Raw genomic sequence first — 72089 nt, forward strand, 5'->3', positions numbered from 1 at the left:
AGAAGAAAATGAGACACTTTTTCTTGAGCATCTGTGGGTCAAACTTATCCCAGTTTTTCAGTATGCAGGCTAGTGGTGAACCTGGCATAACTTTTAGGACCAAAGCTCCCCTCTGAGTAAGAAAAAAGACAGGCACCCATGCCAGAGAAAACTGTCCAGTTCAATAGGGATCTCTCCCCATGAGCTGATAGGCCAGCACATCCATCTCTCACCATGTGGCTCTGCCAATTCTATTACTGTCTTAATTAACAGAATGCTAGGAACTTTGTTCACCCCATGCCAAAGACCCAGGAGAAATCATACCTAGAGGCATCACTGATCATCTCCTGCTACTATGAACTTCCAAATGTGATGATCCACAAGGGGGGAAAAAGCCAATGATGGGGTACATTTCTCTGCTTTGTGGGCTAAAGGAATCTCCAGAGGGTAAGGGAGACATCTAGTGGTCATTAGATGCTTAACGCCCTTTTCCTGGAGGAGTTTATGGAAGGGGTGAATTGCAAGTGCCTCTCTTGTGCATCCAAGGAAATTTGTGGAGCAGATTGGAGCACAGAAGCAACAATGGGAATAATCCCTGCAACAACAATGGAAATATTCTTTATGGGTTTATAAAGGTTTACTATGCAAACAAAGATAACCCAGGCATTTCTTTATGAACCACTCCATGTAAAATGTCCCTCTTTCCATGGCTAGCATTCAATCAATGAGGGGAGTGGGTTGCTTGGAAGGAGTGAGCATGGGAGAGTGCAGTATGGCTCATCCAGAGGAATATGTTATTGGGGCTTTTACCAGTGCAACTTAATTGTCCAGTTGCCACAAGATACCCCATAGGGGCAGTAAGGATGGGAGTCAGGAGAAGGAACCTTTGAGGTTCACTGGAAGTGGCCCCAGGCAGAACCTTGCAGTTGTTCCAACCCTTTTTCCATCTTCACACACCCAAAGACAGACTGGGATTAGAGATATTGTGTATTCATGTGGGAAGTACTTCAAGACTGGACAGGATAGTGAGAAATGGCTTTGGCAGAACCCAAAATGCCTGACCTGCAAGAGAACCATCTAGGCTATGAATCCTGTCATCTGAGTCTTGTACAATGGCAGCTTGCATTAATTGCATTTAATTAGCTAAGGGTGCCCATAGAAAGGCACACCTCAAAATATGTTGGGTGCATGTGAAGGAGCTTACCTTGGTGACGGTCTCAGTGGGACCTCCAGAGATGATACCAGTGATAAGAATCAGGGCCAAGTCCCATTCCCCCGGTGTTGAGGTGTTGAAGATTGAACACCCCAGAAATGCCAAGGCAGTCATACAAAGCAAGTTTTATTTAAAGGATAGAACAGAGATAGACTTCTCCAAAAAGAAGGGGCCCCAGAGCTGGATGTCCAAGGAAGTGGGGATGTTCTGCCCCTTTTATACATTTTAGATTTCCTTTGTTCTTATGTTCTCTCCTCCCATCCTGCCTACATGACCCAAAAGGTAGAGTGATTCAAGGGTGGGAACAAAGCCACCCAAGGGTAGGGGTAGAAAGAGAGCCACACCGGGGCTACTCATTAACTGCTTCTAGGGAGAAATAATTCCCTGGAGGCAGGTAATCTTGGCAACAGGTGGAGGAAGGGAAGGTATTCACATCCCTTTGAATCAACTTCCATCTTCCCAACCCAACCCAATTATTCATTACCTAGCTGACTGTCCTTTTGTACCCTGGCCTCATAATGGTGGTAGCTTCAATCACCAGAGATGCCTCCACTGCATAAGCACTATCACTGTAAATATTTACAGATTCTGATGAAAATAGTTGCAGGGCTATTACTCAGCCTTCAAAAAAATAATAAAATTATGGCGTTTGCCGGTAAATGGATGGAACTGGATAATATCATGCTAAGTGAAATAAGCCAGTCCCCAGAAAACCAAAGGCCAAATGTTTTCTCTGATATGAGAATACTAATTCACAATGGGGGCAAGGACCTAGGGAAGAATAGTGGTACTCTGGATTAGACAGAGGCAGGTGAAGGCAAGAGAATGGGTATGGTGGTAGGAATGATAGTAGCATGAATCAGACATTATTACCCTATGTGCATATACGATTGCACAACTGGTGTAACTCTACATAATATACAATCAGAAGAAAGAGAAGTTATACTACATATATGTATGATGTATCAAAATGCATTCTACTGTCATGTATAACTACTTAGAACAAATTTTAAAAAATTTTTTAAATTGATGCTGGGCAAAAATTATGTCTGCATGCTGTGTAGAGGAAAGGTTTGTCTGAAAAACCTTAGACTCTTTTTGTTATAAACTCTAGCCTTACCTGAGCAGGGAAATTGGTTTAGTGGAAACAATTTTAGGGAAAACAAAACTGGTCATAGGAGCAAACTATAAAATTTTATTAACAGGGTAGTGACTATCTATTTGGCCAGAAAAATTAGCAAGTATAATCTGCCAACTTGTGAAGTACTGCCAAAGCAAATCTTGTTGCACAGTAGTAAAAGGTACTATAATAAAAGAAGGTTCTAGCTCTAAGAGCTGCTGCATGCAATATGGAGCTTTTGCAATGAAATGGTATTAAAGATTTAGAAGGAGAATGTGGCAGGTGAAGACATTCTATAATTCCTGTTTTTTGCCAAAGGATTCCCATAGGACTATGAGTAGTAGGAAAAATTAGTACTTGAATAGATTATTTAGGCCAACCCTTATAAGTTGAGCCAGTTGAAAAACAGACTCTACCCAAGTCAGCACAGCTTTAGGTTCTGGAGTACGTTGCTGAGGGAAAGACAGAGAGGGATCTCCTTTGAGGATATTGAACAAAGGTCCCAAGTCTTACGTAGTTCATTTTAAAGAAGGACATAACCAATTAATGTAACCCAGGAGTTTTGGGAAGTCATTGAGAGTACATAAAGTGTCTCTCCTAATTTGGAATTGCTGGGGATGAACTGTGTGACCTTCACACAGACATTGAAAGGGAGAAAACTTTTGAAAGTTGGCATAAAGTAGGGCTGTCAGCCATACCGTATGGCAACACTTTCCAGCAATATCATTTAACTATCTCTTTAAAATTTTCCACAGGGACATCAAAAGCAAAAGCAAAGCATTTATGATCCTTGGGGTGCAAATAAGTAATAGGATAAAGGAATAGCAGTAGGTGATTGTAGTCCAGGCTGTAGAGGGCCCATCACCTCCACAGTTTTGTTGACTGCCCTAAGGTCCTGCAGTAGTCTCCGTCTTCCAGATATTTTCTGAATCACAAAAATAGGAGTATTCCAAGAACTAAAAGTAAATTTAGTATGGTCAGCCTGAAGCTGTTATTGTACTAATAACTGAGCTGCTTGAAGCTTCTCTCCTGTTAAGGGCCATTGATCAACTCAAACAGGTTCATCAGAAAGCCAGATGATTTGGGCTACTGTTTTCTGGGTTGGAGAGTTGAGGAAGGCCCCTAATTAAAAGATGAGGAAACATTATAGCCTAGCTCTTTTGGCCCTTGTTGGTGAGAGGCAGGAATTGGAAGTGGTCTACCTTGTTGCATTTTACCTAATCCTTTAATAGGGTTAAAACCTGGATTTAACACTTGAGAGGTAACCACTGAGTTGGAACTGAATAATAGGACACCCTTGTCAGCTAATATATCTCTTCCCCAGAGATTAAAAGGAAGATTATCAAGGACATAAGGTTTAACTAATCCGGTATTACCTTCAGGATCCTCCCATCTAAGTTGTTGAACACTTTGTTGGGGCAGGGAAACCTGACCAATACCTTGTAAGTCTGCAGAGGTCATATTTAGAGACCAAGACTTTGGCCAGTTCTTCAGGGCAATGACAGAGACATCAGCCCCAGTCTCTATCACACCTTGAAAAGATTTTCCATTTAATTTTAATTCAAGTTCTGGATGTCCCTGTTTAATCAATGGTGACCAGTATACCCTATCAGAGGAACCAAAACCTCTTTCTTTTCTAGGTTCCAGAGAAAGAATTTTACCAGTCAGCCTATAAGGCAAAAGAACAATTTGTGCTATTCTAGTCTCAGGAAGAATTTGAACAGTAGTATTAATTGCTTGTGTCAAGACCTTAATTTCTCCTTCATAGTCAGGATCTATGACTCCTGGTAACACTTGAACACCTTTCATTATTAGACTATTTCTTCCCAAAATAAGGCCCATAACACCCTGTGGCAGGGGACCATAAATTCCTGTAGGAATAGCCTGTGGGCCCATCTCTGGAATCAATACAAACATGGAGGTAGGACAGAGATCCAATCCTGTGCTTCTAGGAGTTGGCATGGTAGAGGTCCCTGACTGAGGGTTTGCAGGTTTCCCCAGCCTAGGTAGGGTAAGTGACAGACCCCCCACTGTTTGTCGGGGTCGGGGTTGGGGTTGGCCCAGTGGGCAGCTTCCCTGCTGAGGGACTAAAGGATGTCCATGTATGTCTGTGTGTGATTTACATTCCTTTGCCCAGTGATTACCCAGCTGGCATCGAAGGCTTATCTCTGGTTGCCTTGGGGAACCCTGATTCCCACTAACCTTTACAGGATTAGAGCACTGTTTGTAATTTTTGGCATAATGCCCAGACTCACCACCACTGAAACAAAGTCCCTTGAGCTTATCTTTTTGCTTGTTTGGATGAAAAACTTCTTTTAATGCAGTGGCAAAAGCCACCCCTTGAATATAAGATGGCCCAATATCTGCACATATATGAATAAAGTCACTCACAGTACCCTTCTTTCGATAAGGGCGTAATGCATCTTGGCAAATCTTAGTTGCATTTTCAAATGCCAGTTGTTTTACCAGAATATTTCCAGCATCAGGATCTGCAATAATTCTATGTGTAGCCTGATACAAGCGAGCCACAAAATCAGCATAAAGCTCATCTGGTCCTTGTCTAATTTTACTGATATCTGTTGTTTTTTCTCCTTTTGTTGGCAAACTCCTCCATGCTTTTGTTGCACATATATTTATTTGCTGATAAGCTTGTAGTGTATAATTTAGCTGATTTTGTAAACCCTGAAAGGCTCCAGTCCCTGTTAACATCTCTGTAGTAATATTTACACCATGTGTCTGATTTCTAACTGCTTGTTCACCACTGGCTTCCACCCAGTCTGACTTCCACATTAGGTAATCTCCAGGACTCAAGCATGCCTTAGCCAGAACCTGCCAATCATTTGGAGTCAGGGCATCATTGGAGATGGTATCAAGCAAGCTAATAACAAATGGGGAAGTTGGCCCATATGCCCTAGAAGCTGTTTTTAGATCTTTTAAGGTCTTAAAAGGAATAGGCTCACACATCTGTAACATTTGTCCAGAGTTATTTGGATCAGCCCTTTCAATTACAGGAAAAATTCGAAAGCCTGAAATATCTTCCCCAGCCTGTCTAGCCTCTAGTAAGCTCAGTTGGAATGGGGACAAAGCCAGCGGCCAGGAAACAGTTGATTTTCTTGATTTAGCACCTAAGGTAGAGGGCACTGGAGGTACAGTTAAAGTCAAAGCAGCAAACTTTTTAGTTATGTCCTTGTTATTATCAGAAACATCTCTCTTTGCCCGCTGATGCTTATCTTGATTCACCTCAAATTTTAATTCTTGTTCATATTGCAAGGGCAATGATTTACCACCTGTAGCTGAGTTTGCCGCCATAACCAGTGGAGGGGGAGGTGATGCAGAGGGCAGACAAGACTTTAGAGTCTGACACCCACCCAAAGTTTGTCTTAGATCTGTTGCCAGGGTAGAAGAGGGTAATCTTAATTCCTCTTGAGTAGGAGTTAAACAGTCCCTAATTAATGACCATAAGGTAAAAGTTTGTATGGGAATTTTATCTGGACCCTCACTAGTATAGCGAGTTCGCAGCTGCTTTCCTACCTTCTCCCAGGTATCTAAATTTAAAATGCCTTCCTCTGGGAACCAGGGACAAGTTTCACTGACAAAATTTAAAAATTCAGCAAGCTGATGACTTTTAATGGGACACCCTTGAGCTTTAAGCATTATTCTAAGCACTTGCACATAAAAGGTCCTCTCTTGAGAACCTGAATTTCCCATGGTTTACAACCAGCCACTGATAGATATCCCACTACTGATAAGCACTCCTTACCTGAAATCTCTTCTTTTGTTGCCTCAAAGTTTTGCTATTCTTCACAGTGACCTCTTCTTTTGTCAGGATCTCAAAATATGCACGTCTCCCAGAAGAATCTCCTCATTTGATTCTTCTTTTTAAAGTTCCCCTGTTCCAAGGATCTCCAGTGGGGTCCTGGAGAAGAACACAGAGACCTTAAAAATCTCAGGCCAAGTGGAACATTGCCCTCTGGATGGAGAAACAGTAACCCAGAACTAGCTCCACAAGTATATTTTATAGGATCTCATAATCAGAAAATTTAACTATAGGGGCATTGTAAATTGTTCAAGGCTTGAGAGTTTTCAAGAGCCTTCTTTGTGCACTAAAAAGTTACAGAGCTAGAAACATTTCTGTAACTATCCTGCTGTTACAGTGTCAGGAACATTCTGCAACTACCCTGCTGTACCCAGAAAACCCACTGGACTGGAACATCTGGTAACTATTAGCAGCAGAGCCAAGTATCAAGGCTATTCACTTCCTCACCTTTTGACAAGGAATGTTTCCCAGGCTTGGCTTTTGTCTACACTGCAGGACCAGCCAAAAACTAAGTCTCTGCATACAGCATGAATTATTCTCTCCTGTATGCATCTATTCTAAGTTTATCAATAGAAAATTTAAATTTTATGTACACTTTTATGTATTTATTTTTACATTTATTGTCCACCAGAGTATCTATAACTTTAAAAATAAGACCCACACAAGTGTTTCTATTTTAATATGACATAAGCACTCTTGAATACTTTAAGTTTTGCAAATCTTTACACTAAAAATATTAGGAGGAAATAGAGTAACTATTAGGGTCAGACTCAAAATATATGCATCTTTGAAACCAAAGTATTACCAGAAACAACAGTTGGTACCTAGGAGACAACAGAGACCATCCAGGCAGATAGCTCAGTGAGGCTAAAGGTTGCCACAGTGAATATTTAACATGCATAATAATAGAATAATAAAAATGCCAGCAGTGCTTTAGTTAGAATAACAGTGTTTGGTACAAAGATGATGCAGATGAATGTGACAGTCTTGAACCTAAGAGGCAGCCCATAGATTGTCATGGGAGTCAGTACCACTTTTCAAGAGCCATAAGCTGCACAAAGCAAATGACACCCCTTTCCAAGACTCCATCCTCAGATTTTTCTCTGAATCCTTTCATGAGTAAGTTGAACCAAACACAAATATTCAAACTCTCCCTCAAGGATGTGAATTAATCATCAGAAACAATACAGTCTAACATATATTGAATACATCATTTTCAAGGCATCTTTCTTTTTCCCAACAGACTAAAAAATGGCACATCATAATATAGGGCAGCAATAGTTCTTATCTCTCATTTAAATAGTACCCCTCTTTGAGATTGCTAGGACTCAGAAAGTAACCTCATAATTATTGATTTATCTCTTAAGCCTTCTATCTTGGCCATCCAAACACATGTCTGAACCTTTGAGGTTGCTATTCATAATAACATCATTATCTAAGTCCCTCATGTCCCAATATATGTCCTGGGTAAAGGAACATAGTGCTGATATTTTTGCAGCTATACGCTTTTCTTCAAGTTACATGTTCATTGCAGTTGTAATTTGAATATGATGTAATTTTAATATGATGCTTTGATGTTTGTTTTTATTTTTAAACTTTATATCCATTAGGCAAGGGGCATTTACTACTAAATCCTTAGTGCCTGGTACATGTTAGACACCCAATGAAATTTTTTTGTTTTAATAAAGGAAAAACATTCAAAGTGGCTCTTGCTTCTTTTTTTTTTTTTTTTTTTTTTGCCATTGGAACCCATGTTAAAATTGCTTCTCTTGCAAATTCTAGAGTGAGACTGAGGGAGAAGAAAAGGATGCGAGGAAGAATGATAGGGAGAGATAAGAGAGCTGTTGAAGTTAGATGCAATCTCAACTAAGCATGGGATCTAACAAGGATTTGGAGTATATACTAGACAAAGAAAAGAACTACCAGAGGAAACAATAAATAGCTATTCTTTTTCACCCATGGAGCCACCTCTATTATTGCTTGTGTTGAGAATGTGGAGTATCCTATAGAACAAGGCATAGTTTGAAATTGCCATCTTAATCAAAACAAAATATCTCAAACTTTTTAGATGGGAGTGAGACAAAAATTATGTTGAATGTGACTTGTGGACATTTTAAAGCACATATATTTAGGCAACGTGCTCTATAACAATCAAGTAAAAATGAACAAGTCAAATGTTGGTTACTGCTTTCAGTAAGCAACATACAATCAAACAACTACTTCAAAAGCATTGTGAGAAATGTTCAGATATCCACTTGAGGCTATGAATGAACCCCTTATCTTCTGGAGGAAATTGTGTCCCAAACACTGACCACACCTTACTCTCTTGGCTTCAATTCCTATTCCAGGAGGGTTGGGATTACAATAAGACTTTCTTCCCGGGCTGGGGATGTGGCTCAAGCGGTAGCGTGCTCGTCTGGCATACGTGCGGCCTGGGTTCGATCCTCAGCACCACATACCAACAAAGATGTTGTGTCTGCCAAGAACTAAAAAAATAAATAAATATTAAAAATTCTCTCTCCCTCTCTCTCCTCTCTCACTCTCTCTTTAAAAAAAAAAAAAAAAAAAAAAAAAGACTTTCTTCCCTCATCTTAACCTAGAGTTAATAACCTCCCCACCTGATTATTGTCTTTGTTAATATTTTCACTTGGTTTAAACAATGATTAATTGTCTTTCTTATGCCTGAAAACATCTCCTCCAGCATTAAGGTCAGAAACATTCCTTAGAACCAGCCAATGAGGATCAAAAAGTAAGGGAGATATTTGCTATCAACATACCTTATATATAATAAGAGATGTGATAAATTATTATATAATGGTGTATTAAGAATTGTAATGCAAAATAAATAAATAAATAATTTTTTTAAAAAAGTAAGGGAGATATATAAAAAGAATACTGGCAGGCTCTTTTATTCTCTCTGGAGTCCACACCCTGGAGGGTAAAAAGACCACTGAGTTTTGTCCCTTTGCTTTCAGTAAACAACATACAATCAAACAACTACTACTACCGGGAAAGTTGGAACTGAAATAAAGACCTCCTTCCAATTATAGGAATGCAGAATCTTCATGAATTTTGGCACTCCTGGGAATTCTCCAAAACTCACACTGTCAGAAATTAAATCCATGATTCCACCTGAGGAAGAAGAAATATTGGGGGAATCACTTCCCTATAGTAAACAGCAGGGAATGAAATAGTCCTGAGACCCAGGCTGGAATCCTCTAGAGTAGTTGACGCAGGCCTAACTCAGATCATCTCTGGAGTGATGAATGCTGCACAGCTCAGAGCTTCTTTATAGAGACTAGACCAGCAACAGCCCAGGATTTACTTGGGGTGACTGGCATAGCCCTGGGACAAAGCTTTTTGGAGAATGTGACAAAGGCACAACTCAGAATTCACCAGCAATGTGGACTGAGATGAGCAGAACCCAGAGGGTCTCTGGAATGACTAACAAACACAGAATCAAGGACTTCTCTGGAATGCCTTGCTTGTACAGAAAAGCCATAATTTAGGACTCCCCTGGAGTCACTCATTCAGAAATTTTCCAAGGCTGCTTTAGAGTGACTGACACAGACCAGGGCTTCTCTGGAATTTACATAGACGTCACTTGCAGGAGGTGAGTAAAGGGGTATAGACTTCAAATTTCTTGTAAAGAGAATGGCTCACCACCAAAAATATATTCTCTCTGACACATTTCTGAGAGACATGGAATGGCATGAGAGCTTTCATGCAAAGGATATGGAGTTTTACAGGATTTAACAAATCAGGGAAGCTGGGGAAGGATAGAACCAATGATTATATATTTATGCTATGCTTTGGAAAGCTCAAAGTGTTGCACTCTCATAAATCACCCTGTCAGTTAGGGAGGGTTTTTATTATAACTAACAATTTACAATTGAGGAAAACCATAACTCAGAAAAGTAAAGTGTCTCGCAGCTTAAAAAACTAACATTCAGAACTTGAGCTCTGAACTCATGATACCAGAGTCCTTGCCATTATAGCTATGTGGTCTCAAATGATTGTTTATGCAGTAGTTTCAAAGAGTTCTCTTAAATAGGTTATCTAGTTCTTCTTTATTGGAACAAAACACAGAATCCCCAGATATTATGCCTAGAAGGGGACACTCTGGACAGAGATGCAGCTGACTGGACAACCTCAACTTTTTCCCAATAATCTTCCCTTTCCCTAGCATTCCCTCTCCCTCTCTGATGGCTACAGTCACAATCACAATTATCAAAAGCTCTATGCTGCGCCAGAACTAAGAACAGTACCTGAATTGTGCTGCACTGAGAACGTTCAATGAAAAGGAGACAAATGCAAAGCCTTGAATCAGGTTTCACATTATGTTTCTTACAGTTGATAGGCCTTCATAAGATACAGGAGGGGCTATTTCATGGCAAAGGAGAAAAGCAAAGGCCAGGCAAGTGGATTTCTGAGACCTGGCCTCTTCCTTAAGTTCAAATCCTCGCTGAGTTTAAGAATTAACATTCCCTGTAAAATATCACACCCCTGCTTGGAAAATCAGAAAACTTTTATTAGTCATATGAAAGTTCCCTCAGCTTTATTAGCTGATTGTACAATGGCAGTGATACTCTGATACTTTCTGGATTTTCGATCTGCTTTTTGTCTTCCAAGCCTTTTGTAATATGTTGGCCAATGTCTAACTAGATTCATTTTGTTGCCTATCCTTAAAATATTCTTAAATTCTGTTGTGCTTGCAGTTTTTTTCACTTTCAACTGTCATAGGTCTATGCTATACTTTTATTACTTTGTTTTATATTTATCCAATACCACTTTATCAGAAGGTTTGATTTAGAATCTTTATGAAGTATAGAAACATCAAAATAATAATTATGACAATAATAATTTAAGTTCACATAATGTACAATTCTACATTTCCGTCTTTTTTTAATATTTATTTTTTAGTTCTCAGCGGACACAACATCGTTGTTGGTATGTGGTGCTGAGGATTGAACCCGGGCACGCATGCCAGGCGAGCGCGCTACAGCTTGAGCCACATCCCCAGCCCCTATTTCCGTCTTTCTTGTCAGACAATAATTTAAAACATTGTTTAAAGGGTTGTTTTTAATAAACATTTAAAAAATAGTGATCACTTTAGCCCATCATGAATTCACTAAGAAATTTCATGACAAAGAACCTTAACATTTTAAAACATTTTAATGTGGCAACAACAATCTCATGAAAAAAATTCACCAAATGCCTTAGTGAAATACAGATAAACCATATCAACACTGAGATCTAATGTCAGTTTCCTTCAAGGGTCTTTTTGGTCATCCCCATCCCTCACATGGGTATAATTAACTACTGTGTCCTTATGTTCGTCATACCATTTTAAAATACCTTTATAACAATATTTATATCATAATTATTTTTACAAATAGCAAAAATAGATAGACCAAGTAAATAATATCATTAAAATAAAAGTTAAGCTGGGTGTAGTGGCACAGGTTTATAATCCCAGCAATTTAGGAGGCTGAGATCAGAGGATAGCAAATCCTAGGCAGCTCCAACAACTTAGCAAGGCCCCAAGCAACTTAGTGAGACCCTATCTCAAAATGAAAAAATAAAAAGAATTAGAATGTTTCTCAGTGGTTAAGTACCCCTTGGTTCAATACCCAGTACCAAAAAATTTAAAAAGTTAATTGTAATCCTACAAGAATTTGTTATTAGTTATCAGGTTCTAGGCAATGTAACATGGATGCCATAATGATTTGTGTTTCCAAGGAGTGTTGTAAGACACATTCGTAAATATAATTATGATGCTAAACCATTGTGATAAAGGTGTTTTAAAATGCTACAAAGAACAGAGTACAGAGTGATTAATTATAGCCATGTGGGAGAAGGGGATGACCAAAAGGCCTCTGGAGGAAACTGATATTAGATCTCAGTGCTTATGGTTTATCTGCATTTCAGTCACTTGGTGAACTTTTTCATGAGATTGTCATTGTACATTATAGAGGTATGTTTCAGGTGTTAGAACATCTAATTGTATTTTTTTATGCCCAACCTGTGTCTAAAATGATTTAAGTTTGCTGGTATAAAAAGGTAGATGGGGGCTGGGGACGTGGCTCAAGCAGTAACACGCTTGCATGGCATGCGCGGAGCGCTGGGTTCGATCCTCAGCACCACATACAAATAAAATAAAGATGTTGTGTCCACTGAAAACTGAAAAAAAATATTAAAAAACTCTCTCTCTCTCTCTCTCACTCTCTCCTCTCTCTCTTTAAAAAAATAAAAAGGTAGATGGTTTTGCCCAAGAGGTAAAAATTGGTGTGAACTCATTTTGGAATATGACTTAGCTGATAGGTCTCAAGATCTTGACTCTGTCCTGTGAAATATTTTGATTCAATATTTGAGGGAAGTGGACATCCATGGCATGCTAAGTGATGCCAAGATGTTATAATAAAGTTCTTAAAATATTTTTTCAGAACATAACAAATATTTTAAACAAAATTAATTTACTTTGGAAGACAAAACCTAAAATAGCACCTATAAAAACAAACAAACAAAAAAACACTGCAATCTGACCTGAGTGGCTCAACTAAAGAAACAACAGTGGCTTCAAACTACTTTTAAAATAATTGAATCTTAGTCTATATTAAATATTGAGCAGTTGGAGTTAAGTCCTCTGCTAGATGCAAAAGATACCAGTGAATTCATTTGTCCTCATGGTGTTGACAATTAAGAAAACATAAATAGATATACACATACATAATTATAAAAGTTCTCTAATTGAGATTTTCACAAAATATTGAGAAAGTAAAAGAAATAATTCCTTGATTCTTCCAGGAGTGGAGGTGGGGGGTGGGGGTGAGCAGGGAAACCTCACAGAGGAAGTGATGAGATTCATGAGGTGAGCAGAAAATTATGTGTACTTATGAAGAAGATTCTAAGACAGCCATGTGCACAAATGCAAAAATGGGGTAAAAATTTCTTTTTGTGTGTGTGCAGGAAACAAAAAGTATTCTGGTGTGACATCAGCTTTGTAGGGGACTGGAAGCTGGGAAAAGAGAATGAATAGGATTTGTCTCTCTTATCATTCTTTTTATCTTTGCTAATTTTATAATACTATATAATATTCTTTTGTGTTTATGTATAAATTCCTTAGAATGTATGTACTGTACTTACCTTATATCTACGTAGATGTTTCCCTGATTATTTCCCATATTTTCTTCATTTTCCATTAATTCATTCAGTAACAATACACTGAGCATCGGCCTTTCTGGGCACTGGGGTAAAAATGTGAATTACACAATTTCTATTCCCAAGAAACATACTATCTAGAGTATAAAATAGTCATAAAGTAATGATTATTCTAAAATAAGGGCAATGGAAATGGTATTCCACTTCTCCGGTGTTTCTTCTATATTGGAGTTCTCCCCCATCTTTCGAATTGGTCTTCCTTTGCTCTTATACTGCCACCCTATGCCAAATGCTCTAGTTTGACCTCGGCAATGGACTCAGACTTATTGCTATTCTGAAAAAATGAGTGAAAGTGTCAACTGATGATTAAATTCATGACATGGAGTCAGACCATCTGGGATACCTTCCTAATGCCCTCACTTCCTGGCTGCCTACCCTTAGAAATTTATTACTCTATTTTTCTGTGCTTCAGATTGCTTTATTGTAAAGTTTGCCTAATAAATAGTATCAGCATTTTAAGATGTCATGAAAATTAAATAATACCTTCAAAATGCTTAGAATAGAATGTGATATTTATTTTCATTGTCACAGATGTTCATTCTTACTATGAAAATAGATGAAGCATCAAAGAAGTTTTTATAAAAGAAGTAATAACATGGTTAAGCTTTTACAAGTAAAAAGGAATCAGCAAAATATTTTTAAAACAATTTTCTCTTTTTTTTCTCTTTCCCTCCCTCCTTTATGCTTTATCCATACTCCATTTCTTGCTTCTGCTCAGGACTTTACACAATATTATTCACTCAGTGAAACCTTCCCTGACGCTTTCCACATCCCAAATGCCCATATTCTCTACTTTTTTCTTCTCTGCTGCTCTGAATACCATCTAACATACTTTATGTTCTCCTAAAATCATTTGTTTATAACCTATCTTTCCTATGAGAAAGTGAGTTCTGTGGAGCAGAGATTTTTGTTTATTATCATCTTCAGTATCTAGAGCAGGACCTGGCTTACAGAAGATAATATTTATTATTATTAGTAGTAGTAGCAGTAGTAGTAGTAGTATTAAGGGTTGAACTCAGGGGTCCTCAACCACTGAGCCACATCCCAAGCCCTATTTTGTATTTTATTTAGAAACAGGGTTTCACTGAATTGCTAGGAGTCTTCCCATTGCTGAGGCTGGCTTTGAATTTGCAATCCTTCTGCCTTAGTCTCCTGAGCCTCTGGGATTACAGGCATGTGCCACCGCACCAAGCTAATCAATATTTATTAAGTAATTAATATCTCATCTTAAGGATTGAATAGCAGGGCTTTCAGGCTGTTTGAGCTATTGTTTGGAAAAGAAGTAAGTTTTAGAAAGTAGATTCAGCTGGGCATGGAGGTGTATGCCTATGATCCCAGCAATTTAGCTAAGCCCTAAGCAAATTAGTGAGATGCTGTCTTAAAAATAACAAAAGGCTAGGGACATATCTCAATGATAAAGTGCTTCTGGGTTCAATCCCCTAGTACCAAAAAAGAAGCAGAAGAAAGAAAGGAGAGTCAGCCTTATCATCATCATGATAGTAACAATAATAATGGTTAGCATTTATTGAACATTTTTAATGCATCTTATAACATGCTAAATGCTTTTAGATTTATTCCCCCATTCAAGTTTTCAGGATCCCAATTTTGAAACTTAGTTATTAATACAATAACAAAATCTTCCATTTCTTTTTCATAGGATTTTATCTTATTAGTCACATTAGCATATTTGAGTTGGACTTTACTTATATATAAAATATGAACCTCAGATTTTCTTGAGAATCAAGACACGAATTAACCAAGAGTAGTAGATGAAAAGCTTCATACTCAACACATCTAGGTTCTGTCCATGGTTCTGGCACTGTCTCCTGTCTGTGTTCCCTTGGACCACATACAGCCACATGGAGAGCATTAAGCCCAGAGATAAATATAAACCCATTTCTATGTCTTTCTGTTTAGACTAAAATTTTCTGAGCTTAATAATGGAAGTTCCTACAACATAGTGAAGTATTCCCAAGTATGGGCCTCCTCAGATGGACCTATTCAGCTCTCCTCTTTAGATATCATTTGATAATATCTATTCATATTTATTGATTTTCTCCTTCCCACCCTTTTGCTTTGCAGAAAAGATGTCCTGACTGATCTCACCACCTTTCATTATGCATCAAGTCTCCTTTCTCCAGAAACACTTATCTGAGCTTTTTAACACCGCTGTCAAATAGAGATAGAAATAGGAACATAGCGTGAAGTTGGGACTTTGGACATTCTCCATTTGAAAAAAAAAAAAAAAAGTCATGTGTAGCTATGCATAGTGCATCTCGTTAAGTTTGGAAAAAAATGAAATTCTACCAAAAATGTGTAATTCCAATGATCAAATTTTCTTTTTTACATATTGGAGAGAACAGATATTTGATCTCCAACAACTATAACATGAAATGCAGAGAATGAGGACACAGGAGCTTCACTTTTTTATAGTATACCAGGGTAAAAATAACATGGAAAATTCTTCCTCTCTAGAATTTAAATGCCCAGTGAAATCTTGGGCAGGAGAATGATGTGGGGAAATTGGACAACGGTCAGTGAGTTTGTTCTTGTGAGCTTCTCAACCCTTTCCTCTGAGCTACAGGCTCTACTGTTTCTCCTGTTTTTGGCCATTTACTTGATTACTCTAATGGGCAATGTCCTCATAATCCTGGTCACTACAGCTGACTCTGCCCTGCAAAGTCCTATGTACTTCTTCCTCAGAAACTTATCCTTCCTGGAGATAGGTTTCAACTTGGTCATTGTGCCCAAGATGCTGGGAACCCTGATCATCCAAGACACAACCATCTCCTTCCTTGGCTGTGCTACTCAGATGTATTTCTTCTTCTTCTTTGGGGCTGCTGAGTGCTGTCTCCTGGCCACAATGGCATATGACCGTTATGTGGCCATCTGTGACCCCTTGCGCTACCCAGTCATCATGAGCCGTAGGTCCTGTGCCCAGTTGGCAGCTGCCTCTTGGTTCTCAGGGTTTCCGGTGGCCACTGTCCAAACCACATGGATTTTCAGTTTCCCCTTTTGTGGTCCCAACAGAGTCAACCACTTCTTCTGTGACAGCCCTCCTGTCATTGCCCTGGTCTGTGCTGATACCTCTCTGTTTGAACTGGAGGCCCTGACAGCCACTGTCCTGTTCATCCTCTTCCCTTTCTTGCTGATCCTGGGGTCCTATGTTCGCATCCTCTCCACCATCTTTAGGATGCCCTCAGCTGAGGGAAAACGCAAGGCCTTCTCCACCTGCTCCTCCCACCTGCTGGTTGTCTCCCTCTTCTACAGCACTGCAATCCTCACGTACTTCCGACCCCGATCTAACACCTCTCCTGAGAACAAGAAGCTGCTGTCACTTTCCTACACAGTGGTGACTCCCATGCTGAACCCCATCATCTACAGCTTAAGGAATAACGAAGTGAAGTCTGCACTGAGGCGGGTTGTCCGCAGGACCCTGGGCCCTCAGAAACTGTGACTGACAGATGGAAACTGTGACTGACAGATGGAAACTGAAGGGGTAGCATGTAGAGACAAAGGAAAGAGAATTGAATTCCTCAAGTGGGAATTCCTCTTCCCAGGAGACACAGTGTGTGTGCCCACTGGGATTTGGGACTTTTGACCAGGATCCTCTTTTGAAAGGAAGGACATGAGCAATAAAACCAGTACAGCAGGCTCAGTATGCTGTGAGACTCTTCATAAATGAGGATCCTCTAAAGGCTGAATTTCTATTACAATACACCATTTTTTAATATTTTATCCATTTCATTTTATGATCTTGTACTTGACTTTTCTTCTATTTGCCCAAAAACCCTACCTGCATATTTCCAGGGAATTTTTATTTACAAAGTAATAAAAGTAGTTATACTAATGATAATAAATAACTGAATTTTTCATTCTTTCACTCATTTTTTTTCCGACAGATTTTAAGTTTGCACCCAAAAATCCCCCCAAAAATGTTATTCAGCATTTTTCACATCAGGTCCTGTGTTGGCCCTGAAGACATGTTAGTGCGTAAAACAGATAAATTTCTTGCCTCATGGGAATTTATATTCTAGTGAAAATGAGAGACAATGAAAGGATGGTTAGAAGCCCCAGGGGTTTAGAATGTACACGTTTATGTGGCTAGCACCTGAGGAGTTCTGCCTCTGCTACAGTGGCCTACTCTTATATGGTAAAAGACTCCGCACTGACAACAGCCTAAATCTCACATTAGCAACATGGGATATGAAAGCTGCTTGACATAAAGGGTAAAGAACTCCCCAGTCAAAGATAAGTAGAGAGAGATTGTGGGAACAGGCTGTAAGGAACTGAAATGATTCTTTGTGTACTCAACTTTTTTTCTGTAATCTTAATGTGATTGAATGAAATCAATTGTCCTTTTCAAGCTGGCTTCTTATTTGGTCCAAGTAGTTTTTCCTAGTGAAGTAATATGACTCTGGACTCTCAGCAAACAGCAGCCTTGGGGTCCAGGCAATCTATCTGTGTGCAAACATATTCCTAATATTTCACTGATAATCATAAAGCTAAATAGTATTTGCCACACAAGCCTATCCCCCCACCGACTCTATAAATAACCCTACCTTTGTGTGCCATAAAGGACAAGGTGTCCTTTAGCTTTCTTGCAGCAAGGGCTCCCAAATGACAAACTTAACAGCAGGATAATAAATCATTTATTATAGCATATAAGGTGTTATATTAAATTTATACAACAATACATATATAAACACATATACTATTTATGTTACATAGTAATTTAATGACAAGAATGTCAAAAAATATTACTGATTGGTTCAGTGGTCTGGTTCAGGCCAATGTTTAGGGAACAAGGTTCTCAGTGAGCAACTCTTGACTTGGAGTCATGCCCAAAAGTTATTTTATTACATGTAAAATTCTCAGTACAAGAGGGTCAAAATTTTATCACAAAGGTAAATCTTCCAAAGGACAAATGGTTGGACTGATGACAAATTAGGGATCAAAGGCAATCAAAGTGCTTAATATATGGCTAAAGAAGGGGTTACTATAACCAGGTCTAGGCACCAGGTATGGCAAATGTTTTTGTAAATCCCTTTAAGGTAATACCAGACTTCCTATCCAGGTTGCCTTCTCTGGATTTAGGGTCTGATTTACAAGTTCTCCCAGTCAAGTAAACAAAAGAATTCTGAGAAGAAAATAAGGTAGGGAGACATCTGAAAAATATAGTCTATAATTTAAAAAATTATAGAGAACAATGATGACTGCCTCTCATACCTACTTCATACAACTGTATGTAATACTTCCCAATAGGAAAGTCCTTATAGAGACACTGCCCTGAAGACATCAGGAGCAGATGTATGTCCTGACACTCCATCCACCTTATCTTGGAATCAAAGGGTCTCATCCCAGTAAAACTTGAACATCAAAACCTGTACCTTGCCAGATGCTCAAAATTTTTAAATGAAGATCAGTTTATATCAAATAATCTTCACTCACTATTGCCACCACTAAAACCTATGTCTACTGTGTTCGTACACGTTGAGGCATAATTTACTGGGAGGCTGTTGTGAAGGCCTGGGACGGTGACTCATTGAATTGAGAGACTCTAGACAACTTGAGACCAAATGAAGGCCCTGCTTTTGTCAGAGTCTCTCATGGTGGTGCTTTCACCTACGGATTTGCCCCCACTCATATTGGACTCGCTGTTGCCGAAGCAGTTGATGGTGAAATTGTTCTGCTGCTTTTCACTGGCATCCACCACGGTCGATCCTGTGGAACAGGGACTCGCAAGGAGTCGCTGACTACTACTTAGGCCTGAGGGCTGGCGTAGGACTGTGCTGGAATGGGGTATATGTCCATGTGTTTCAGATCATTTGCTACCTTTTATGGATTGTTCCTTTGTTCTCTGGCTTCTAATTATAATACAAATGCAGAGGACCAAAAGGTAGATGGGGAATGCACTTAAAATGTTTCTCTCAGTGGCTTGCTCCCTCCATATCACATAGTCCCCAGCTCCTGCCTGGTCCACTCTGCATATAGCTTCCTTTCTGCGTCTTAATACCCTCCTCTGTCCTTTAGGCTTAGGGTTGATTATACCTCCTAGCACTTGCTAGCCCTAAAATATGTCATTATTGATTGTAAGATTCCAAAACTCTGAATTCACCAATGTGAAAGTGTATCCTTGTAGATCTGATCTTCATGTCTCTTCAAAAAAAAAAAAAAAGTGTAAGATGGACAGCAGAGCTCATATAGTCTGCTTCCTTGTACACGTGTTTTCCATTTCCTCAAGCACACATACAGATACGACATGTGCTAACACACAGCACCTAGCTCATGATAAGTGAAAAAGCAATGTTTGTTAAATGTTTATTATTTTATGATATAAAAAAAATTCAGAAATACTCAATGATAGATCTGGAATAGACATCATGTTTTAAAAGATTTTACAAGGTCACAAGCAATTGTAGCACACACCTGTAATCCCAGCAGTTTGGGAGGTTGAGCCAGGAATATTGCAAGTTCAAAGCCAGCCTCATCAATTTAGCAAGGCCCCCAGCAATTCAGTGAGATCCTATCTCAAGATAAAAGATAAAAAGGCCTGGGGATGGGCTGGGATTGTAGCTCAGTTGGGAGAGCGTTTGCCCAGCATGTGTGAGGCACTGTGTTAGATCCTCAGCCACCACATAAAAATAAATAAATAAAATAAAGGTATTGTGTCTGTCTACAACTAAAATGCATTTTTTAAAAAGGGCTGGGGATGTGGCTCAGTGGTAAAGTACCCCTGAGTTCAATCCCCTGTATAACCAAAAAAAAAAAGATTTTACAAGGTCTGTGAAATATTACTTTTTCTTAGAGGAATTCCTGTTATGTGTTAAAGGACGAACCACAAGGAAGCAGATCCTGCATCCTTTTGATCATGAAATATTATCCTTCTCCTTCTACAAAAGAACTGCTGCATAAATGATAGTGAATCCATGGTCAAGGCCCGAGAATGAGAATTTTGCCATATTTAGATTTACAAGGAAGAGGACTACCTAGCAAGTCTTACTATGTGAGAGGTCAAAAGTGTCTTTAAGTCAGTGGGTGATTTCAAGCTGGCACCGGAAATTCCTTGTGGCTACTTTCCTCAGAGCTCCCTTCACATCCTTGTTTCTCAGGCTGTAGATGAGGGGATTAAGCATGGGGGTCACCATGGCATAGAAAACAGACACTAGTTTCTCTTGCTCTTTGGAAGACTTTGGTGTCATGTAGGTGACAATTGCTGACCCATAAAAAAGGGTGACCACCATGAGGTGGGAGCCACAGGTAGAAAATGCCTTGAGCCTTCCTGCAGCTGACTTCATCTTGACGACAGTCACAATGATGCAGCCATAGGATACAAGAACTAGGGATACAGGTATGAGGAGAATCACAACCCCCATGAGGAAAATGGCCATCTGTGAAATGCGAGTGTCTGTAGATGCCAGGATCAATAGTGCAGGGGCCTCACAAAAGAAATGAGCAATACTGTTGCTACCTTGGTAAGGTAGTCTTAGTGTGAAAGTAGTATCCACCACAGAAACTAAAATGCCACTGGTCCATGATCCTGTGGCCAGTTGGAGACACACCCTCCAGGTCATGATGCTAGGGTAATGCAAAGGGTTGCAAATTGCTACATACCGATCATAAGACATCACCGCCAAAAGGGCACACTGTGTACACCCAAAAATGAGGAAGAGCAGAAGCTGAGCTGCACAACGTGTAAATGAAATGACCTTCTTTCTGGAAAGCAGGTGAACTAGGGCCTGAGGAACTATGTTGGCAGAGAAACAGAGGTCAGCCAGAGACAGGTTGCAGAGAAAAAAATACATGGGTGTGTGAAGCCGGGAGTCAACCTGAACAAGGGATATAAGAAGCAGATTTCCAAGCACAGTGACCAAATAAACACCCAGGAATAAGATGAAGAGCAGCTGCTGGGTAAGGGGGTCATCAGAGAGTCCCAGAAGGAAAAATTCTGTCACTTGTGTCTGATTTATCTGCCTCATAGTCTGTCTCCCTTTTCAATAAGAAGTCACTATCTTGTAAACACAGTTGTGCATATCCAGGAATGACTCCAATCACAATAAGCCTTTTCAAAAATCCCCTTTACAAGACCTTTTAGATGACGATCATGCTGCTTCAGTTTGAACACTTTCAGTGTTTCGGAATAATACTTCCTAAGATAGTGCTTTCATTTTTTGGTTTCAATTGGCAAGTGTAGAGTAGATCAAAATAATCATCTTCCATGTTCTAAATATCACACTTTTAAGTTCAGCCATGTAATTTTCATGTCTATATCATTTTCATCTCTGGGTTCTTTAGAAGACATGACATAACATTTCATTCAGTAAGTGAATCCCATTTATCTAATGCTTCTTGTCACATTTCCTCCATCACATGATTTTGTTTTGTTTTGTTTTGTTTTAAATATTTTGGACATGAAACTGATCTGGTTGTCTCTTTCCTGAAAGGACAGTTAAGAAGGTGTAAGAATTCAAAAAGAGCCAAAATACCTTATAGAATTCATGTATATCGTAGGGAAAATAACCTGCCTCGAAGGATCTGGGGACAACTCTGAATATCCCTTGGCAATTTTATCTCAACTTCCTCTGAGCTCTGCAATACAAATCTCAACTATGAATGAGCTTCTAGAACAGAAGACACACTTGGCTGGTTTCCTACTTGACTCAAACAGGACTACTCCACCACCTCTGCCCAATACCTCTCACTGCCTTGCATTTTCGATTGTAAAACTCCTTGGAAAGCTGTCTATGCCATTTTTATGTCTGGGTCCTTTAGAAGACATGACATAGTACTACATTCAGTAAATGATCATTTACTTCATTTAAATGAAGTAAATAAAAATAATTTGATTGCATAATAAGCAGAATTGTTTAGAAGGCCTGCCAATTTCCCTGGAGAGACTTGAAAGATTTTGAGAGTAATTATAAAATTTCATGGAGCTCTTCTAAAAAGAAGGCAAATTTAAAGTGTAAAGTCTAGGGCATTATGCAAGAGTTGAGTTACTAATTCTCTACATGATAAAAGTGCCTCAAAACGGGGCTGGGGTTGTAGCTCAGTGGTAGAGTGCTTGCCTAGCATGTGTGAGGCACTGGGTTCAATCCTCAGCACCACATATAAATAAATAAAATAAAGGTATAAAAATAGAACATTATTTTAAAAGAAAGTACTTCAAAATAAGGCTTTAAAGTGCATCAAAATAAATGTATTAATGATTGCCAAGGAAACCAGTAATATCAAAATACAGTTACCAAGATAAAAATGTGTATAGAGCCATACATGTGTTTTATTAACACACAATAATAGAGAAAATTTGTGTCTTTAGTAACACATTAAATTTCTTAAATGTGGTGCTGGGTCTAATAATCACCTTCATTTCAAAATAATTATGATATTAAATATTTGGAGATATCTTCAACAACTGCAATGTGATATGAAAATATTTCTGATTTCTGTTGCTGACAATGTCATAGCTATTTCTAAGTCTAGGATGGCTTGGTTACCTGTATTTAAACCAGAAGAAAATACCAATTTTCAGTTAGAAGAAAGTAAAAATATAGAAATAGCATTTCACATCCAAATTGAAGGACACTCTAATTCCATTTGAGAAACCACTGGAGTATAGGAATTGTCTTTAAGAAAATAAAAAGGCAAAATTACACCTAATGCAATCTAGTAACAGAGTCTTAGCATCTGGATGGGTCTGTAAGTCAAAGGGATGAAAGACTTCAACTCATAATTGATCTTAAGATTGAAGTTGGCATGTATGACAGCAAATATATAGAGAAATTGAGTCAAACTTCTTGGAAGCAACATAGTTAGCAATCTAAGGTATGCAAAATGATGGAAAATAGAGCATGACTCAAATACATTCTTTTTTTTGTCATTTCACTCAGATATCAAGTTAATATTAGAACAAAGCACAAAATATCTGGTGCATAAACCAGTTTCTTTTAAGATTCAGTATTCTACTTCTTACTTTGGACCACTTTTTGTACTTAGTACTCTACCTACTATAGATGATTTAACTTACCCAACAAAATCAAAAGTAATTTATAACCAGATTTGTAAAGGAAATAAAGTTTTAAATGTCAAACTGTCTGCATAACAAAATGCAAATGTGGAAGAGAAGTTGTATCCATAGGTGATAGTGAATCTGCCCTCAGAATCAAGAAGCTTCTGTAAGAAAATCATTTTTACCATTGGCCTTTCTGTCATTTTACTTTTTTCTTTCACTAAATTTAACAGGAAATTATGAGTTCATTTCTCTAAGGATAAAATGTGTCTCTGATATGAAACAGGATGAATGGGTGACAGAAACATGCATTTTTAAATCCAACGTGTATTTTAGGAAGAAGAAACTAAGTAAACCCATAGGGAACCAGGAGAAAAATACCAAATTTCTCTTCAAATTCTCTTGATTCCAAGATCCTTTATGCTAAAATCACCTATCCTTTATCTACCACATCCACTTACTATCTTCCAAACCAAGTTCAACATAGGAATAAATCCCCTTGCTCTACTAATCTTACCAAGATTGTTCTCATATTCAGGGGATAAAAGGATCATTAGCATGCCAAAGCCAATGAACACACTCAACTGTTGACGGAGAAAGTGCTGCAGGTGCATTGGTTTCAGTGTGACCCAAGGAGCGACAGTGAGCATCTTGTCCTGAAGGCATAAAATTCAGTAAAAATCTCCAAAGTCAAAACGAAGGGCAAGGCAGTAAGGGGAATTCCATATCTTCTGCATTCTTCTACTCCATTCAAAGGTTTTATCTTGCCTTCAGGATATACAGTACAACATATATCCTGTTCCACTTAAATGAGGTGAAGTGGGGATGGGGGACACTAGAAGCAGTCTCTGGAGCAGTGGAAGTACTCAGGAGAATTCTGAATCATTAGTGTGCATCTTGAGTTGTTTCCTCTCAAAATGCTCCCAGATGTTTACAAGGAGAACAAACACTAACAAGTAGGTGGCACTCACATCTTGTTTATAGATCCTATCACCAGTTCTTCTTACAAGTCTTTGGGGAAAGGTCGCATTGTTGCAAAATATACTATATACTGTATACCTGATGCTCAGGTCTACCACATGTGCTTTGAATGATTTTGAGAAAGTTTGTTATTGGCAGAATGTGGAAATGATGTGCCCCAGATAACCATAATTAGATGAGTGTGATTAACATGAAGTTTGCACATAGAAAGAGCTCAATAAATATTACTTCTAATTATTATAACTAGGGGTAAGTGATTGAGATTATGGATAGTGTCTGAGTTTTAGCACATACCAAATGTGACATTGTTCAAGAAATTTATTATACATTTGTAGAATCCTCAAATGTCTGGGTGAGAGGCTGAAAAAGCAAACACAACAAAATTTTTTTAAAAAGCTAAGCAGAATACTACTTGCTGGATTGGATATAGGTGAGGGAAGTAGAGATCAGAAGAGAACTTCTGGCAAAACCCTTCTTTCAGTCACAGCTCCTAAATGACTATAAAAGCAAACTGAACATCAATGAGCATTCTCAAAACCTGAAGGAATAGGATATTCTTTTAGGCCAAATTAGTTAATTATGAGGTTAAACTCTTTATATCTCTATAATTTCCTGTCCAATTATTTTAAAATTACATATGTTCATCAAAATACATATGTAAATCATGCTTAGTAAACTTTAATTTTGCAATGTCATATTTTGAAATAATTTTGGATTTTTCAGAGAAGTTAATAAAAGAACTCTCGTGCCTCCCTTACTGGATTCTCCAATATTATTATTTTACCACATTTTCTTTATCATTTGTCTCTATTTATATACATAAGTATTTTAATATCTTGATAGTAAGCTATAGACATAATGCTCAGAATACGTAAAGAGCTCCTACATGTTAATAAGAAAAGCCGGAAATTTCCAGTTTTTAACTGAGCCAAAAACTTGAATATCAACTTTCAATATTTAGATAATAGGCATATGAAAAAGTATACAACATAATTAGCCACAGGGTATATAAATTAAAAACACAGTGAACTTCCATTTACCCTCATCAAAATGGATAAAATGAATGAGAATACAGAGCAATTTTTACTGCTTATGGGAGCATAAATTGGTAAAATCAACTTGAAAACTCCATTTGGCAGTATCCTTAAAATGAAAGAGTAAGGAAGAAAGAAGGAGCAAGGGAAGGAAGGAGGGAAAAGGAAAGAAGGAAGGAGGAAACAAATGTGGTAAGGATGTGAAGAAACTGGAGCCCCTCCCCATATACATATATATTGCTGCTGTGAATGTAAAAGGGTGCAGATTCTGTGGAAAACAGTGTGATTTAATAAGTTAAGCATACAATTACCATATGTCTCAGCAATTCCACTCCTAGGTGTACACTAACGAAAACTGAAAATAAGCGTCCAAATAAATGCTAGCACACAAATGTTCATAGCAGCAGCACTACTCAGAATAGGCTAAAAATGGAGAGGACTAAAATATTTATCAACTATGAATGAACAAGAAAAATGAGGCTTATCCATACAAAAGAGTAATCCTCAGCCATAAAGGGAACAAAATGTCTATACGTGCTATAACATAGAAGAACCCTGAAAATATTACACTGGTCAAAAGAAACAAGACACAAAGGTCACATATCACATGATTCCATTTATATGAAATACTTAGAACAGGCAAAGACAAGACACAGAAAGCGAATTAGTGTAGAGAGAGGGATGAATGGGGAGTGACTTCTTAGTGGTGGAAAATGCGTTCTTGAATTAGATAGTAGTGATGGTTGAACCACATCATGAATGCACTAAATGTCACTGAATTGTACACTTTAAAATGGTTAAAAAGCTATTTTTATATTTTTATCAAAATAAAAACAATGAATTAAAATTAAAAAGACACACAAAATGATACAAATGCCAGGGACCAAACTTATTTACTAAACTGCAGGACAAAGATATTCTGAAGAGTGTTTTTGTTCTTTAAATAATATCAATGAAACCCATTGCCTTTCTTGCAAATTATATGTAATAGTTTTTCTCTTCTGATGCATTATTTCAGGATAAAAATTAAAGCCACCAGTTTGGTTTTAAAATGATATTTTTAAGGAGAGGAAATGCAAATAAAATTTGGAGTATTACTGAAATAATTAGATAAAAAGATTTATTAAATGAAAGATTATCATAGACAACTAAGTTTGAATAAATTTTAAAACAAAGAAGGTAAGTAAATTTATAGAAAACATAAAATGCAAAATCAGTGCAGAAAATAATTGATACAACTTCAGGAGAAGTTGAAATGATAGACATCACTGAAAATAAAGCTGTAAGACCTTCCTGCCACTTTACAGCATACTCCAGATCTAGGTAGTTTTATAATTGAGTTCCACCAGACTTTCATGAAATAGTACCTTATTTTCTTTATACATTTTTTTTTCTTAAAAATGTTGGAAAAATTAGGTTTTGCTTCCTGGCTTATTTTATGAGTCTTGTGAAAATGTGACAAATAAAAAACTACATAATCGTGTGTGAAAAAAGGAAAATAAAGATTTATTTCACTGATGAAAATAAATGTAAAACTCCTAGCCAAAATTAAGCCTGACTGAATCTAAAAATATGCTTAAAATGATACAGCATAATTAAATATTGTTTGTCTCTGGGATGCAGAGACAAGCAATATTAGGAACCCCACAAAGAATCCACAAATTATACTTACAGATAAAAATCAAATTATCTAGGAAGAGGGCATGGGGCAGGAAAAATGGTGGAATGAGATGGGCTTCATTCCCCTAGGTACAGGTATGACTTCACATATTGTGTGACACTATATTGTGTCAACCAGAGAAATGAAAAGTTGTGCTGAAATTGTGTACAATGAATCAAATGCATTCAGCTGTCATTCATATATATAATATATATATATATATACATATATAATAAAAAATTAATAAAAAATTTAAAAATGAAACTATCTCAGTGACATAGGAAAAAAACTATTAAAGATACATATTTTTAAATGTTTTTAGACTATGGATAGAATAAAAATTAGTTATACACCAAACCCTGATCATAATATTTTATTTAATAAAGAAATTTAGATGCATTCTCTAGTATCATGAATAAGACAAGTATGCAGCTATCACTATTACCATTTAGCATAGTACTGAGAATTATTTTTTTAAATCCTGGAAAAAAGAAAGATTAGAAGTGGAAGAATTGGAAGAGAATCAATAAAACTGTGTCATTTGCTGATCACATTTGCTGATTACTAAACTAGAAGGAAAAAAAAAAAAACCCTAGGAGGAAAAAAACCCTCACAATAAACAAACTGTAAGAAGTTGAAAGAAAGATTTTCAACTTTCCTAGAAAGGAGCTAAAAAAAATTGCTAATTCTTCTACCAATAATAACCAACTGGAAAATTTTCCAGTTGGTTATTATTGGTAGAAGAATTAGCAATTAACAATAGCAAAATAATAACAAAAATTACAAAGTATATAGAAGCCATTCAAAGAAAGTACAAGACCACCATGGAGAGCCAAATGGTTCTGGCAAAAACATAGACAACAATCTGAATAAATGGGGAGATATAGCGTACCTTCAATCAGATGACATAATATTGCAGATATATTATTTCTCCCCAAATTGCTATATAAATTGAGTGCAATACAAATAACAATTCCAGGTGGATTTCTTAGGTAGCTCAATAGATTTACTCACAAATTTATGTGGAGAGCCCACAGTGGTTGTGCATGCCTGTAATCCTAGGGGTTGGGGAGCTGAGGAAGGAGGATGGTGAGTTCAAATCAGCTTCATCAACTTAGCAAAGCCCTAGGCAACTCAGAGAGACCCTGTCTCTAAAAAAAAATATAAAAAAGGGCTGTGGATATGGCTCAGTGGTTAAGTGCCCCTGGGTTCAATCCTGGGTACCCCTACCACAAATGTGGAAAAATAGTAATCCACAATTAGAATATTAAAAGGGTTTAGGAAGGAATTTTCTAATAGATATCAAGACATATTGCCTAGAAGTAAACATAAAAGCCAGATGGTAGTGGTATAAAAAAGATTAGTGAACAAATAGAACAGAATCAAAAACTCATAGTTAGACCCATGTAAAAATTTAAAGTACAATAAAATTAATTTTAAAAATCTTTAGGGAATGGACAAAAAGTTTAGTAAATAATGTCAGTAAAATGAGCTTTCTACATTATTTCTTAATATACATTAAGAAATGTACATTTCTACATTATTTCTTAATTTCTTAAAAAACTGGGTTCTATCTAAAATACCACATTAAAGTAAACACTAAATGGGATAAATACCGAAAAGTCAAAGTAAAACAATGGTGTTTCAGGAGAAAATGCAGGAGAACATCATTCAGACCCACAGTGAGTAATTTCCAAAGCACAAGGAAAAATGTGATGATTTGATTTCATCAAAATGTGGTAACTGGGGCTGGGGCTGTAGTTCAGTGGCAGAGTGCTTGCTAGCATGTGTGAGGCACTGGGTTTAATCCTCAGCACCACATAAAAATAAACAAATAAAATAAAGGCATTCTGTCCATCTAAAACAACAGAAAATTTTTTTTAAGTCTGGTAACTGTCTTCAATGAATGTTATCAGAGTTAAAAGACAGATGAAAGAATAGATAAGATACTTGCACTACATAAAATCAATAAGAAAGAAGAACTTAACAAGGGGAAATCACAATACATTTCTAAAAATCAACAACAAAAGAAACTCCAAAGAGGAAAAAGAAGAGATCATAAAAACTTAACAAATAGGTAACTTCAGAGGACTACGAGAATATAAAACAATACTCAAAGCCATTAGTAATTAAATGCATGCAAATTAAAGCAACAAAATACACCTAGTTATACCTATTAGACATGCAGAAATTTGGAAGTCATATATGTAAAGTATTGACCAAAAAGTAGAAGACAATACTCATTTAGAGTTGGAAAAAAGAGAGGTACAGCCATTTTAGGAAGGAATCTGTCATTGCTTAACACCTTATGCTTATGAATAATGATCTGATGTAGACAATTACTATTAAATATAGAGCTCCAAAATTAACACACACACTCACACACACACACACACACACACAAGCTCACACATACACACACATCTATGTTATATTTCTGCAATGTTTACTTTTCTGTTCTTTGCTTTGGTGAGGTATTGTATTATTTGGATATCCCTCACAGGGAGAGAAGATAAATGAAATGTGACAAATATACAACAAGGAATATTTCACAACAGTTAGAAGAAAGAGATTAGATGCAGCACCTTGAATGATCTTTTTATTTATTTATTTTTCTTAGTCATTATAGTCATACATAATAGTGGGCTTCATTTTGACAATTTCATAAATGCATGTAGCATAATTTGCTCCATTTTAATCCCTGGTGTTATATCCCCTCTTGCCCTGATCATCTCCCTCTATTGTATTGGTCTTCTGTGTATTAATTTTTTATTTGGTACATTATCATTATACATAAAAGTGGAATTCACTGTAATATATTCATACTTCTACATAGTATAGGTTGGTCAACTTCATCCCACAGTTCCTTCCCTTTCCTCTCTCTTACCCTCAATCCCCTTCCTCTATAAAGTTGTCCTTTTTTTTTTTTTTTTTTGGTACTGGTAAGTGCTCTACCCAGCCCTGCAACTTGAATGATCTTAAAAATCTAGAGTTGAGTGGAAAAGAAACAAAGAATTATATAACAAAAATTATATAAATTAAGAATACAACAACAAAACAAAAATTATTTTTTCAAGAACAAAATGTATGCATTAGACTACAGGTCAGTGGGAATGAGGTATGGGTATAAATTAAGCAAGCAGTAAATAAAACAAATGAATAAATTAAAAAAATAAATAGAGAAACTTTGAAATCACTATAGTCACATTCCATATACTAAGGACTATAATTAAATTCTCTGTACCTGAGAATCAAATAATAATTTTTAAAAGAAGAAATTAAGATTGCATGGCCCTTGTGCAGAAATATAAAGCCAGAAAAGGAAAAGACTCAATAATACAAAAATTGACCACATTCAGCAAAAATTTAGTATTTTGTGAAAAAGACTTTTTAGATTGATGGTAAATTTTTCCCATAAATGATGCTAACTGACCACTTGAAAGAGGGGGAAAAAAAAACTTAGGTGGATCCCTTCCTCCCCACTTCATTCCTTATATCAAAATAAATTCTAAATGTATAAAGATGTAAATGAAGCTGTATATACAAGCAAATTACAAAAGTCTTAAAAGAAAAATTGGATGCCTTTTAAAAAGAATAACTTCAAACAATGAAGTGTTTTCAAAAATCAACATAAAAATCCAAAGTCATGAGAGAAAAGACTGATTTGCCTAGATTTAAGTATAAAACACACACATGATAGGAATATACATTTATTTAAAAAGTCAACTGGGAAGCAAAAAAGACTTATTCCCAAGGCAAAATCAAAGAGCCAATTTTTAATAATATTGAAGTTTTTCACAAAGCAGTAAAACAGGCCAATAAAAGAAACTTAGCAAAGGAAATAGTCACTTCATAGAAAAAGAAATAAAAATTATCAATAAACAGATACAACCATAATCATCCTCAAGTATAATTGAAATGTTGCATAATAAAATAACAATGAAGGCTGGAAATATATATCAGTTAGTTGGTAGGACACTTCCCTACCATGCATAAGGCCCTGGGTTCAATCCCCAGCACCACAAAAAACTAAATAAATAAAATATTTTTTGTGATATAATTTTTTACCTAAGATATTAGAAAAGGTGAAAGAAAAAGTTAAGAGTTTGAAATTAGCAAGTGTTAGTGAGGTGTTACTAAATAGGAACTCTCATGCAATTTTGATGACAGTGTAAATTAATACAACTTTTTACATGGTAGTTGACTGTATCAATATTTAAAAATGAACATACCTTTAGACTTAATAATTAAGCCTCAGGAAACTTTTCCTTCAAATATACCTGTCAAAGGAAAAAAGACATGTGTTAAAAAATGTTCACTGTGGCCGTTTTAGCACCTAAAGATTGGACATAATCTGTTCTTTAATCTGGGTATTGTTAAATAAATCACGCCATATTTATAGCATGGAACATGATTCATGTATTTTAATAAATTAGATTATTAAACCAAAATTAAACTACAAGTAATATATAAATCAAGGGCCAAAACAAAAATATTCAAATTAATAGCATTCACTAATGTGATGGATGTTTTGCTGAAGCTAAATTGCCACTAACAACTTCAGAGAATTTTTTTGAATCTCACAAATATCTTTTTGCTTTGTTTGTCTTTCTGTTATTTTGGTAGTAGGTATTGAATCCAGGAGCACTTAACTACTGAGCCACATCCCCAGCCCTTTTTTTTTTTTTTTTTTTTTTTTTTTTTTTTTTTTTGAGACAGGGTCTTCTAAGTTTCTGAGGCTGGCTTTGAACATGTGATCCTCCTATCTCAAAAAGCTAATGGGATTACAAGAGTGCCACTATGTCCAGATAAATCTCACAAGGTTTTACCACCATCTGATAACTCAATTCTTCCACCATTTTTCTCTTACATTTTTTTTACCTTCAGATGATAAGAATGAATTATTTAAATATAAAACTCACTTTTGGTTTGAATTTTTTCATTAGTTTGTTAGAATAGGAATAGTTCCATTTTCATGAAACCAAACCAAGGTCTTAATTGAATGATTTAAGAAACAGTCTCATTCAGGGGAAAAAAAATTGTACTTCCACTGTAAATTATTACCACAAAAGACTTTGACTTTATGTTCAATTGAAGTTGACAACTTTAATACATCAACACACTCAGAACTCCCATTCTCGTGTGTAGGGGTTCTGTGTTTGGGATTGGGGTCTCTGATAACTTTGTGATTGTGGCATGTTTGGAAGTTTCTGTGCAAAGGTACAGAATGCCTGGCTGCTGGGAAAGTTCCATGTAAAAGACACAGGATGCCTGGCCGCTGTAGCAATGTTCTTCACAAGGAAGCTCTGTGTGAAGAGTTTTATCAGTTTCGACCTTGATCTTAGGCACATTTATTCACATTTATTCACATTTATTCTCCTGTGAATAAATGTACCTGCTTGCTAGTTAACTTCAATGTTTCACCAAGCTCCAATGCTCCTGGATCTGCCGGCTTAACAGTAACTTTAGACAATGGACTTTCTTGAGAGCTGCACAAAGCTCCTGCCATTGCATATTGTAACTGTGAAATGTAACTGCAGAATAAGCAACCTTACAGATACTCAAAACAATAATGTAGTTATGGTACCTAATGTAACCCATTGGTATAAATAAACGTGGCCCCTTAGACAAGCAGCCACTTTCCTGCCTCTGCACCTTGTCTCTGTGTCTCCTCTGATTATTATTCCTTACACTCATGTTGATGTTGAGATGGAGTTAACCAAACTAAACCCTACTACTTCAGGAGACTACACAGCACCCCCCAAAAAAAATCATAAAATGAAAGCACAAATTCTGAAATTAAGTTGTGTTACTCATTGAGGAAAGTCAACACACAATTGATCCAATGTATGCTCATTTCATTTGAATTTAATTACCAAATGAACAAATAAGAAGTTGATGACTTGTGAGGCCCTGAGCATGTATCTGTTGATGCCAATTTGAACAACATTCATATAAGATTTGAAAAAGGGGTGAGTATGATTTGGCAACTTTAATCTGTGCTTTCAAGTATAGTATATATTATCCCTGGGTGTCTCAGAGGATTGAAAGGTTAATAAAGTTGAGAGCTCCAGGGAATGCCCTGTTTACATAACTCCATGGACCTCACCTTTAGATATTTGCACAAATGAAAATATTCTGTCAGAAAGGGGACCTAGGAGACTTGATTTTGTCCCTTGAGTCAAGCAAAGCAGTCTTTGATGGATGAAATTCTATTCCTTGTCTTGTTCTTGATTTTAGAGAAAATGCTTTCAGTTTTTCTCCATTTAGAATAATGTTGGCCTTGGCAACCCCAAAAAACCAAAGGCCAGATGTTTTCTCTGATATTCGGATGCTAATTCGCAATGGGGGGGGGCGGTAAGAATAGAGGTAATTTGGACTAGACTGAGGGGAGTGAAGGAGGGGAGGGCGTGTGAGGGTAGGAATGATAGTAGAATGAACTGGACATTATTATACCCTATGTGCGTATGTGATTATATGACCTCTGTAACTCTACACCATGTACAACCAGACAAATGAAGTTATACTCCATTTATATATGATGTGTCAAAATGCATTCTACTGTCATTTATAACTAATTAAAACAAATTTATATATGTTATATATTATATATATAAAGAAATATATATGAAGAAAAAAAGAATAATGTTGGCTTTGGGTTTGTCATATATAGCCTGTGTAATGTTGAGGTAAGTTCCTTCTATCTCTAGTTTTTATAGTGTTTTAAACATGAATGGGTGCTATACTTTGTAAAATGCTTTTGCTTTATCTATTGATATAATCATGTGATTCTTTAGTCTATTTATGTAGTGAATTATGTTTAGTGATTTCCAATCTTGCATCCCGGGGACGAAACCCACTTGAACATGGTGCACTGTCTTTTTAATGAGTTTTTGTATGCAGTTTGTCAATTCTTTCTTAAGAATTTTTGCATCTACGTGTATCAAGTATATTGGTCTGAAGTTTTCTTTCCTTGATATGCCTGTCTGGTTTTGGTATCAGATTGATACTGACCTTGTAGAATGAGTTTGACAGAGTTCCCTCATAATTTCACTTGATTTCATCTTTGACTTATGGATTAATTAGAGGTGTGTTAACTTCCAAATTCTTGTAGATATTCCATATTTTTGTTATTAACTTATAATTTAATTCTGCTGTGGTCAAGTGATATCTCCTACATGATTTCAACCCTGTGTTGTTGGGACTAATTTATTACCTGACAGATATAGTCTACCAGGTGAATATTCATTTTGTATTTGAAAGAATGCAATCTTTGTACTTTTGGGGTAGAGTACTCTGTAAGCATTCATTAGGTCAAGTTGATCCCACGTTCTTTATATCCTCACTGATTCTCTATTTGTTCAACAGTAATATTGTTGCAATATTTATATCTGTGGATTTACTAATTATCCTTTTAATTTGATCAGTTTTTGTCTTTGTGATGAATGATATTTTTATTACACAGAACTATATGTCTTTATTTCTACAAATACTCCTTATATATAAAAGTTTACTTTGTCTCACATTACTACAGTCCTTCTAGTTTTCTTATGACTAGTGTTTATCCAGTATATCATTTTTCATCTTTGTACCTGAACCCAACTGTGTTTTTATATTTAAAGGGTATCTCTTACAGATAAAATATTGTTAGAGCTTCCCTTTTTGTCCACCCTGACAATCTGCCTTTTCATTAGAATGTTTAGTCCATTTACTTTACTTGTCATTATGAGTAGAATAAGATTAAAGTCTACCTTTTCTTTACTTTCTGTTTTCTCCATACACTCTTCCTCTTTGTCCTCCTTTCATGCCCTCTTATTTTTATTTTTTATTTGATTAATTATAATTCATTTTATATTTTTGTGATTTTTCTGGAAATCATAAAGTACACCCTTAGCTCATCACAGTGTACTCTCTTTTTTTTTGTATTTTTTATTTGTTCTTTTAGTTGTATATGACAGCAGAATATATTTTGACATATCATACATACATGGAGTATAATTTCCCATTTTGGGGGTTGTACATGATGTGGAGTTATACTGGTCGTGTATTCATATATGAACATAGGAAAGTTATGTCCAATTCATTCTATTGTCTTTCCCATTCTCATACCCACTCCGTTTCCCCCATTCCCCCCTGTTCACTCCAGTGAATCTACTCCTCCCCTCCCCAGCCCTGTCTCTTGTGAGTCATTATCCACATATCAGAGAGAACATTCATCCTTTGGTTTTGGAGGATTGGTTTTTTCACTTAGCATAATATTCTCCAGCTCCACCCATTTGTCTGCAAATGCCATAATTTCATTCTTCTTTATGGCTGAGTAATATTCCATTGTCTATATATACCATAGTTTCTTTGTGCACTCATCTATTGAAGGGCACTTAGTTTGGTTCCATAGTTTAGCCATTGTTAATTGTGCTGCTATAAATATTGATGTGGCCACATCACTATAGTATACTAATTTTAAGTCCTTTGGGTATATGCAGAGGAGTGGGATAAATGGGTCAAAAGTGGTTACATTCCAAGTTTTCTGAGGAATCTCCATACTGCTTTCCAAAGTGATTGCACCAATTTGCAGTCCCACCAGCAATATGTGAGTATACCTTGTTCCCCATATCCATGCAGACATTTCTTGTTACTTGTACTTTTGATAATAGCTATTCTGACTAGACTGAGATAAAATCTTAAATTAGTTTTAGTTTGCATTTCTCCAATTGCTAGTGATATTGAACATATTTTCATATATTTATTGACCATTCTCATTTCTTCTGTGAAATGTCTGTTCAGTTCCTTTGCCCATTTATCAATTGGATTATTTATTTATTTATTTATGTATTTTGTTTGGTGATAAGTTTTTTGAGTTCCTTATATATCCTGGAGAATAATGCTCTATCAAAAGTGCAGGTGGCAAAGTTCTTCTCCCATTCTGTAGGATTTCTCTTCATGTTCTTGATAGTTTCCTTTGCTGTGAAGAAGATTTTGAGTTTGATAAATTCCCATTTATTAATTCTTGATTTTACTTCTTGTGCTTTCGGAGTCTTGTTGAGAGATTCCTAAGCTAACATGATTGAGATTTGGGCCTACTTTTCCTTCCAGCAGGCACATGATTGATGAACCCAGCCTAATTCCATCTTAAGATTGGGGGCCATCTCATCACAAAGTCATCAAAAGTTAATTTGTTTTACTATAATTTACTGAGATTTCTAAACTTGTTTGGAATTCCTGCCTGTGCCTTGAACTCACCCATGCCGGGCTCCCTCTGACCAGATAACAATCTTCACTGAAACCTCAGTGATGCCTCATAAATTCTGATGTTGGGATCTAAATTTATTCCCTACCTTGAAATGTTAAGGCATGTAGACCATTAACCTACTATCTGCCTTTGTATTATGCTTGTCAAAATCCTGTTGACTGTAAGTTCTCAAGACACCCCCCTTTGCAACTTTTTGTGCTATAAAACCTTTTTCCTGGAGAGCTAGGGTGCTGATCTTTAGCCCAAGTTTGGGAGCGACAGTACTGGCCAGCTCTTGTGTACAAGCTTGCTTTAATTTGATTTAAAATTAGAGTCAGTGGTCTTTTCTTTGTGTAGTGGTTCAACAATAATCTCTGGTCTAATGACTAGCTGCCCGACATGCGTGAGGCCTTGGGTTCAATCCTCAGCACACCACATAAAACTAAATAAATAAAGGAAAAAAGAAAAAGGGCCATATCTAACTATAAAAAAAGATGTCTTTATGTGTTTGATATACGAAGGATTTATTTTAAACCAAAGAAAAATTTGTTGTATTTTTAAAGCTCAAATTAAGTTTAATACCTGCAAACTGTTTCATGTGTTTCAAGAATATGTTATAATTAAACATGTAGTATTTCAAACAGTTAATAGTGTGGTTTTCTGCTTGGAGATTTAAAAAAAAATTTTTTTTTTTTGCCTGTTAAACAAATGCTTTATTAACACAAACAAACCAGAAAGCACTAAGAAATTTAAATATCCATGTCATAACAAATGGGTGGCAAGACAACATCCAGGGCTGACAGAATGCTTGAAGGGGACTGCAGCGGATCAGATGCCCATGGTGATGACAGCAATCTTCACAGGCGAAGGGGGGCCCAGCTTCAATAGCTTTTCAAGTCCTTTCTCCTCATTAAGGATCATGAGAGGCACTCCACTCAAGGGGAGGTGAGCAATCTGATGCTCCTCAGGCAGGTCAAAACTCTCAAAATCTAAAGGATTGAAGGGAAAGAAGTTTTCTATTTCTGGATAGGTCTCATCGGAGGCAGGACCAGAGCTTTTTGCTTTAACAGTCTTCTCGGTCATCTTTTTGGCAGGGAAGGTTGGTTGTTTTTGTTTGAGGGGTGCATTGGTCTTTACTGTCTTTTCTGTAGCTCTGTTGACAGTTCCCAAAGCCTTTCTGACGGTTTTAGGTACGGCTGGTGGACCATCAAACGTTTTGCCAACAAGTGGTATTGAAACCTGAGACCTCCCATCTAGGGCTTTAACAGGCCCAGGCACCCGCTCCCCAGCCCCCCTCCCCGCCTGCTTCAGCACCACCTTAGGAGCCACACGAGTACAAGGTTCTCCATTTTCCTTATCAACAAAGATCAGAATAGCCATTCCGGATAGCTCCAAAACTGCACCTTTTTAATTTTTTAATATTTATTTTTCAGTTATAGATGAACACAATATCTTTATTGTATTTTTATGTGGTGCCGAGGCTCGAACCCAGGGCCTCACATGTGCTAGCCGAGCGCTCCACTGCTAAGCCACAATGCCAACCCCTCTACTTGGAGATATTTCTTCTTTTTAAAAAATTTGTTCTCATTTGTTATATCTGACAGTAGAATGCATTTTGACACATCATATATAAATGGAGTACAACTTCTCCTTTTTCTGATTGTATATGATGTAGAAATTATCATTCAGCACTAGATGGCACTATTTACACTGCCAATAGGAGACTGTTGCTAGAGCATCTGATCCTAAGCCTGAAAACTGGATATTACTACATCCACTACAACTTCAGGAAAGAAAGAAAAAGAATTGCTGCCAAATGCTTCATTAGCCAGGTGATTAAGATCAAACCAATGACAATTAGTGATGTTGATAAAATGTACCTTTAATATGATGTGATGAAAATGGCACTCTATCCCTATGATCTTCATCCCCCAAATGTATATAATCCATGAGTAAAATGTCAGGTAGATGTCAGCAAAATACCTGACCAGAGACACTCAAAACTGTCAAGATTATTAAAAAAAAAAAAAGGAAAGTCTGAGAAATTATCACAACCCAGAGAAGCCGAAAAATACACAACAACTAAATGTAATGGCTATCCTAGGTGGAATCCTGTAGCAGAAGAAGTACAAATGGTAAAAAAAACAAACTAAGTATGAACGAAGTATGTTTGGACTTTGGATAATAATAGGGTTATCCACGTTATTAATTGTAGCAAATGTAGCATCTTTCATAATCATGAAAGATAACAATAATAGGAAAAACTGGTTGCAGGTTATATGGAATTCTCTATCTTCTCAATTTTTTGGTTCAGTAAGGCAGCCCTCTTCTGGTTGTGTTTACTAATACATTCCAATGGCTAGTATAATATCTGCCACATTATCAGATTCTCAATAAAAACATGCTGAATGAATTAGTGATCTAAGAAAACCATTGGCTTGGATCAGTTCAGGTTTTCTCTGTATTTTTTTATCTAAAATACAGTTTCTAATCTAGAAGTTATGAATTTCATGATGATAGAATGGAATAGTATGTGTAGCAAACAATTCAACCCACCTTATAATTCCACATGTCTTCAGGGTTTTTCACCTTTGTAATTAATCATATATTGAGAGAAACCTTTTAAAATCGTGCCATTAAAAAAATAACTGGGCTGTCACATGACTGCAACTTGAAAATAACCCTTGTTCAAATAGAGAGCAAGGTCAAACCTTCAGTAGACTTTTAAAGATAATCTGGTCAGAAACACCACTCTTAGAGGAGATATTGGAAGAAAGCTGGTTATTCTCCCTCCTACTGTGTGCCTTTTCCTTCTCCCTGCTTTTTAATTGACTGTATCTGATGCTTTAGCTTGTTTACTGGCAACATTGGCAAGTCAAAAATTTTGTTTTTGTCTAGCTATGACTTTCATAGAGATCAACCCCTTCACAAACAATTCATGTCACACCACATACTCTAATCTTAGAAAATACTCTTCCACAATTCTGTATATTTTATTAATAATGGCCATCTAAATCATGAAGTACAGAGTGGTATCAGTAGGGAAAATATGAAATGATCTGAACTTGCACTCAAGCTTTACCATCTTTCAATTTCAGTAACTTTGGGAATGACAATCTCTATCTTCAATGTTATGATGATGCCATGATGACTAAATGAGTGACATCTGTGTTTACTTATGGTAGTGAGAAGTCCAAAGTGGGTTGGCAAACAAATCCAAATTCCCATCTTGTTTTACCTTAGTCAACTCATTGTCTAGATTTAAAGCTAAGTGAGAAGTCTTCCCTGACTTTTGAGTTCTTTTTCTCTACTCTTACAACACCAGACACATGCATCTACTCAAGTATTAATCATATTATCATGTCATTGATACTGCTGAGCATTCCCTCCTTTATGACACACACTTTCCCTTTTTTTGCATTTCTACATCTAGATTTCCTCCCACATCTGGGATTGATCCTCCTCTTCTTTTTGCAGGCACATCTTCCTGTTCCAACCAATGTTACTGATATTCCTAAAGGCCAATCTTTGCTCCTCTCCTATCTCCCCTTCTCTCTCCAATCTTATTCTCATTAATAGTGTTCATTTCTGCCAAACAAGAATTGACTCCGATTTTACAAGTCTTGCCCTTGACTTCTCTAACTCCAGACGAGTTTAAATCCAAATACCTAACTGACCGCCCTTCTTGGATATCACAAAGAATCTCACACTCAACAAGCCAAAACTGATCTCAGATCAGCAAGAGCTTTCACCTGGATGAAAAACAAATGAGTGAATGAATGAGTGAATCGACAAATCAACGAAGACCATGCGAATATACAAGATATATCTCGTGGAAATTATGTCACTGTTTTCTGGTTCCAGGTAAATGCAGCCTGGGTTGTGGGGCAGAAGGAAGGTTTTGGTCACTTTTCAGGGAAAGGTAGGGAGTCGCCAAAAGTTTCCAAGCATTTCTCCCAGAGTAGCATAAATTGGTTGGCTGCTCTAAGGTCGAAAGTCTACGGAGTGGGCGGGGCCTGTGGAAGGGGCGGGGCCGTAAAGATACCTTTCCGCTTTCAGACCGGAGCCGCGGGGGCTTCTGGGCATTGGTTCCACAGCCGGCGCGCGTGCGTCCCAGCACTTTAGATGCGGTTGTGAGTTACAAGAAGGGAGGGAAGCCAGGGGTTCTTAATTCCCGCGTGATTACCACCGCCTGCGATACGCACGGGCAGGACGGCGACGTCTGCGAATCTACTAGGATCAGTACAAAGCCTGACTAAAGGGAGCCCTGGATAGATGCGGTGCTGGCAAGTATCTTCCGGAAATCCTGTTTGAGGAGGTCCTGGCGGAACACGAAGTTCTGAGCTCCTTGGCATTTGCCGGCTTCCCACCCCGCCCTCGACGGTCTCTGCCCTGGATCCTGGAGGTGCGCGCGGGCTAACAGGGAATGTAAGCGAAGGCTTCGGAAAGGCTGAAGACATGCGTTAAAGAGAGCGAGATAAAGGGGGTTCGCAGAGGGAAAAGATTGGCTGGGTTTTAGATCCAGTTCTGCTAAACCAGGGACTCAACTTCACTGCTGGCCCCCTTTTCCGGGTCAGTCTTAAGAAACGTAACCTAATAGTTCACCAGTCAGCCGGTTATGGAATAGCTGGTATTGATGCCTCGGGCAAATAGTAACGAGTTTTCTTTTGATTAATTCCATTTTATATTGCAATTCAATCCATCCTAACCACCCCCGATTTCTAAATCTTCCCAGTACCTTACGTATTTTAGACGTTCCGTTTTGGAACCGCCCTCTGTTCTTTACCTGAGCTAATCTCAAGGGTTTTTTTTTTTTTTTTTTTACTATTTGCATTTTTTTTGATTGTTCCAAACATTACAGAGCTCTTGATAAATCATCTTTCATACATTTGACTCCATTGGGTTTTGAACCCCCATTTCTACCCCAAATACAGATAGCAGAATCACATCTCAAGGTTCTTCTTACCGTAAGCTGCCTGCCTTATGACTTGTTCGATTAAAAACGAGACAGACAGTACTGCCTCTTCACACACAGGTACTACTGTTTCCCCATAATTAGTGGCTGCTCAAGATCCACGAAGCCATAAAATCCATCCAATTTGTTTCACCTGGTTATATAATCCAGCCCTCCAGGTTCCTGTCTCCTGCGCGTCCTAGCCCCTCCGTTGCAGTGGTATTGCTTCATTGTCTTTATTGTGAGTTTCAAGGTTATCCTCAGAGTTCTTTGTTCAATAATGTAAGTTTAAACTTAACAACGGTCTTTGGTTTTGCTTATTCTAGTGTTTTTTGCTTACTGACGGTTTAAGCTGCTCTCAGAAATCGTAAATGCAAGCATATCATCCTCAACATCCTGTCTCCGTAATTTTTTACACTAATTCATTAATTTCCTTTTAACTGATAAATTCCCTTCAGTCCTTTTTGTTGCTTCTTTTCACTTTGTGAGTTGAATATTTAATTCATCTTATTCTTGCTTAATTAATTGTAAGGCTTTTTTTTTACCATTAGATTTTGATGTGCAAAAGCATTATCTTGAAATTTTAGATTTTTTTTTTACCATTGTACTTTTGATATTTTTAGAAGCAAAACTTTAAATTTCAAAGTAATTTAATTTTTTCCCAATTTTCCAATTAATAAGTTAATTCTAAGTTTGCATTAAATAAATGTCTCTACTATTGTCTACTTTTCTATTTATTGAAGATTTTCTTTTCGTAGCCCAGTAATAACTTTTGTAAATGTTCCCATAGGTGCTTCAATAGAAACTTCATTCTATCTGGTTTTACATACTTATTAAACTAAACATATTACTTAGATCTACTGTACTAGCAATTTATGTTATCTATTAGGGATTTAGAACATTGCCTAATCTGTTTCTATTCTATCATTGGTGATTTCATTTCTTGCTTTCTCAGGATTTTGCTATAAATATGCTTCAAGTATGTTTGATACATTTTTCTTTTTGTCTAATGCATTTGTGCTATTCATGTGTGTGTGTGTGTGTGTGTGTGTGTGTGTGTGTGTTATTGCAGGTGGAACTCAGGACCTTACACATGCTAGGCAAGTGCTTTGTATCCCTAAACTACATCCCAGCCCTCAAGCCCTCAATTCATTATATATTTTAATTCACTATATTGCTGCATAATTTTTATTATTATGTATTTGCCTGGTATTTTCTAGATCATTCCTTCCCCACCCTTAGTTTTGGAATTCATTTATTTTGGATATTTCAAGTTTTTATGTGGTTGAGTTTGAATTTTAACCCAGTACATTTATTGTTAGGAATGGGTATCCTTATTATTAGCACCTTGGTTTTTGTTTTCCTTTGTACATATGACATATAGAGTATGTGAGCTTTCTCTCTTCCTCTCTCCCTCTCTGTTAATTTAAAAAGTACCTAGACTCCTAGTTCATTTGTTTCCTGGTACTTAATTATACCTCTTCAGGACTTTTCTGCCAGCCATAAATTAAATGTGAGAGATCTTCTTTATTCTTTTTCCTCAAGCATTGTGGGGTTTTGTTGGTTGATTGGTTAGGTTGGGTTTTGTTTTTGTTTTTTGAGCTGGGTTGTATTTCAAATTTATCTTCTCTACCAGGTGGGACCACAAGTCCTCTAAGCAGCCTTTTACCTACAGAGCACTTGGCTGAGTTAACTGCAACCTTTTTGTATCCTATGTCCTCATGAGGTGGTCGACTCAGTAATGTCATTTTAGAACAGGTAGACAACTTACCATCTAGAAGTTCATGGTGGCCTGAGACAATATAATTGCACAAACTAAAATCAGTTTTAAGAAGGCCTGATCAGGAAGGTGATGGATGTCAACAAGTGTGGCAGATTTCAGTCTTTCTTAATTATTGGCTTCCACAGGTGCAAGATGGATTTTTGTTAAAGATTGGAAGTGCTTGGGAATACTCTGGAGGGCTTCATTGCAGGAAGGACTTATTTGGGGGTGGCTGAAGTGATTGCCTGTTGGGAAAGACCAAAAAATGGCCCAGAAAGGACACGATTATCCTCCTCTTCTTAAGCTTTGGCCACCTGGATAGGCTCTTTCAAAACAGAAGACAGTTGCCTCCATCCATGGTTTTCTGCTTATTGTGGGAAATCCATTTGGGAACTTACATTCACAGAGGAGAGGAGGCAGGGGACATTTTATTCAGATTTTTAAAGTTTTTACTTAAGGTCTTTAAAATTTTTTTTTTTTTTATTGATCCAGGATACTACATTACTTTTGATTGTAATGTCTCCTCAGGCTCCTCTTGGCTATAACAGTTGTCCAGATCTTTTTTTTTTTTTTTTTTTTTTTTTTTTTTTTTTTAATGACTTTGATAGTTTTGAGTACTGGTCAAATATTGTATAAGCTGCCCATTTGTTGGGATTTGTCTGACCTTTTTCTCATAAGTAGATGTGGTTATGGGTTTGGAGTAGGAAGATCACAGAGGCAAAATGTCGTTTTCATCACATTGTCACGAGTGCATGCTCTCAACATGATTTATTACTGTTGGTGTTAACCAACTGACTAAGGTATAGTATTTGTCAGATTTTTCTACTGTAAATATACTTTTCTCCTATTCCATACTATACTCTTTGGAAGGAAATCACTGTGTATAGCCCACACATAAGAGTTGGAAAAGTTACATTTTATCTCTTGGATGGCTATCTGCAAAAATTATTTGCAATTCTTCTACTTAGAAGATGTATCTTTTCTCCCTCAATTATTCATTCAATAAGTTTTTATTTATAGCAGTATGGCTTATGGGTGTTTTTATAGTTTGAGTTGTAATCCAGTTTTTAATTTCTTGCTCATATAATTCTACTTTGGCCTCTGGGAACTCTTTCATTTAACTCTGGGTATCTTTGACATACTCCAATAAATGTTTGGGGTTTGTTTTACTTTTGAGCTGCTCTTTATGGCACTTCGAGATGCTCCATTTGCATCTTTATATCCAGTCTGAAATCAGCCATTTCTCCAAGAAGCCCTGGTTCTTATTATTGGAGAACTGTATTAGAAACCAAGATCTGGGGGGCTGGGGATGTGGCTCAAGCCGTAGAGCGCTCGCCTGGCATGCGTACGGCCTGGGTTCTATCCTCAGCCCCACATACAAATAAAGACGTTGTGTCCACCGAACCACCGAAAACTAAAAAAATAAATATTAATTCTCTCTCTAAAAAAAAGAAAAGAAAGAAACCAAGATCTGGGAAGAGTATCCTTGTTTCTAGGCTTATTCAGCTCCAAGAGAAAGGACATGTGTGTGTTTATACTAGGCTGTATATATACATATATCTGTAAATATTTCTATATATGTAACCATCTTCATCTAAGTTATGCTAATCACAAATTCATAATTATGTCTCCAATTCTAATCAGTTACCCAATGAATCACCCTAGGCTCTATCCCTTGATTATTTGCAAATTCCTACTTAAACATGAAAATGGTCTTCTACCATCTCCTTCCTATTTGTTTATTTCCAATATACACATATACTACTATCAGAATTGTTAACCTCCACCCCTGTAGGAAATCTTTATATTAACTAGAATGGAACATTGTATGTTTTCTTTGTCTTTGACCTCATAGATTACACTCATTTCCAAACTTTTAACAGAAAGTCATATTCTCAAATGTTCTCTTGCTCTTTTTTTAAGTATAGTGAGTCCTCTCACCCTTCTGGCTGTCTTTTGTAGTCCCCCAAGTGTCCTTCCCCAACCCTATTCTCTATTCTTTTATTTATGTTGAATAATGATCTGTTGAGGTGGGCATTGCCAGGGAAACACATGTGCCAAGAAGAGAGATGAGAATTATTTTAATCCTTATAATTCAATCAGATAGATATTGTTGTCCATTGTACAGGTGAGAAAACTAAAACTTGAGTTCGAATAATTTGCTCAAGTTTGTACATGTCATAACTAGTACAGCTGGAATTTAAACTCATATTGATATGATTCCAAAGTATGTAGTCTAGTCCTATAGCAAAATTTCTTAATCTTAGAATTATGGATATTTGGGGCTAGATAATTCTTTGCTATATGGAACTGTCTGGTGCATTGGAGGATATTTAATAGAATTCCTGGCTTCGGCCCACTAGCTGACCTAGCTGACAGTAACAACCTACAACTGTGGCAATCAAAACTGTTTCTAGACATTGCCAAATATACCCTGGTGGCAAAATCTCCTCTGGTGGCAAAATCTCTGGTTGAGAACCCCTGGCCTAAAAGATATAATAAAAATGACCCCTTGAATGATAGATTGCATCTGGATTAGGGGAACTATAAATCAAATAAAAAGCTGTATCTGGACTTCCCTGAATGAAGTCACTCCTATTGTTTGGCAGGTTATTTGAGGCTCAGAGAGTTGTTATAGGAGATTTTGGCTCTTGTGAGTAAGGCTTTTTAGCCAAGGTGCTTCCTGTGTGACCTATGTGAGTCCTATCTCCTTTGCACTTGAGGTATACTCTTGAGTACTGTCACTGGAAAAAAAAAAAATCTCTTTTACTCCTCTGCTACCAAGCTTTTACCTTTTGAGTAAATTGGAACTAAATGTGACCTGTGATAATGTTTGTGAGTCTAAATGTTTAGTTGAGCCTAAGACCCCTTGGTGGGCATTGCAGTCTGGCCCCTTGTTAAGTCTAAACAAATGTAAATTACAGTCTGGGAATTCACTTTTTAATTTATCCCTAATAATGAAATGGTTCATGGATTTTTTCCTAGTATATTTTAATAATTGTGTCAGTGTCTTAATTTCTAGTGCTATTTTGCCAGTTTTTCACTCATATAACTTCACTGGTATTTTTTTAATATTTATTTTTTAGTTGTAGGCACAATAACTTTATTTTATTTATTTTTATGTGGTGCTTAGGATTGAACCCAGGGCCTCCCTAGTGTGAGGTAAGCGCTCTACCTCTGAGCCACAACCCCAGCCCCTCATTGGTATTTTAATAAGAGATTAGGATGACATCTATCTATTCTGAAGCCTTAACCTTAATATCCTGCCTGAAAATTTGTTTTGCTCAGTTTTTTAATGAATTGTTATCTGCTATAGAATCAATCTAATTTCAATCAAATTATGAGTTTTTTTTAAGATCAAGGTACCATTTCTTTTATCACTTGTTTTGAGATGTCATTTATCTATATTTGTTTATCTTGTGGGGTTGTGTTTGAGGGGCAGAGAAAGTGTATTTGCCTTTTTTTTAACCTATATTTTTTCTACTGGTTTATTATAATTATTCTTAATAGTGGAATTTGTTGTTACATATTCACATGTGCACACAATAGTTTCATTTCCTACTATCTCCCTTTTCCTTTTCTACCCTCCTCTCCCTGGTCTCCTTAATTCTTTCTACTGATCTGTCTTCTGTTTTCACGAAACACCCACTTACCCCCCTGGTTTTTTTTTTTTCCTTGTTCCTCTGTAGCTTCCACATAAAAGGGAAAGCATAGGAGCCTTGCTTGATTTTCTGAGTTCTACTTATTTCACTTAATTTAATGCTTTAAAGTTTCACCCATTTTTCTAAAAATGATATAATTTCATTCTTTATGGCTGAATAAAACTTAACTATACATATGTACCACATTTTCTTTATCCATTTATTCATTGACAGACACCTAGACTGGTCCAATAATGTGGCTTGTGAAATGTGCTATTATAAACTTGGGTATGCATGTATCACTATAGTATAGCTGGGTTATGTGTGGTTCCATGCCTTTTAGGGAACTTCCATGCTGATTTCCATAGTTGTTGTACTAATTTATCATCCCAGCAATAATGTGGAAGTATTCCTTTTTCCTCACATTCTCTCGTATTTGTTATTTATATTCTTAAAGGCTGCCCTTATAACTGGAGGAAGATGAAATCATAATGTAGTTTTGATTTGCATTTCCCTGATTGTTAAAGATTTTGAACATGTTTATTTGTTGGCCATTTGTATTTCTTCTTTTGAGAAGTAGGTCTGTTTAGTCTGGGCATTTATTGGTTGAGTTTTAGGGGGAGTTGCTGTTAAGTTTTTTGAGTTATTTATATATTATGGATGTTAAACCTCTACTGGAAGAATAGCTTGCAAAGATTTTCTTCCATTCTCTTCATACTCTTGTTTCATTTGCTATACAGAAGCTTTTGGATTTGGTGCCATCCAACTTCCTAATTAAGCTTTAGCAGTCCTTTTGAGAAAATTGTTGCCTGAGCCAGTATATTGGAATGTTGACCCTACATTTTTTTCCAGCAGTTGTGAAGTTTCTGGTCTAATTCCTACGTCCTTATCCACTTCAAGTTGACTCTTGTGCAAGTGAGAGATATGGATATAGTTTCATTTTTCTACATATGGATAACCAGTTTTTCTAGCACCATTTGTTAAAAGGATTGTCTTTTCTCCAATGTATGTTTTTGGCACCTTTGTCAAGGATCGAATGAGTATGTCTGTTCCTGAGTCCCTTTTTTGTTCCATTGATACATGTGTCTATTTTTATGTCAGTACTATGCAGTTTTATAAAGAATGCCATTGATATTTTGATGGAGCTTGTATTGAATCTGTAGATCACTTTTGGCGATATGGCCATTTTAACTATTAATTTTGCCTACCCATGAATGTGGGAGGTCTTTCAATTTCTTTGTTCAGTACTCTATAATTTTTATTGTCGAGGTCTTCCACCTCCTTTGTTAGATTTATTCTTAGGAATTGTATTTATTTTTTTTAGGTTACTGTGAATGAAATTGTTTTCCAGATTTTTTTCACTGAATTTATTATTAGTGTATTAATAATTTTTTTGTATGTTGATTTTTATATATTGATACTTTACTAGCTCTAAAAGTCTTCTGGAGCTTTTATGCATCTTCTAAATATAGGACCATATCTTCTACAGTGATAATTTGAGTTCTTCCTTTCCTGTTTGTATCCCTTTTATTTTCTTCCATTGATAAATTGCTCAGGCTAAGATTTCAAGTATTATATTAAATAGGAGTTGTGAGAGCAGACATACTCATATTTTCCTATTCTAAGAAAGGAAAACAAAAATGAAAGAGAATCCATGATTTTTTTAGGTAATTTTAAGAATAATTTTTACTTATGCTATTTTACCTTTCAACAACATGCTAATAAATGTTTACCATCTATGGGTCAAATTTGTCTTTTTTCAGTCTCTTGGGAAGCTGATTTCTACACTGAAGCTCCTGGAACTCTTCTTACTGTGATATAACCTGGTTCAAATCATACTGCCTATAGTAACAGGTGTTTAGCCAAACCTAAAAAGTACTGGAATCCTCAGATTTGAACTACAGCAGGCATTCTATTTAGGAAGATTCAGCCTCTTAACAAGTTGGTGGCTATCTTAAAACCCCAAAACTTGACTCTGCATGAAAAAAGTGAGGTCCTAAGAACAGATATGTCTTGGCATCAGGAAACCCTTACTGCTATGGAAACATATGACTCTGAGGAGTCTCGTCAAAAATTCAGACATTTCCAGTATTCAGAAGTGTCTGGACCCCATGAAGCCCTGAGCAAACTCTGGGACCTCTGTCGTCAGTGGCTGAGACCAGAGATTCATTCAAAGGAGCAAATCCTAGAACTTTTGGTGCTGGAACAATTCCAGACAATCCTCCCTGAAGAAGTCAGGGCTTGGATAAATTTACAGCATCCCAAGAACAGCAAAGATGTGGTGACTCTCATAGAAGATGTGATTGAAATACTCAAAGACAAAGGTGAGAATTTAGAAAATTTTAGGTCGAGTAATTGGCCGTCCTGTATTAAGAAAAACTATCTTTTCTGTATCACTCTATTAGGATTTTCTGTTACTCCGCTAGCAAGCCTGAACTTTAATCTGTAAGCAATAGAAATAGAGCATTAGAACACAGATTGGGTAGGGGAGTAACACTGTTTTGTTTGCCTTTAAAAAAATGTTGCCAGGTGCAGTGGTACATACCTGTAATCCCAGTGGCTTGAGAGACTGAGGCAGGAGGATCACAAGTTCAAAGCTGGCCTTGAGCAACTTAGTAAGGCCCTACACAATTTAGCAAGACCCTGTCTCAAAAAAAAAAAAAAGAGGGGGGCGCTGGGGATGAGGCTCAGTGGTTCAATCCCTGGTACCAAAATAAAAGAATGTGGAGCAGGGATTGGCAAAAATATGGCCCACGAGCCAAATATTTTTAGAAATGAAATTGTTTTGGAACATAACCATGTCCATTTTCCTACATTTTGTCTATGTTGCTTTCATGCTATGGCCTGAGTTGAGTAATTATAGTAGAGAGTATTGCCTGCAAAACATAAAATATTTCTATCTATTCCTTTAGAATAGGAAATGTATACCAACTTCTCATGAAATGGATAGACCCATAGAACCTGAGGGTTCTGAAAAAAAGGAAAACAAATTGTTGTACTAGATTAGGTATTAGAGAATGCAGATACATTAGCAAAACAGAAGAGTTTAAGCCTAAAGAATTACGTCTAGGTAAAATATAAGAGTAGGATAAGGTTTGATACATACTAATGTGCTCTGGCTAGTATGAATGAAATAAGTAGTGAATTTTTTGTGTGTGGAGAAGTTAATGCATTAATGATATGGTGTGTTGAATTTTGTGTGTGGAGAGGATAATACATTTAATTATTGTGATGTGCTAAATTTGAGGTTCCTGTGGGCGATCCACAATTTAAAAGCAGTATATAGTTAATGCTACAACAAAAAGTATTCAGAAAGATTTGGAAATAGAGCTAAGCTAGAAGTAGGAGAAATACAAATCCTCAGGAAGCATCAATATTTAAGAGCTAGTCCAGATGTAAGTACCAATTACAGTAAGTACAGAGGATAGAGGCCATGTTAAACCTACCATGTTAAGGTCATTAGTAAAATTCAAACTGTGAGAAACTATAAGACAATCCACTTATCTAAGAGGGCAGAAGTATTTAGAGATTAAAAGAAACTTAAAAAGATGTGTGCCCAGTATTGTGAATATCTGGACCTTATAAGACATGAGCAACTGACTGGATATTTGAAAAGGAATTATTTCCAAGGTCATTGTGGTATTATGGTCCTATTCAGTCATTATCTAGAAAAAAGATATAAATTAAACTGAGAAAAATAACACACACCAGGTAAACAGGCTAGAAAAGAATAATGAAACAAAGAACCAAGAAAGATTAGTTTTTTGAGCTAAAAAAAAAAGTCTTCAAGAAAGAAATGTTCTTTCTGTTGAAATGTTCAACAGTGGTGCAACAAAAAATTCCTATTAAAATAAGTATTGAAGAAAATTTAGTGAAATCGTTAATTATGGAGGAATTTTAAGCTTTAGTTTGAACAGTTTCAGAGGATTTGGGGTCATAATTTATAGTGGATTGTATTACATTATTATTGCTACTATTGCCAACTCTATTTTTTTCAACAATATGTTAAAATAAAATCCATTATCATTACCTAAGACATTTTAACATCAAAATACAGCCCTTGAAATTGAATAATTTTAAAGTTATAACAAACTTACCACATTGTTTCTATTTTTTTCTCATTTCACCCTAAATCAATGAAAACTTCATCTCAGACCAATAAAACTCTGTAGTCTGACAGTTGAGGATTGCCATATAACTCATGGATCCTGGAGAAACTTTAGTAGCCCATGATTCTACTACTTATCAAAGGGCTAGAGAAGAGAATTACTTTCATTAAATTGTTTTCTTTAAAGAATCAGTATTTCAAAGTGACCAGACTGCCTCATCTATGCAGCTTAATAGAAAACAACTCTTAAATAGAATTTTCCTCAGTATGGTGGAGGAGTGATTGATTAAATAAAATATTTTTAGCTCCAAGTGGAATTAACAGCCTGTGGTAGCTAGGCCTTAGTTAAGTTTTAGTAATGATAGGATCAAAGCTATTTTTTTTTAAATCTGGTATAAACAGATAAGGTCTGAAAATACTATCTTGGCCCTCTTTGCTCTGATCTAGTAGATCATAACCCTTGATGATATATCAGAATCACTTTGGGAATTTTTCAGAAGTTACAATCAATACTCTTATCCTCCACTCTTGGGGATTCTAATTGCTAGTAGGGCCCAATTATATTTGCAAAAATCTTCAGATGATTCCTATGATTAACATGTTAAAACTACTACTATAATCATTAAACATTACTCCCAGGCAAAACTTCTTTTCCTCCCTAATATTTTCCTTCATCTTCCTCAGATACACCCTTAGAGAACTGTGTCCTTCAAAATGGGAGCACAAAGGAGAACATGGAAGCTGACTCACTAACAGGGAAGCCTCAGGTGAAGTAGGGTTCCACTCTTTGCTAGAAATATATGCTCTTTTTAAATGTGACCTGCTTTTACTTTTTATCTTTAAACTTTTTTCAAACATGGTTCTATCCAAGGGCGTTAGTCTCTTATTCTTTCACAGGACATTGGACTGATTTTAGTTGGTGATACACTCTGGAAATATTTTCTTTAGCCTCATATATTCTTTGTGCATCTGTTCCCTCAAGAAGATAGATGATAATTAAATCAAAAGAGCCTAAAATAGAAAGTTTAGAATTAAAAATGAAGGGGGTCCAAGAGTAGAATCCTGAGCAATGTCATTTATTATACAGGAGTAAAAGAAACCTCAAAGGATACTGAAAGCAAAGATACAGAAGAAAATTAGGAAATTATGGTATCATTGAGGGTCAAAGTACTAGAATATTTAAAGGAAAAAATGCTTTAAAAAGTCAGTAATACAACCTAGGGGGCTGGGATTGTGGTTCAGTGGTAAAGTGGTTGCCTAGCATGTGTAATGCACTGGGTTTGATTCTCAGTGCCACATATAAATAAATAAAAATTTAAAAAAAATACAACCTAAGCAGTGTCTGTTTACTTATCATGGAGAGACTAATGTGCACAGGGACAGAAGCCAGGTTGTGTTGGGTTATGGAAAGAAGAGAAGGTGAAGAATTAGGCAGAATTAATGTAGACAGACTGACTCTGAAGGAGAAAGGAAGAGATTTATGTATTTCCATGTGACTAAAGTTGCCAATAATGACAAGGTTGAGGGTGCTAGAGAGACAAGAATAAATTTATTCACTAACACATATTTGAGAATATGATTGGGAAATAAAACAAAATCTCTACTTTGTGGAGATTACATTCTAGTACAGGTAGCAGGTAAACACAAGCTAGTACAGTATTTCAAATAGTAATAATTTTTACAAAGAATAAAAACAGAATGGGGCCAGGGTTATGGCTCAGTGGTAGAGCTCTTACCTAGCATGTGTGAGGCACTGGGTTCAATCCCTGGCACCACATAAAAATAAACAAATAAAATGGAGTGTAAAAAAAAAAAAAACAGGATGGAGTAGAGACAAATCCATTATCAGACAATCTTGTCAGGGTGACATTGAGCTGTGACACCTGAATGATAAGGAATTAGACTACATTTCTCAATTAGAGAAAACATCCCATCTCTTTCAGCAGAGCCTACATTTTTGTTACAATTTCCCCTTGAATCTGCCTGAAACTCTTCCCATCCTAAACTTTTATATGAATTCTTGGTGCTCTGTAATGTTTTGTTTCATATATATATATATATATATATAAATATATATATATATATATATATATAAATATATATATATATAAATATTTATTTATTTGATGGACCCTTGCTACAACTTCATATTCATCACTTAGAACCCTAAACGTCCTATTTCTTATATAGTCTGACTTCTTCCCTGTTCTCTCCAAATTCATTCCTTTTGGGGTAATATTTTTGGGGGTAACCTTTGGTTAAAAAGGAACTTAAATGTTTTAGGAACCATTGACATTCAAAGATGTGGTTGTGGAATTCACCAAGGAAGAGTGGGGGCAACTGGACCCTGCTGTAAAGAACCTTTACAGGGATGTGATGCTGGAGAACTATAGGAACCTGCATTCATTGCATAAAGGTGGTTTTTATGTATTTATTTACTCTATTAGTAATCTCTTTTTCTACTGTGAAAAGCTATCGAACTGGTAGAGTCCTTATGTTCCTTTGGGTCTGGGTTCAGGTTTCCTAATATCCTTTGGGCTCAATAGCACATTTTCCTACTTTGTGTGGTTGAAAGTCCTTTTCTATATACAGCCAGAAATATACAGACATGGTGCTCTTCTGGCCTTCTCCTTCAGCAGCTTAACCTACTGTCTTTTCTTTCCTATAAAAATGTGTTAAGTGTCTATATGTTTTTTGTTGTCATTTTTATTTTTCCTATGCACAGCTCATCCACTTTCCAAACCAGTTGAGATCCCCAAATTGGAGAGTAAGAAAGAAAGATGGATAATGGAGGGAGAAGTCCCAAGAAGGACCATTTGGGGTAAGAACCAGGCAGATATGATATATTTGTAAGAAGCTAGGGTTTATTAAACCTAGAGATAGTGACCTGCCTTTGAATTATTAGCTGGGTGTAATCAAAATTTTTACCTAAAAAAGCATCGTTACCTTTTATTCATAGGTTCTCTTTCCTGTGTGGCAAAATATTGTCATGGGTAGGACCACAACTTCAAGCTGGGTGGCTTGGGGCAACCTTTGTGCTGGTTTTCTCACCTGTAACTTAAAAGTTAATAATAGTAGCTCCCTCCAGATTACTGTGAGGATTAAATGAGTTGATACATGGAACACACTTAGAACATTGCCTAGTACATGGTAAGTGCTAAATAACAACCATTAATCAACTAACATTGAATGTTATCCTTCCTTTTGAAGAAAATAAAACTTCACTTTATGCTAGAGTGACTTTTAGTAATCATCCACTTTTCCTTCTTTGTAAAACTTCTTAATTTGTCCTTTAACTCCCACAACATCATAATCTTTTCTTATTAACACTTTGTAATAGTGTAAAACTATTGTAAGATTATATTAAAAAGGAATATAGTTCAGACCCCAGAGTTACACAATATTAACATGTTGGTTTGAATTTTTTAAAGCCATTTCTTTGTGATGCAGATCTGTGGTTTCTGAAAATTTCTTTTATTCCTAAAATATGGAACAGTTTTCAATTTTTTTCCAGAATTTAGGAGGAATATATCATTTTATATCCTGTTCTTTTCACCTTTTGTATCATGACCAGTTACCTATTTTACCAAATAAACTATGAAAATGTGCTTTCTGATTCACACTTAATGTTCCTTTACAAGTTATATTTTTAATCATCCCCTACAACCACTGTTGGATATTTAGGTTGTACCAATTTTTCAAGCATTATCTGATGATTTCATAGGATAAAGTTATTACGTCAGACTAATTTTTAAAAATAGGATTGAAAGCAGCTGGGGTTGTGGCTCAGTGGTAGAGTGCTTGCCTAGCATATGTGAGGCCCTGGGTTCAATTCTAAGCACCACATATAAATAAAAATAATAAAAAATAAAGATCATTGGCAACTAATAAACATTTAAAAAAATAGGAATGAAAAAGTTACCTGAAAAATGAGTTGTACAAATATGAGAACAACAAAGATTTATTTAGGGAAATACAATTATGAATGATACTATTAAATACTGCTACAAAACGATTACTGTTTTAGTTATCTGTGGTTTCTAACAAATAATCCCAAAACAATCATTTTATTCCCATTTTTTTTCTAAGTTGACTGAGGAGTTTTTATGTTCCATATGATGTTGGCTGGGGATGCAATGTCTTGGGGTTCTAATGAGATAGAATGCCCAAAATAGCACATGACATGATTGGAAGTTGATACTGACTGTCCCTGGGAACATAGTTGGTCCGATAGACACAGTACTTATCATGGCTTCTCCTTGAGGTTTGGGCTTCTCTTGGCACAGTGGCCAGATTCTCTGAGAGCAAATGTCCTGAGAGGAATCAGAAGCTATAAGTCTTTTAAAGATTAGGTCAACAGGTGGCATAATATCACTTCTACAATCTTCTGTTTGCTAAGCTGACACAGGATCAAGTCTCTACTTGTGTATGAGAAAAGTGGCAAAGAATGTGTAGCTATGTTCTATCATAGTCTGTCCTGTCCACAAGTCATCCATACTCTTCCCCCTTGTAAAATATATGTACTCTTTACCAAGACCCCAAGAACCTCTTATTATCAGACGTAAAGTTCAGAATCTCATCATCTAAATTGGGTACAGGTTTGAAAGTGGTTCTTCTCTTTTCTCTGAAGATCTGTATATTAAAATGACATTTGGCCAGCCCCTACACACTCTGCATACATTGGTGAGCCAGAGACGGGAAAAATGGATTAAAATCCCATTGTATATTCCTAGGCTCCATTCAATAGATTGATTTAATACTCTAGCTTCTAGCTTGGCTATGGTGCAAATGATAATTTCTGATATAAAATTAGATTAATTAGGCTGAGTTGATAAATATTTGTCAAATTTGGCAGTATCACTGGGGCTGATTTGGGATAAAAGTGGAATGTCTGTGGGGTCCCAGAGGGAACATGTAGGGGTTTCTGATCCCTAGAGCATTCCAAATTCAAACAGTAGCTCCTTTCTCAAGATGGCTCCTGGATACAGCAACCTAGGGTTTGGTGAGAGATTAGGTGATATTCAATCCAAAGTGAGGCTGCTATTGCAGCTGGAATTGCCAAGCATTTACACTGGTAAAAGTTTGCTGATACTCTTTCACCTTTACCCTGCAAAAGGGAGACTTTTCCCCCCAGCTATGGCATGTGACCAGGTATTTAATTTCTCTTATTATGTTCTTGACCTAGGTCTTTGAATCTTACAAGATCCAAGCTCTCTTGTTGATTTCCAGTGTTCTTCCATGGTCATTCACCTCAAAATACAAATACATGGTATCTTTGATTTTCTTTGTGGAAGAGGACATGAATACTGGGCTCCTCTATTCAACTACCTTCTATAAGTATCCTCACTCTTATTTACATTCTGCATTTAAGACCAACAATACATACATATAACATTATGTGAATTAGCTTCTCTTTCCTCACTAAGCAGTTTTACTTCTTTTTATCTAATTTTGTATTTCTTTTTAGACATGGAAACTGTTTCAAAAGATCAAGATTCAGTTCCTAAGCAGAGGGCTTCTACAGAAGAATCATCCTATGGAGTAAATATGACAAGGTTTACCAAACGTGAACATCCTTTCTTGGAAGACTGGAAAAGTGAGGATTGGTTACATGGAATCCAGAAAAATCAGAACGTAAGTTTGCTGCAAGAGGTTTCTAATCATAAAACTGTCTGCACAGAGGAGGGAGACTCTGAATGTAATGAAAATAAGAAAAGCTTTAATTCAGTTAGCTCTATATGGGATATACAACAGGGAATTGCTATGAGAAAGGGTCTCACAAAAGAACACAAGTTTAAAACTAATTTCAAATCCAATTCAGAATTAGTGGGTAAGAAACATTTAGAATATAATGAATGTGGAAATGCCTTGAATCTAAGTACACATATTATTCAATCCCCCAAAAGTCACACAAAAATGAATTCCTATGAATGTTATCAATGTGGAAAAGCCTTCAGCAGGACTTCATCCCTCATTCGACATCAGATCATTCACACTGGAGAGAAACCCTATAAATGCAGTGAATGTGGGAGATTGTTCAACCGAAATACAAACCTTATAAAACATAAAAAAATTCATACTAAGGCTAAGATTTATGAAGACAATAAAAGTGGAAAAGCCTTGTGTAAGAGTGAAGACAATAATAAAAACCCAAGACTCCATTCTGGAGACAGTTCCTATGAATGTGTTGACTGTGGAAAATCCTTCAACCGCAGCTCTTCCCTTATTCGACATCAGATGATTCATACAGGAGAGAAACCATTCAAGTGTAAGGACTGTAAGAAAACCTTCAACAGACATTCAAACCTTATTAAACACCAAAAACTTCATGCTAGAGATCAATCCTGAAAAGGAAGAAATACTAGAAAACCTTCAGTCAGAGTGTAGAACTCATTCAGCATCCATGAATTTTTGCTAGAGGGAATCCCACGCATATAAGAAAATATTTGTCACAGATTATTCTTTAAATGATGTAACAATATTGGAGAGAAATCTGTTTGAGGGATCTTTTCCAGATTCCCAAAATGAAGCCGTAAGAGTTTGAAGTTAATACAAAGACTAGTATGGTAATATGTTTTTTATTATTTTGATGTAACCTTCATCTTTCTCTAGTCCATAAAATGTTATCTGTAGCATACTTGTGTTCATCTGATTTATTAATGAAGTTCTATTAGGGAGAAGCCAAGCAATATTGTTGATGATATTCAATATTAAACTGTTGGTCCTTATAAGAAAGTCACACACACATAAAAAGGAGCTTTTGATGATATATGAAGATAGTTCTAAGGATTAATGGGAAAGAGTACAGTGAAAGACTGTTACTTCACCCTTGACAATATCCTTGGCAACTAGAATTGGGAGAAACTTATCAATTGCAATGGGAAATGGTTGTGGTTTTGTTCAGTTATATGTAGTCTTAATACTTCATTTTTTTAAAAAAGCACTTTCTGAGATCTAGGATGGAGAAACATTGTAGCCTTAGGTCTGTCATTAGTTGCAGACATTCTGAGGTCAATAAAATGTCTTACTATTATGTGTGCTAGAAATGTATTTACTATAGGGTAGCTCAGGGTCCCAAATTGTTTCTTAAGCCAAGAAGCATGTCTTAATCTACCCAAATGATTACTACTGGAGACATTCCCAATAAATAATGATGCTGGCTTTTTGTCGAAAGTTCTAAACTAATACGAAAGTCAAATCTCCCTCTTATTACCCTCTTATAAGTATTCCCTTACAAAACTATTTGTAATTACATGCAAAGCCCACCCAGTTAATTCAGATAATTTCCTGATCTTAAAATCCTTAATCACATATGTACAAAGATTTTTTTAATATATATTTTTATAAGTTTTCCAGGATTTTTTTTTAAATCGTTCACAGGGTCTGGGGATTAGGGGTCTGGGTATCTTTGGGGAAGAGGAACATTATTCAGCTCCCCACTGCTATGACAAATTACCACAAATTTAGCAACTTAACACAAATGTATCATAGATCTTCAGGATATAACTCTGGGTCTTAATTGGACTAAACTCAGATGTCAATAGGCTGTGTTCTTTCTTGGAGATTCTAAAGGAGAATCTCTTTTGCCTGTCCCAAACTTCTAAAGGTACTCAGATTATTTGGTCTGTGGCTCTTCCTCCATTTGCACAGCCAGTAGTGTTGCCCTCTTCTTCCATAGTAACATCTTTCCCTGACTAGCTCTCCTCTCCTCTCCCACTTTTAAGGACCTTCTGAATAAACTAAGGCCCCCAGAAAACCCAAGACAATCTCTTTAAAGTCCTCTAATAAATAATTGTAATATCATCTACAACTTTAATTTCCTTTTGCCATGGAATCTAACAGAGTCCCAGGTTCTGGGATTAGGACATGGAAATCTTTAGTGTGCTATTATGCTCCTTACCAGAGTACACTTCTGTTATTTGTGCTGACAAACTATCCCAGAATTAAGCCTGAACCCGTATTTTTCATATTGTTTAAGGGGTAGTAGAATCAAGCTTCAGCAGCAGCACAATGCAATTGCTTATCTCCTCTATTATCTAGGTAGAAAAAAATTAGATCCTAAACTCAAAAGACCAAATTCAGTGAAGTACTTTAAAAACCTAATTATTGTTTTCCTTCTTAAAATTAACGTCTCAAATAGTCTAACTGAAAGATTATGAGCTATTAATAAAACTTACCAGTAAGACCAGTCCCTGTATTTTTTCAGATCGAATCTATGAACAACATCCTCTGAGCAGAGTCCACTGCCACATCCTTGAATGTCATTGTCCCCTAAAATATCAAACATTTCTGCTGTTGATTCCTCTAAAAATATCAAGAGTTTTGCAAACTGGAACAAGTTGAGAGGAGGAACAAGATATTGCTCTTACTTTTGATGAGACATTATTTGGAAATCTAATTTTGTGTTATACCATGCAAGACAGTAAAAAGCTGGTGATAGAGTTTACCACTCTAAAAAATGAGGCTAGAGTAGAATAATTTATGACATAATTAGAAAAAAATGTATAATATAGCAAAGGGTCAAAATGGTTTAAAGTCTTCAAACTACACACCTTCCCCAACCATAACAAGTATACAAGGATGTTTTGTATATTTCTTTTTCATTGGGTTATATGATAAAATATAATACTTGCATACAATAAAATAGGGAAAGTCATAATAAGTCCCTGAAAGATTTCACAAAGTACAGAATTACTATTGGAGGAATAAGAAAGTTTCACAGTGATGGACCATAAAAGGTGGATATTGTTTATTTAGATGATGGGAATAGCTATACAAATAATGGGTAAAGAACAAAGTAGATAAATCTTTTAATTGTAAAGGCTATATATGTAGGCTGCAGAAGAAAAAAAACTTTGAGGAGAAAAGCATTCATCCATCTCCCCACCAATTAGACTCCCCAAGTAAACATTGTTATTGATGTTTCTTTCCAGGAAATCTCAACACATGTAAAATATATACGTAGAGAAAATAGAGCAGTGATTGTCTAGACATGAGGGGTGGAAGTATAACTGTAAGTGGATACAAGGGAGCTACTTGTAGTGACAGATTATTTGAAAACTGGATTGGGACAGTGCACAACTCTATAAGCTTACTAAAATCAACTATATACTGATGATGGACTATATATAAATTGTATGTCATTGAGGCTGTTAAGAAATAGACATTCATATATCTGTGTATTAAACTACATGAGATCATATGTTCATACCGTTGTACAATATTTAGAGCCGTATCATAACTTTTTGATATACAGAGGAACTATAATTTTAAGCCATTTCCTGTTGACATGTGCTTTTGTTTCCCAGTTTAGGTTCATACAAAGCATGATGTGTGAATTGTCTCCATGTTTTGGTTCACTTTCAGGTTTCTATATTTTTTTGCACATTAAGAAAGTATAAATAGGAGTAACAGTTTATTTTTTATCTTCTGGCTGATGTATAATAAAATAGAAAATATTATCTTGGCATAGGGAGTAATAATATTAGAGCTGCTCATAGGATTGTAATAAAGTTTTCAGGAAGCACACCTCAGAGATTCACACCAGAAACTTGAAAACACAACGTTGGGTGTGTGGGAGACTCTTCCCAATAAAAAAGTAGACATGAGTTCTGGAGCAAGAACATTCTTTTTGTAGAAGGTAATTGTTCACCCTTTGAAAAGCAGCTTCTGACATAATACTGGGTCCTAGTAGAGACTGAACTCCTGTCTGCAACTTCAAATTACTATGCAGTCACACCCACCTTTGAGCTTGGTAGTGTTAGATCCACTGTCTCAGGGTTCTCCAGAGAAATGGAACAAATAGAATATATGTAATTATAATAGGGAATTTCTTAAATTGATTTACAGAGATTGAATTGTCTCAGTGCCTGTCTGCAGGCTGGAGAATTAGGAAAAATAGTAACTGTTCAGTCCAAGAAGCAAGAAAGCCCCAGAACAAGAGGGAGCAATGATGCAGCCCCACTTTGGGAGTGAAGGCTTGGAAGTACCAGGGCAAGCCTGCATTCAAAATTATAGAATCTTGAAGCTAGATTTACAGATAGGTAGGTAGTGTAGTTAGGTAAATCGGGTCTAATGTTGAGTTAGATAAAGAAAATAGAGACCATTATTGAGAATGGAGTCCAGGAAAGCAGAGCAGCACTTGGGGAAATTGAAATGTTAATGTCCCCAAGACCCAGAACCCATCCTAAGGAACTGTTAATGAAACAGCTCCCAGCAAGCAGGGAGGTATTAATCAAACCACCCCAGGCCCTTCCTAACCAGATTACTCTTTCAGCCCACCCATCTCCCACCTTTTGGGCCTTCCCACCTGCATTCTATCACTGCAAGATAAAGGGAAACAAAGGACATGAATGTGGGAAAACTAAAAGAAGACTTTAGCTATTTAAAAAGGGAAGACCTCCCCCTTCCACAGATTCCGCCTTTTGGGTCCCCTTCTTCCTCTGGGAAGAAGACTTTTCTGCTGTTCTTTAATAAAGCCTTCCACTTTCCACTCTACACTTGACTCGGTGTGCTTCTCTGGTGTTATACTTCAGCATTCGGGGAAACAAGGACTTGTCACCATTAAACAGTGGTAAGAATCTGACATCCATAGGCAACAGCAGCAACCAAAATAAAGCACCTGCTCAATAAGTGTCAAGTGTTCATATGAGCTTTTGCTTTTTGGTTCCATCTGGGCCCTTGGCCTTTTGGACAGTACTGTCTGCATTCAGAGATAACCAATCTTCTCTGGAAACACCTTCATAGACACCCCAAAAAGTGTGCTTTATCAATTTTCTAAGCACCCCTCAATGGGGGGGGGGGTGACGAACAACTTGTGTATGTTGATACAGCAGGAGTAGGAGCCGTTAATTGTAGGACAACAGAGCTATTTATACATTCCACACAGCTTATCTAATTAACATAAACTAGATACATCAGTCAACCAGTAAGGAATCTCCACACTTAATGGCTCGCTTTTGTTACTTCTCAAACCACTCCCTCTGGCATTTTGCCAGGCACCATCCAGACTTGTTTACAAACTCTAACATTCCCCTGGCAAAATACCAGGTGTTATTTTGACTTGTTTACAGACCTTAACACCTCAATCTAGACAAATTGGCAACAAAGTAACCACCATTTTCAAAGATATAAAATCGAATTGCTACAACAGCAATCCATCCTTGAGCAAAAATGGTTTATTTGAGATCTGAGGATTCAAATTTCATGAATAGGTAGCCCAGACTCGTCTTGGCTCTTCCTGAACCTTATGTATGACCCTAAAGGGTGTTTCCTGTGACCAAAGAGAATAAAAATACAGACCTGGTTCACCTAAGAGTTGGCTCAGTAAGTTGCTGTGAGCCAAAATCATCCTGCTGCTGTACCTCAGCCCCACTCAGGGATGGCCCTAATAGACAAATGGTGCAGAGAGATCTTTTCTGTGTCAAAATCATAACAATGGCGAAAAAAATTATAAGACACAGAACTGTGTATATAATACTACCACTTTTATTTTTAAAACTGAAAATAATATGCATATCTCTTTGCTTGTGTATGTATGATTTTTTTTTGAAAGGAATCTTTATAATGGGTACTGGTTAGGTGAGAATTAGGAGTGAAAGGGAAACTGTTCACTTTATACCCACTTGTATCTTTTGTATTTACAGCCACATTAATGTGGCTATTTTTGAAAAGGTAATGTTTAATGTAAAACAATACACTTTCAAAGAATGTGTTGTCTTTATATATGAACAGCTATTTGCATAGGTATTATCTCCATTAAAAGGAAAAATCCAGGGGCTAGGGTTGTGGTTCAGCAGTAGAGTGCTCGCCTAGCACAAGCAAGCTGCTGGGTTCAATCCTCTGCACTACATAAACATAAATAAATAAATAAATAAATAAATAAAGGTTAAAAAAAAGGAAAAAATCCAGACTAGGTTATTTAAGCAATTCAAAACAAAACAAAACAAAAAGAGAATTACGGAATCAAGAAGCAGGCAGTCTTCAGAACCAAGAACTGCCCGTCAGTGTTTGTAGTACAATGTAGAATGTTTACAACTTTTGTAGAAAAATATAAGTGAATATACAGACAACTGGTTACAGATAAACTGGTTAATTGGTTATAGTGCCTCCTACAAATTACCTGGATTGATTTAGTCTTTCCATGCTTGGTTCTGGAAACTTGTCCAAGTCAATGGCCACCCACAAATTTTATCCAACACCTAATTCACCAATTCCAGATCCCCAAAATATACACACATGATTTTGAAAAAGAAGAAAAAGGGTATATTTACCCTACCAGGTATACATTCCCAACATAAAGCCTCAATTATGATATACCTGCAAAATTAAACCAGGAAAAATCTATATACACCCTCTAGCTTCACTGCTCTTAATTAAAAAAAAAAAAAACTAAATTTTGGAGATCACACAGCTGAGCAATACATTAAGAGTCTCCCACAAGCTTTGCTCTAGGTAACACACCCCTGAGGTGTGGGTTATGATAACCATTGCCTATGTTTCTCTTCAGAGACTTGAAGGCCACTTTTGCTGAAAACACTGACTCTTCAGCCTGCAGTCACTTGGGTGACTGGAATAGGGTGAAAAAGCTTGGTATCTTTGTGTTCATATGGTGTCTGTCTCCATTGCTGCCTTAACTTTTGAATCAGATTCCACTCAGCACTTGTATGTAGATGTGTTGATCATTTGAGAGATGTTTTGCCCCGAACTATAATATAGGGTTAACTTGGCCTAGACATGCCTACTCTCTCCACCCACTTCAAGGCAACGACCAGTCACCAAGATTACACCAGAACATGAAATGAGTGAAAAGAAGAGGTACCCAAATTCCTGGAAGATCTCTGACTATTCCCAGAAAGACATGAATATTTCTCTCCTTTAGTGTCCCCCAGTAAATCACGAACCATTTCTGGGCTATGATTTTGCTACAAAGTGCGTTCCATGGGACTTTTCTCGAAGAAACTGTGAAATGAAAATGACATAAATTTTTGAGAAGACTAAACAGAATCCATGAATCCATATGCTGTGAAAATTAATACAGTACTTTATTATGTGGCAGATATTATTCTAGAGAGAAAAGACCTGTTCAGATTGTCTCAAGACTCATCTTATTTCAACCTCTTTATTTTACAGTCAAATGCTACTTGAGCTCAGAAAGGTCAAATGATTATTCCAACCGCATACCCTCACTGAGAGACATCCTGAATGAGACCCTGAGAGTTTTTCAGATCTTTCAGCTGATATGCTATCAGCAGGGAAACTATTCCAAAAGGTGTTAAAGTTGTAATGCAATTGACAATTCTCATGTTCACTGAGAGGCACCTATATACATGTAGTCATTGTGGTCTGTGTTCTGAGTTCTAAGACCTGATAAAATGAACAGAAATACACCATAGTTATTTATCACCTTTTGGGCAGGATCACATGGTTTTTCAGCCTCTGCATAGCCTCGTACAATACTCTCTAGGTATTAGGATTTGATCAGTCTACTTGATAGGCATTTCTGGAGAATCTGCCTGACTCATTCTTTTCCTTCCAGAATTGCTGATGACAGTGTGCATTATTCCCAATTCACACTAACCTAAAGATTGTAAGTTTGTAGCTATTGTATAAAAATATACTATTTCTTGTTAAAAATGGATCTAAACTCAGGAAGTCTAGATCTTAATCATTAGGCTACATTTATTCCTAAAACTTTTCGTATTTTGTTCAGTTTTTTTTTAATATTTCTACTTCCTCTCACCCCTCAGATTATTGCAATTTACTCAAACTAAGATAAGAAGCACTCTCTGGAAAACCTACCCTGACTCATCAAGGCATAATTATTCCTCTGGTACAATTAGAGGTTCATTTATAATATCCAGATTAAAAAAAAATCCCTAGTCCTTTAAGAGTAGTTCAAACCCCAACATAAAAACATTAACTGATTTCACTATACTTAAAATACTATAGGCTCAACTACAAGGTTACACAAGCAATTTTTTTTTCATTTCTGGAAAGTATGTTGGCCTTCTTTCCATTAAAATAATATCTAGAGTCCAGTTTTAAAAATACCTTCTGACATATTCATCAAAATGAAAATTATTCAAAATTTTATTATTTCTCACTTCCACTGTTGACACTGTTAAACCTTATTTGTTGGGGATTACTGCAGTACTTTCTAATTGGAATCCCTGCTTCATCCCTAGCCCCTATCTTTAGTCAATTCTTAACATAGCATTCAGAATGAACCTATAAATTTTAAGTCATATCGTGTCACTAAAAATCCTCCAATGACTTCTCATGTCACTTGAAGTAAAGAGAGTCCTTGCAGTGATTTATAAGGCATATATAACCTTTAGTCTCATTCCCTATTTTCTTCCTTCCTTTCTGTGCCATGGTACATTCTAGATAAATTCTTAGCTAATCTCAGAACTTTTGCACTTGCTAAAGCTTCTCTATGGAATTCTTCTCCCTGGATATCTATGTGGCTCACTTGCTCTCTCAAGTATTTTAATCTTTCTTGAAATATTATCTCAGTGAGACCATCCTTGATTAACCTATCTAAAACTACAGACTTTTTTACTACCTACCTGAAGTTGGCATTTATTATCAATATACATATAAAAATTTTTGAGATGTGGTTCACTATATTGTTCAGAATGTCCTCAAACATGATCTTCCTGCCTCTGCCTCCCAAATAGCTGGGATTGCAGACACATGCCACTGTACCCAGTTGCATGTATAATTTTTAAAATAATTATTTTATTTTACTTATCTTGCTTATTGTCTGCATCAATTTTAGGAAGCAATTTTGACAAAGGTAAGGATTTTCTTTTTTTTTTTTTTTTTTTTTTTTTTTTTTTTTAAGAGAGAGGTGAGAGAGAGAGGAGAGAGAGAGAGAATTTTTAATATTTTATTTTTTAGTTCTCGGCGGACACAACATCTTTGTTGGTATGTGGTGCTGAGGATCGAACCCGGGCCGCACGCATGCCAGGCGAGCGCGCTACCGCTTGAGCCACATCCCAGCCCCAAAGGTAAGGATTTTCATCTATTTTGTTTACTATTATGCCCCCCACATTCTGAAACAAGATCACATAGTAGGTGCTCAATTCATATCTATTAAATGAATTGTTGGAAGAAAGTGATATCTGCAATAAAGAAAAAATAGAGAATGTAGTATGCTATCTTGCCACAATAGTTCATATGTCATGAATATTTTCACATAAAATAGGACTTTTTCAGGCTAGAAAGTGGGAGATCAAAATCTCCCCTTTGCCATTAACATCAGAAACAAATTGTAGCTCAGAATTTTCCCTTCATATTTCCAGCTATTACTCACCTCGTACTTCTATTATAGTTATTGAATAGCAGTGAAGAGTAAAGAGAGAATTTATCATTCGAAACAGGATTCTTTTGAAAGCAAAAGGGGCTATCATTAATAAATGCACTAGGACAAGAAGAAATAATGAAGTCACTGGTTTGTTCCTTATTTTTCAGTACTGGGGATTGAACCCAGGACCTTAAACGGGCTAGGAAAGCACCATCCCAATTGAGTTATATCCTAAGACCTAAGAAACAATAGCTGAGACTATCCCAGGAAAACTATTATGATTCCTCTAATGTGGTCCCAACTAAGAACATTTACATAAAATATGGATCTTTTTTGGCATGTAAGATTAAGAAACTTAATGATTGATGCATATGATTTACGATTCATATTGTAGAAATTTGACATAACTTCATTCAGGGGTAAAAAAATTATCACTCTTGCTGGACAAGAATAAGTTCTTGTCTTAAAGATTACATGTATTTAGAGAGGTTGCCTGTTCTCAGAGAAGGGACACTGAAGAGTTCAGAGCCTGGGAGAAGAGCAAGTTCCTGCTCACCTGAGGAACACTGCTGGCGGTCTGCTCCTTCAACTCTTATTTCCTGATCTTTCCTGAATACAGTTTGAAATTTGAGAGAAGAAGAAGACAGCAAAACACAAAATCAATGGCTATGAATTTACAGTCCAATGTTAGCACAGCCATTCTTCGTAACCCATGAGAAGGATGTTCGGGAAGCAAATCACCAATGGAGGGAATTAAAACTGTGAGATGACTAAGACAGCAACATGTCCCATGGGTCATATTTGCCGGGAATGGAGATTGAACTTCCCTTTCTGATTACATTTGAGGACCCTCACACAACAGAAACAACAGAACCCCTTGCAGCATGTGCTCCAGCAACTTGGAGCATTTGAAAACCTGAAGAGACCAGCCAACAGGAGGCCTTCATAGGTTATAACCACAGTAAGAGTGACACTCTAAATTAATTGTACAAATTAATTAACAACATATAAATTGCAATTTAATTTTCTAACATGGCATGAATTGCATTAAGTAGACAGTGTAAATCATTTTTTTTCAAAATCATCACTGAGGTTGAATACTTCTTCATATTTAAACTCACTGTATTTGTTTTATATTTATGCTTTTTTTTTCTTTGCTCCATGTGTTAATGGGCTAATTTTAACTTGAAGTTGATGCAGTACTAGTGAGAACTTTGTGCTGGACTCTGACCCCAGCACCCAATCAGGGCAATGTGCCTTCAAGTAATCAGGAGGACATCTGTCCTGGACCATGTATTTTCAAGGCAGCCATCTGTCAATAACACCAACATGAGAACACTCTGCCTTGTTATCTTCCATCCAAACCCTGAAATTGCTTTCGGGTCTCAGTGCCAGGCAACTTTAAGTCACTCTGAGAAGAACCCTGCCCTCCCTGTGAAGACAGCAGTCCAAAAGACAGAGGGTGTCTTCTTTAAAGTTACCAAGGCTGCCTCCAAAAGGCAAGGCATGAGCCAAAGGATCAACTCTCAGGCTCTGGCCAGGTGTCCTGATCTGACCAAAGAGCCCTGCCTGCAACCTGCAGCACAGAGAGAGGACCCAAACCCCAAACTCACCATCAGGGCCCCATAGAGACTGGCCAGAATGACTGACGGAAGCCTCCCTAGGAGCAGTTCCTTCTAAACTCCCCAGGGGACCACTCAGAGACCAGGCTAGAGGGTTCTCCAATTTCTCTAATCTTCAAGGTGCAAGTGGACTTGGAAGAAAAGTGTCATCCAACTGATCAGGAAAATTCTCACTCCAATACCTCACACTCCCCTGCACCCACTCCTGGGTAGGGAAGCAGTGGCCCACTGTTGTTTGGGAGAGGCAGCCGCCAGGAGAGATAAAAACAACAACAACAACAACAAAACCAGAAAGCAAACAAGAACAAAAGAAACTGTTGAGGCCAGGAGTGGGTAGCAAGCAAGAGGGGGATAACACAGATGTAAAAGAAAATGGGGATCCAATGGGAGGCATTGAGACTGAGGCAGTAATGGGGAAAGAAGTGAAGCAGGAATGCCATAAGTCAGAGCAAGAATGGAGACATGCCTTTACAGCCTGCTTTGTCACAGATGTTGCAACAGCGCCATCTAGAGGACTCAACTCCTGCATATGTTAGATCAAGCTGTCCCATGTCAGGGATGACAATGGGAGGTCGCTGATTCTGCAGTAGACCTTGAAAATAGTTTTAGCATACCTCAGTCCTACCTTTAAAATGATGGTTTAATAGTAATATAAGCTAGTGAGTAGTCAAGTGATTGAATGTAGCAAAAGTTAGATGATTCTAGTGTTCTGTTTTCCTCACCACCAAAAAAATTGAATATTAGAAAATACAGGAAAAACAAAGTGATGAAAAAGAAAGTAAAAACCCACTAAACACAAACAATGGAGAGTCAAGTTCTGCATATGAAACACAGTAAAATGTGCACTTTTTGTAACATTTAATGGGATAGAAGAAAGTAGTATTGATTGTTCTTGATGGTAAGAATATCCCTCCATGAACAGCATTCATGTCCTGATATTGGATGTCAGAAAGGCTAATAAATTAGAGACAGAAATTTAAAAATTACATGTATTTACATATATGATGCCAAATTACTATAACTATACAAACTGAATATTCACATACTTCAAAATCTGATATTTTAATATGAACCATATAAAACTGCCATTTTGGTGGGCTGAAAAAGTTGAAAATCAGAAATTTCATATGGTTCAATAAAATTATTAGCCTAGATTTTAGTTTTAGTCCCCAGAGTCATTTTTAAGATAGATTGGTTTTGGTGGGGGTGACTGGAGATTAAACCCAGGGGTGCTTAACTACTGAGCCATATCCACAATCCACAGTCTTTTTTTTTTTTTTTTTTTTTTGAACAGGGTCTTGCCAAGTTGCTTTGGACCTAGCTAAGTTGATGAGGCTGGCTTTGAATTTGTAATCCTCCTGCCTCAGCCTCCCAAGTCACTGGAATTACAGGCATGTGCCACCTCACCCAGCTTAAGATGGAATATTTTTAATGACCACAGAATGATAGTGATAGATGGGTTTCTGGAAATAACCTAGGCTAATCTCATTTTATTAATGAGGAAACAGGTCTAAAGGTGTCAGATCAGTTGCTCTAAGATATTTTAGTTTAGTAATGACATCAAATATTATACTCAACTTTCCCGACACTGAATTCTTTCAGTAACATCATATATCTAGAATAAGGAAAAGAACTATAAGGTATTGTGTGAAATAAAGTTGTAGGAATGATACTTTAGACTCCCCAACAAGACTTTATAAACTACGTACCACAAGTGACAAAAGACTTTGATTATACAGTATAAATCTGAAAGAAAGGGACTTCACAGATGTTATTAAAACAAGGATCTTGAGACAAAAATGATATTAGTGGGTGGGGAATATTAAAAATGCTACAATAAGTATATTGAACAACTATCTTTGTATATGTTCTAATATAATTGAGAATGTTTGGCTCAAATCCTCTACTTTCTAAAGAAATCTATTTGTGCATCAGCCCTTAACAATGATGTTATATGCTTTCCATTATCCCTGGCCATTTCTGAAGAGACCAAAGTGGATATCTGATGGAATGCTAGCCAAGCCCAAGGTTTACCAGTATCCTATGGCTTAGCCTGGTCTCAAAGGCTTGTTTAAAAGTAATCTTTATAAGCTAATTACCTTCTGCCTTTCAGAAATTTGAATATACACTGCAAGGGTGTAGGGGGGAGATGACAGGTTAGTAGAGGGCAAGGAAATGGGGGAAAATGATCTTCAGAAGTGAATGGCAATTAGAAGTCATGCATAAAGTGAATAAATAAGTCAACCTGTAGAGAGAAGAGAGAGGAGGTCCAAAAGAGAAAAGAAACAATAAGATAATGGAAGAGTAGCTTCATTGTCTAATGGCTTTCTAGCGTGGTTCCCATGCTGAAGTTTTTGTCCTTGGAATTTTTCTGTGAGATTCTACTATTATGTGATGTAATATAACCCTATTTATTGCATTGTATAACTTGAGTGGACCTGTATTCTTTACAATTAGAAGTTCCCCAACAGTGGTATCATTCCTAGCTATGGAATTATGTAGCAAAAAGTAGTAACATACTTAAAGCACATTGTTGGCCAAATAACTTTCCCCAAAAGTCTATAACAATTTACCTTCAACATCCGTGGTATATAAGCATATATCACTCCATACTTTTACTGAAAATATCTATTGTTTTTGTTATTAAAAGTAATGTTTCGGGGCTGGGTCTCAGCAGTAGTGTACTTGCCTGGCATGTGTGAGGTACTCAGTTTGATTCTCAGCACCACATATAAATAAATAAAATAAAGATCTATCAACAACTAATAGTAATAATGTTTCCTTGTTTCATCTTTGTAAATTTTTAAGCTTCATACTCATTTGATTAATTCATATTCATACTTTCATCATCATAGCAAATATTTTTCTTTTTTGTCTGGTTTCCATAATTCCCCCCCCCCCCCCGTTTTAAAATTCTTATGTAGTTAAATTCCTGTTCAGGGAACAGGAATTGAAAACTTGTGCTTTCACCAACATGTATTTTATGATTTAGATCACGAGATAAAGGCCTAATTTTGTTTTTTACCCAAGAGTTATTATCTGAGTACCACCATTTACTGAACAATCCTCCTTCTATTCATAGATCTTCATTATGTGAAGTATATGTGCATATTTACTAAGTATATTATATACAATATGTAATCCACATACTAGTATATTTCTAAACTATTAAGTGACTCAGATTCTAAATTTTTTCAAATATATAATCATGTTCTCCATTACAATGTCAACATGCAACTTATTATATGTTAGGGCAATCTCATTTATCTTATAATTATTTTCTCTTTTCTCCAATGCCTCTTTTTTTTTTTTTTAAGTGCTAGAATTTTACATTTAAAACCTCACCAAAATTCTCTTTTGAGATTTGGAACAAATCTATAAATTAACTTGGGAACATTCCCTCTAGAAAAATTTTAAGACATTTTTTTATGTCCTTGTTAATTTTCGTTAATCTTATTAATATTATTCCACATTTTAATTTGATCCCTTAAAAAATTTAGTGGCATTACAAAGACATTTCCCACTCATATTTTTTTGATTTTTTGCAAGAGTTTAGAAAAGTAGTTATTTTGCATATTTAGCCTACTTTGATGGGTTAATTATATTTTTAAATATTTTAAAAACACAGACAACCCTTTTGGTTTGCCTAATACCATCAGTCTTTTATATTTAATGAGTATTATTTTGCTTTTCCATTTTAAATAATATACAATCAAAATTTTAATCCAATCAGTATTTTTGAAACTTTTTAGGGACTAGGGTTGTAGCTCAGTGGCAGAGTGCTTACCTAGCACATGTGAGGCACTTGGTTCAATCCTCAGCACTACATAAAACAATAAATAAATATTTTAAAGGACTTTTAATAAGGCATTTAACCTATTTTAAGAAATTGAGCCTTTATCTTGTTTCAGTCTCTTATTTTTTAATGCCAATTTCTTGAGTTCTTTTGTATTGTCTTTGACATAGGGGCTAAATATTTTTTTATCTTACCCATTGTTATGAGAGGTATGTTTTAGTTCAATTAGATGCATTTTCTAAGTTTTTGCCAAAATATGTTCCCTTGAATTGTTAAAATCAAGAAGAAAATGCTATTGAGTTTCCTGATATTTAAGATTATAAGTGTATCATACTTTCTTTTGCTATCTCTTCCCAAAGTTGTCAGATTTAGCAAACAGAAACAGAAGAACTGGTGAATTTGAATTTCAAAAATAAAATTTTAGTATAAGTACTTGGGACATACTTAAAAATAATTAAAATGTATATACTTATTTGAAATTCAAACTTAACTAAATCACCTGCATCTTATCTGACAACCTTACTCTTCCCTACAGACTTTTATATATATTCTGCTTTTATACTTAGCATTTGTATATTTTCCTGCACATCTATTTAATATTTTAAGTTTTGTAAACAATTTAACTATTCAGCC

General features: G+C 36.4%; 3 protein-coding genes and 1 pseudogene across 3 annotated transcripts; 2 read left to right on the top strand and 2 right to left on the bottom strand.

The window, feature by feature from the left end:
* Window positions 1-15842: 15842 nt before the first annotated feature.
* On the top strand, window positions 15843-16807 carry Or10a4 (olfactory receptor family 10 subfamily A member 4). The gene has a single exon (XM_026415026.2). The coding sequence runs from the start codon at window positions 15860-15862 to the stop codon at window positions 16805-16807; it is 948 nt and encodes a 315-aa protein (XP_026270811.1). The 5' UTR covers window positions 15843-15859.
* A 3574-nt stretch (window positions 16808-20381) lies between these two features.
* Or2d2 (olfactory receptor family 2 subfamily D member 2) lies at window positions 20382-21329 on the bottom strand. The gene has a single exon (XM_026415030.2). It carries the CDS (start codon window positions 21327-21329, stop codon window positions 20382-20384), a length of 948 nt encoding a protein of 315 aa, XP_026270815.2.
* A 15683-nt stretch (window positions 21330-37012) lies between these two features.
* Window positions 37013-37643, bottom strand: LOC113201333 (securin pseudogene; annotated as a pseudogene).
* Window positions 37644-53074: 15431 nt separating this feature from the next.
* On the top strand, window positions 53075-57149 carry Znf215 (zinc finger protein 215). Its single transcript, XM_077798014.1, has 3 exons — window positions 53075-53144; window positions 53454-53549; window positions 56196-57149. Exons 1-3 carry the CDS (start codon window positions 53105-53107, stop codon window positions 57074-57076), a joined length of 1017 nt encoding a protein of 338 aa, XP_077654140.1. The 5' UTR covers window positions 53075-53104; the 3' UTR covers window positions 57077-57149.
* The last annotated feature ends 14940 nt before the right edge of the window (window positions 57150-72089 follow it).

Source organism: Urocitellus parryii, chromosome 4, assembly GCF_045843805.1.
Source record: "Urocitellus parryii isolate mUroPar1 chromosome 4, mUroPar1.hap1, whole genome shotgun sequence".
In the NCBI taxonomy this organism is placed as follows: Eukaryota; Metazoa; Chordata; class Mammalia; order Rodentia; family Sciuridae; genus Urocitellus; species Urocitellus parryii.

Excerpts from the sequence above, each read along its gene's own strand:
- Or10a4 (XM_026415026.2), top strand. The coding sequence starts at position 15,860 with ATGATGTGGGGAAATTGGACAACGGTCAGTGAGTTTGTTCTTGTGAGC.
- Znf215 (XM_077798014.1), top strand. The coding sequence starts at position 53,105 with ATGCTGGAGAACTATAGGAACCTGCATTCATTGCATAAAG. Across the intron at positions 53,145-53,453 it reads CCTGCATTCATTGCATAAAG|CTCATCCACTTTCCAAACCA; the intron begins GTGGTTTTTATG and ends TCCTATGCACAG. Across the intron at positions 53,550-56,195 it reads CCCAAGAAGGACCATTTGGG|ACATGGAAACTGTTTCAAAA; the intron begins GTAAGAACCAGG and ends ATTTCTTTTTAG.
- Or2d2 (XM_026415030.2), bottom strand. The coding sequence starts at position 21,329 with ATGAGGCAGATAAATCAGACACAAGTGACAGAATTTTTCCTTCTGGGA.